The 72,089-nt window shown below is 36.1% G+C and overlaps 3 protein-coding genes and 1 pseudogene across 3 annotated transcripts; 1 reads left to right on the forward strand and 3 right to left on the reverse strand.

Moving 5' to 3' along the window:
* The first annotated feature begins 5,717 nt into the window (after positions 1 to 5,717).
* Positions 5,718 to 54,357, forward strand: LOC145662377 (BTB/POZ domain-containing protein 6-A-like). The gene is made up of 5 exons (XM_081727893.1): positions 5,718 to 5,858; positions 19,566 to 19,677; positions 31,075 to 31,220; positions 37,520 to 37,730; positions 52,430 to 54,357. Exons 2-5 carry the CDS (start codon positions 19,576 to 19,578, stop codon positions 53,348 to 53,350), a joined length of 1,380 nt encoding a protein of 459 aa, XP_081584019.1. The 5' UTR covers positions 5,718 to 5,858; positions 19,566 to 19,575; the 3' UTR covers positions 53,351 to 54,357.
* On the reverse strand, positions 15,726 to 16,967 carry LOC145661417 (uncharacterized). The gene has a single exon (XM_081726719.1). It carries the CDS (start codon positions 16,965 to 16,967, stop codon positions 15,726 to 15,728), a length of 1,242 nt encoding a protein of 413 aa, XP_081582845.1.
* On the reverse strand, positions 23,661 to 24,972 carry LOC145662714 (uncharacterized; annotated as a pseudogene).
* Positions 54,358 to 63,622: 9,265 nt separating the features above from the next.
* LOC145661418 (uncharacterized) lies at positions 63,623 to 69,401 on the reverse strand. Its single transcript, XM_081726720.1, has 2 exons — positions 68,904 to 69,401; positions 63,623 to 65,473 (listed from the first exon to the last, which is right to left on the reverse strand). The coding sequence occupies exons 1-2, from the start codon at positions 69,399 to 69,401 to the stop codon at positions 63,623 to 63,625; spliced, it is 2,349 nt and encodes a 782-aa protein (XP_081582846.1).
* Between the last annotated feature and the right edge of the window lie 2,688 nt (positions 69,402 to 72,089).

Below are 72,089 nucleotides of genomic sequence, written 5' to 3' on the forward strand. Positions count from 1 at the left end.
TGATCCAAATTCACTCCTGCATTTGCACATAACGCATCGACTTCATCGTCCACAATACATTTCGATTGGCGTTGATATTGCCAATAACGTTGCACATCTACATTCTTGTATGCCTTCAGGCCAATAGCAATAACAAGGGCGTACGCCAAGCACCTTGAATCTTGATTTTTTACTCGTACAATCCCTCGCTTGTTACGTAATAACTCTTCGTTCTCCAGTACGCCTCGCCGTAAACCGCCATAGCCACGTGGAATATCCACACGATGGAAATGAACGGTGAATGGTTCGTGAAGAAGAAATGCATTGTTACTTTGTAAAACTCTTTCAAAGGAGGCCCACATCGTTTCCAATGTCAGGTTTCGGGCTTGGCGAAAACTCACGCAAAATGGCTTATTGGTATTGCGTGGTGATATTACCGATAAACCAACCATCGCCTCATCGTCGACATTGGCTAATAAATGGTTCAGCATCGCTTGGAAACTATTATGTACGTATTGGATAATATCGGTTCCTACGGGTGGTGCATTAAATTGAATTTCGAGCATTCTGCCCTCAATGTTAAATCGTCTATAATGACGAGTGATTTCGTTACGAACAGTAAAACCCGATTCGGCCATTGTTAGAAAAGGGGAAAACAAACAAACAGGTACGGTAAAATATGTAATGGGAAAAAAAAGGAATTGAGCAGTGTGAGTTTACTACAAAAGAAAAGAAGAAAGAAAAATCTTAATCATCAAATAAACAGGAAATCATAATGTTTATGATAAATTTTTAACTAAGCAACTCATGTAAAGGTCCTGAGTTTGATTCCCTGGCGGTGACGTTCAGAATCCCATTATTAAAGCACACGTACTAGAAATCAAAGTTAAAAAATAATTATGTTACTGAAATGATTGTTTTATTGCTGTCAAACTCGAGACCATTGCATCAGCATTTAACTGACCTACCATTCTATAGTGATAAAAAGAATGTATGAAATGAATGAATGTTTCAACAGTGCTGAGATGTGATAAAATACGCGTAAGCATTTTTCCACTCACAACGACCTTTAAATGATGCGTTTGCAAATTGAAGAGAACCACCAAGCATTATCGTTACGCATACGTAATTGTCAAAACAAAATCTGTATAGCGTAAAACTTTTAACCAAATATTCATGCACTCTTTTTATAACCGGTTAGCGTAGATGCTTCTAGCGTGGAAGGCCCTGGTTCAATCCTCGGTGGGTTTGCTTTCCACGTCGGGGCGCTGTCAAACCTTTTCTGAAATTTATTATTCTCATGCGTTATTTCTGAAATTTAATATTCTCATGCGTTATCATACATTATTTTCAAAACTAAGCTAAGTGGTTGACGTACACACCTCTGGCCCTGGTTCAATCCCGGGCGGTTGTTCGAATATCACGTTAAGCTGAAGGGGACGCTAAACTAAAACAATGTTTTCAAAGGAATCGAACCATATTATTCTCAGGTGTTGTTTTCGAAATTTTGAATGCATTCTTTTCAAAGCCAAGCGCACATATTTTTAGCCATGGTTCAATTCCCGACGGACGCTCAGATTCAACATTAAGCTGAAGGGACGCTAAACCATATCATTTCTCGTGCTTAGTTTTAATGTGTGGGTTCGATCTCGTGTGTTTATTCAGGTACTCCCACTTTCCCATTCGACTAATTCCACATAGCGTAAATATTCCGTACTAAAAGTAAAACAGTGTATTAGTGATCCGCCCACAAATATGAAATAAAAATGATTTTCGAATCTTGTGTGAAAAATAAAATCTCACTGAACTTACCTCAAATTCAATGAACAAAAAGTCGGTGCAATGAAGCTTAAATGAAAACACTTTTAAAAGTAGACCTTCTCACTCGATAGTTGAGAGCGATGTAGGATTTGAAAAATGAAATTTAGATTTTTATTTAGGTCGTTGTGAAAACGATGTCATCATCAACCAATCAGAAACGAGGAAATTTATAAAATGACATCACAACGAACCAATCAAAACGCTGCTTTTATCATGAATCACGAACCAAAACGATGTGTAACAATCGATCGTGACGTCATTCAAGTTTCTCAATAGTTACAACATCTAGTATCGCAGTTCTGATCGTGACATCATCCCAAAATGCTTTCTGTCAGGATCATGTCACTACCTGTCGTACATTGTGACGACATTTCATTTTCCTCATAGTCCGTAAGAAAATGTCAATGTTTGCATTTATTATGAATCATGCTGACACGTTCGTAGTAAAACTAAAGTAATACGATACAACATCCGCTGACGTTTGCATTTTCAATCATATGTGCTTCTATGTCAACACACAAAGAAGTCTATCAGCATTTTATTTTAATCCACGTTACATTGCCAGATTTATTATCTTAAAGTATAAGTGTATCATTTTCAAGAACCATGGTTCGAATCCCACCAAGCACGATTAAAACCGAATTCATTCATAGCTAAGCGGTTAGGATACACGTCTTTGGTTTGAAAGACCTGAGTTTGATTCCTGGAAAAACATTTCTTAGGATTTTTCTTTTTAGTTTTCTAAAACTTGGTTTAAATTTCTAGTTCGAAAATTTTAAAAGTTTAGTTCGAAAAAAGGTTTGATTTGAAAATTTTTAGATGTGATTTACATCTTTAGTTCGAAACTTTTATTTTTAAAAAATGTTTTAGTTCGACAAAATTTTGCTTCAATCTTTTTAGTTCGAAATTTTTTTTGAAATTTTTTAGTTTCAAATTTTTTAGTTTCAAATTTTTTAGTTCGAAATTTTTTTTTGAAATTTTTGTTTTAAAATTTTTAGTTCGAAAATTTTTTGTTTGAAACTTTTTGTTTAAAATTTTTTAGTTACAAATTTTTTAGTTCGAAAAAATTTTTAGTTTAAAATTTCTTACACCCTGCGGAACCGTTTCGAAAAGAATCGGAGCAGTTTAGGTAAGAAAAAATCTGGCAACACTGTTTCCATTAATGAAGCGCTTACTGAGCGTTTAAAAAATCGCTTAAACTCACAACAATGTGTTATAAGAAATCTACAAGCGACAAGGATGGACCCCTCTTTCACCATTGTTTAAAAACGTAAGAAAGCTGGTAATCATCTTATCTGTCAAAGAGAACGATAGTATTTAATGTAAACTTCAGTACAATATCATGATACCAAAAAAAGGGTTATTTAAGGAGGGGGTTGAACCCTCCATGGGAACTTTAAGGATAACCATAAAAAGGGAACAAAATTCTAAAATCCCGGTCTAGGGTGAATCGACGTCATAGCACTCTGAATTTCTCGCATGGGCTGGGGGGGGGGGCTAAGATCATGTGACTTCTATCAACCAATCAAAATTGATGTACCAAAACATTCATCTTACCTGTAAAAGGAAACAAATGAGTGAGGGGTTTCCATGTAACCTGTTCACCGTGTGGCGGGTCTAAAATCATGTGACCTCTATCAACCAATCAGAATCGAGGTACCAAAGTATACATCAGAAAGGACACCCTAATTTCAAAAATCCTAGGACCTAAAATCACGTGACCTCTATCAGCCAATCAGAATCAAGGTACCAAAGCACTCATCTTACCCGTAAAAGGAAACGAATTAATGATGGATTTCCCCGCAAGGGTAAAACATGACGTCATACCATGTGACCTGTTCAGCGTGTAGCGGGTCTAAGATAATGTAACCTCTGTCAGCCAATCAGTATCGTAGTACCAAAGTACTCATCAAAGAGGATACCCAAATTTCAAAACCCAGGGTCTAAGATCATGTGACCACTATCAACCAATCAAATTCAAGGTACCAAACCACTCATCTTACCCGTAAAAGGGAACGAACTTTTAAAAAAATCCCTGAGCCTAAAATCACATGACCTCTATCAACCAATCAGCATCGTGGTACCAAAGCATTCATCTTACCCGTAAAAGGGAACGAATTTCAAATATCGCAGGGTCTAAGATCACGTGACAGCTGTCAACCAATCAGAATGAGGTATCAAAGCACTCATCTTACCTGTAAAAGGGAACAAATTTCAAAAATCCTGGTGAGGGATTTCCCCGTGGGGTGACTCATCACGTCATACCACGTGACCTGACAATTTGAATTTCCCGCGTGGGCGGGTCCTAAAGTCACGTGACCTCTCTCAGCCAATCAGAATCGAGGTACCAAAGCACTCATCTTAGCCGTAAAAGGGAACGAAGTTCAAAAATACCGGTCGTAAAAGAGAGTGAGGATGAGTCATTCGCGCCAACGTCGGGGCCTACTACTTATATATATATATATATATATATATATATATATATATATATATATATATATTTGTATATAGTATTCATTATTACATTTGTTAATGGTTGGACTCTAGCGAGTCAGAAATTACTATCAATAAAGAGTTTGTTTTGTCTAGTATTCCTACGATTAGAAGGGCCTTATCTAAGAGATATCTCATTTGTATATGAGAAAATAAAGTTTATTTTCTAAGAATAAAATAAATATTTTCAATGTGAAGCTAACATTAAGTTACGAAGGGGAGCTAAACAGAAGAATTTGTTACGATTTACATCAGTTTTCAGACAATTCAGTATACTCTGAAATGGGAACAAGTCAAACTTGGAAACATTTTACTAAAGAGACTTCGACAGAAAGTGCAACATGTAAATATTGCAAGGTTAAAATAAAATAAAGAACAAAGGTAGTACAAACATGTTATGGAAACATTTAAAAGCACAGCAATCTACTATATTAGTCAATCCGAAAAAAGTTTTGACGAATTTTAGATATTCAATTTTCTCATCACAATTTCAGATGTAGGTTTGGATACGAATCAAGATCTGAGATTCGAATTTCGGATCCAGATCCGAGATCAGAATTTCGGATCCAGATCCGAGATCCGGACCCAGATCCGAGATCAGAATTTTGGATCCAGATCCGAGATCCAGACCCAGATCCGAGATCAGAATTTCGGATCCAGATCAAGGTGACCAGACGTCCCGTTTTAGCCGGGACAGTCCCTTATTTTAAACCGTTGTCCCGTTTTTTTTCTGATTCTCAAACGGGACGCCTAAATGTCCCGTTTTTAAGGAAACATGACCCTGGTGTCCCGTAATTATTATTCAAAATATAAATGGTCAATGCTAATTCTACACTCTTCCGTACCAACACTCATTGGGAAGGTTCAGCCGTGTCTAGAACTTCTGAATATTCAAATGAAAATTGAGTGTTCTGTGGTTCAAGTGGGAATTGAGTGGAAATTCTGAGTGTTGAAGTAGTTAAAAGTATTTTTGGGTAGTACTTAAGTTAGAAACGCTGTGTTATCATTCTTTCTTGTGTATTTTGTAAATTGAAAACACTGCTGAGTCCCAAAATGCAATGTGGAAGTCACCCCCCCCCCCGCCCTTCGCCGATTCGTATCCGTCCCGTTTTTGAAAGTAAAAGTTCTGGTCACTTTGATCCAGATCCGAGATCCGAATTTCGGATCAGGATCTGAGGTTTGGATCCGAGATCCGGATCTAGTTCCGGATCCGGCAAGATCTGAACCCGAAAATTTTTGGCCATCCCTAGTATACAGTACGAAAACAATACTTAAGTTTGTTAAACCGGGAATTTCCCGTTTCTCACAATGACAAATGTGTGAGATAGATAGAGAGAGAAAGAAAGAGAAAAGACGCGAATTATGTCTACTTGGTGTCACGTGATATTTTCTTTGATGGCCTTGGCAAAGTCCGTGTTGTGTAGGCGGTGTGAGGCGTTGTGCTTGTGATTGAAGGGAAACAAGTGAGCACGACACGTAAAAGAATAAGAAAAGTTTTGTGATTATCCTCATCGCGAATTCCAGGAGTAAATTATATTCAAGCAGTTGGCATAACCAAAATAAGGGTAAGTAGTGGTTTCAGTATAAGTCACGGTTTCTGTAACATGTGTATTTTAATGATAAACGAAAACGTACTGTACCTACGTTGTCAAAGAACTGGCTATTAATAGTCTTGCGCACTCCTATCCAGGTAAATGTACTGTTGACAGAGTACAAATAATTTTGTTAAGAGTCATGAACAAAACAAACCAGCCTGAATCTGCCTGCTGGCAGAATTCCGGTGTTTATAAGAATAATGCATAATAAGGATTGCCAACTCTAGACAATAAAAAAAAAACCGGCACCCCCTCAAAATTCCCTATAATATAGGTCTAAGTGTAAAGTATCTGTTCGGATCCATCCATGGAAAGGAAATATAGCCCTACTACCGTAAACGAAAGTGCATTAGCACGTGTATTCTGCATATCCCTAGTACATTCACTAATAAGCTTAATTGTGCTATAAATGAGAAACTGAGAGCTCCTCCGTGGCTAAGCGGTTAGCGTACTGCCTTTGGCGTGGGAGGCCTGTGTTCGATTCCCGGCGGGAGCTCATGTGGTTCGGATTCCACGTTAATCAGTAGGTCCACGTCTCATATAGCCTCACTGCTGAACGGGACATTAAACTCAAAATCAACTCAACTCAAATGAGAAACAGAAATCGGCATTGATCATTTTATTATATTTACCAGCAACTGCCATTTTTTTAAAATTATCGAAACAGATGAATAAAAGTATATTAATCTTTACGTGACACTTTTGGGTTTACAAAATGAAATTGACCCTTTAAACTTCAACTACAGGAAATCGCTTTAAGAAGTCCTTTTTCACTCTCAATAAATGTATGAATTTCCTTACAAGTTAATTTCAAATTTTCTATAATACAGTCCCTGCCATCTCTTTAAAATTATGTAAACAAAAGAATAAAATATATTAATCGTTGATAGATGGTGAAAGGTGACAGTTTTGGATTTACAGAATGAAAGTTACTTTTTAAATCTATGCTTCGAACTAGATACAAATTAAAAAAAAAAAAAGTCATAAAGGGGTTGGTAAGAAGTATGTACCGGTCACCGGCTAAAAAAAAAAAAAAAATAACAGCAATATTTCCGTCCAGGCCGGTGAAAAACCGGTCAGTTGGCAACCCTATCAAAGCTCTTTCGAATCCTTGTGCACAAAAGTGGCAACGCAAATAAAACATTTGTGGGCTCTGGGTTGTCCACGAAACGAGACTAAGTATTTTTTTTTTTTTTAATAAATAGAAACAGATACAGTTTCCGAGGTGAGATCAGTGTTCAGGGACGGCTCTGTATTGTAGAAAAATAATTAATTAAAAATATGGACATTTATTCCTGTATATAAATGATGAGCAACCGAGGAAAGAAATACATAGTTACTTTAGTATGAATTTTGGAACCTTGATATATGTATGTTTATGAGAGGTTTGGCAACATAGTGTAAGTCGTCTAATCTAATCTACCCTGTGTTTACGTGTTCTGGGTAGGCTCTTTCAAGCAATTCCCTGCTTCATAGAGCATCTCTTTAAACGTTTGCTTTTGCACACTAGTCCGTCATATTTTTCGTGACGGAAAAAAAAAATATGTTACTGTAGGCTAACGGGATCGCGGGAGAAGAGGAAATCGGTCTCAGCCAATACTAAGCTTTGTGGCTGTGCTGATATACTCACTCCCAGCGAAGTAGGATGGATTTGTTCCGCTTCTCGGGCACATACAAAAGAATAACATATTTTATCAAAGACGAGGAGAATCTACTGTAGAATTCCGAATCGTTGGCTGTTTGTGAGTCCATATTCAAATTATTATAAAGGATAAAAGTAAGAAAAGTTTCTTTGTGTACTTTACAATTTCGGAATTTAATAACACCTGATGTATGTTCACGTTTTTTTTTGGGGGGGGGAGGGCAAGTGTGTAGGGAACGTAAAGGAGGTTTAAGGCGGACAACACTCATCGGAGGTCAATAAATTTGGCAGTGTTGCGGAAGTTCATGCGTGATTTGGAGCTTTCTCGTACGCATTTTGTAATCGCGTTTACGGCATGGGACACCACACCAGGGTTGGATGCTCGAGAAAAATAAGTGTGATTCAGAGTTTACGTGAAACAGTCGTTCTATGTCTTGATTCTGAAATTGAATACTCCACCAATGGCTTACTCATTTGCTTTAGAAAGGATCGAAATTGCATACATATTTGTTTCAATGCATCATCAAAATATTATCCCCCGTGTTTCTATTTTAGAAGTAAATAAATGAATATATGATAAACGAAGCTAGGTAAGTTTTCACTATTCCTTAGTTTCTGTATCCGTTTCAAATTACACTTTTAAATAAATGTGTTTATGGGTAATGATTTTTTACAGAATTGATTAAGAGGGGGCACGATGGCTCAGTGGCAGAGCGCGAGGAGTCCCTGGTTTGATTCCTGCCTACACGAGTTTGTGTTGGACAATAGGCCTACGTCCGTGGGTTTCTCTGGATTGTCCCGTTTCCTCCCGCGTCATCACTTCACCAGTGGCGTATTTTATGTGGAACCGGGGTCTACCGGCGGTAGCCCTGTAACATTAATAATGAAAGTTGATATAGCACGTATAAACTAATTTAACGTTCACAGTTTATCTTTTCATCGTACAGCCACTGGCAAAAGTATCTCCCCCCTAAGTGCTCTAAATCCTTACTTGGAGTCCAGATCATTTGCAGTATTGAGAACGCCTAGACAGATGCAACCCAACTTACAGGAAAATTTTCTCGGCACTGACAACAGTTCGTAGCTTAATCCAGGTGTTTATGCATGTCAAATTGTACGAAACAGTCCTTCATTCTAACATAAATCTTTATGGTTCGGATCGTGTTGTCCAATGAGCAACATATATTAATTTCAATATTGCTGTGTATCTAATGTATTATTCCGTTATATACTGTATGTACAAAGAAATAAAAATACTGACAACGCATAAATTAGAAAATGCTTGAAAGTAGATGAAAATAGCCTATCAAATCTAGAACAACTGCTCGAAATAAGTTTGTAAATCATTACCTCAATTGACCAGCCTTCTCCAATTCTCCTCATTCCAACACCTTTTTGTTTCTGCAGAGAAGATTTTGCTTGTCACACTGAGTACGTGCGGAAATTGAAATTGAAACATTTGAGAAAGCTTCAATCTGGCCGGGATTTGAACCCGGGTCCACCGAATAGAAGTTTAATGCGCTAACCATTTACCTACCGCGTCACTTCGGCTTCCACCCAAACTATTAGCTAGTTAATGTCGTTGCATGTAAGACTATACACAAGATATTAATGATCGTATAAGGATGCGTTGGTTACGTGTCACAATGACTTACTCGAGATTTCCTTCTAACTCGAAAACAAGTTATATAGACCTTCGACAATGAGGAAAATATCACGAAACATTCTTCAAGTTGAGTCTACCTCATTGGTTTTAACAATGGTTCCGATTTACATTAATATTCTTGCTCACTTTAACTTGTAATTTGCAAAGAAAAGACGGCAGACATTTTTCTAATTCTTGAATTGTATCAACTCCTGTAGAAATAGAAAGTTCTATTTTTGTCTTCTGTAACTACTAGTTTATTTTTTTATCTTTGGTGTGAGGAATCTGTAGTCGAGTGGTAAATCATGGAACTCGTATGACACACCCGGGTTCGAATCCCGTTGTGGCAATTATTTTTTCTTTATTGGAAGGAGTTGTATACGTAATTGGAATTGTAATTCTGCTATTCCTTTATTATTATTATTATTATTATTATTATTATTATTATTATTATTATTATTATTATTATTATTATTATTATTATTATTGGAAAGTCGAAACTTGGCTAGATATTTTATATTTTATTAAGTTTTTGATTGAATTTCAAGCTTTTTTGTTCAAGGTATATGCAACATATCTGAAATGGTGAATTGCATTGAACATTAATATTTATAGCAGTTGTAGTAGTAGAAGAAGTAGTAGAAACTTATAAGCAATTGCTGGGAAATAGGGATACGCACAAGACAAGATTTGTGGCTGTCTCGTCTCGAAAATGTGCTGTAAAAGTGATGTCTCGACTCGAAAAATGTATATTTTTCTATTGGAAGAGTTGAGTCTCGACTCGAATTTTGTCAGGAAAATCCTGTCTCAACTCGTCTCTTGGAATCAAGATTGATATGGCTGACATCATCTTGTAGTTGTGTTTCGCAGTTCACCTTTCAATTGCGAATGCACTGAAAAACTAATCTCAACACTACGACCAAGAGAAATTGAATATTATCTGTTATATTACAAATGTCAATATTACAAATGATAAAAACTTTATCGTTAATTATCTAACGGGAATAGAACCCTGGACCAACGAGATGTGAAACCAACGCTTATCCCACTACTCTAAGACATCGCTGTTAATTAAGGGGGCAACAATTCTAATGTTGCAAAACTCTTGTTTTTGTCATAATAAAGTAGAAAGTGTTATGTAGAAACAATAATCAAGAGAATTGAAATCTAAATTGTCAAAGTAAATTGTTGAAAATGAGTGATAGAAGTAGTATCATTGGATGTTATTGCAGTATTTAGATATGAGGAAGTTTAACACCCTGCTTGAGCATCGAGGCTAAATGTTACGTGAAAATATAGTTGAAATGTATCTTTTCGGAAATGAAATGAAATGAAATCTAAGTTTTACGCCTCACGATTATGCCGGCTAGGCTAAAGAGAACGGTTATACCTAGGTATATTTATCTCTTCGGGTATTTCTTTATAATTATATTCTTTCACGAGCCATTAATATACATTGCAGATTGTCGAGTTCAACATTTTATCCAGTCTACTCGATATTGGAGAAATAAAAATCTATAACCGTTGGCCCGCAAAGGCATGGTGTGTGGTCCGCGCACTCAAACGTACTTTTTATACATATTTTCTGTTTATTACATTGTTTTGTATGGACGTTTTGTTTTTGTTCAATGTAGAAAAAGAAAACTTATAATGTAAACAACCTGAAACTCAAGCTACCCCACGCCGAAAGCGTTGGTGGACTAGCGATAGGGAACTAGCGACCTTGCGGCAAAAATTGGATGCACCACAGCGACGATTCGCTGCGGCCCGACTTCCGTTTTGAAAATTATACCACCAGCGAGAGAGGTTCGATGAGAGCCAATGAACCACAAAATTACTCACCCAATATATATGTTAAATCTCCTATATGCGTGATTTGTTTACATTAAAGTGTGTCTTAAAAACACTTAAAAAGTACCCTGGAGTGGGCGCGAACCATCAAGCTTATGATCAGTAGTTGGGTGTTCTTTCGACTTCACCACGGCGGCGATGAAGGAGACGTCGCATGTAAGTTATTTTAATTTGGCCAATCAGATTGCTCCTTAATGTAAACAACCTAAAATTCAAGCCAATTGCTGTTACAATCCAAGCAAAGCTAAAATCTAAGATCTAAGCTACCCAAGACCAACCCAACCTAAGATATACAAAAAAGGTTTTCTACGAAAGAGAATCTGCATACCATACAAAACTAAAAAATGTAATGAATATGGTCTCTCTAGGTCGAATGCCGAACGTTGTTATGAATCCATCGAGCCACTTGCCCAGTTGGGCATCATGTTGCCGTCCACAATTAAAAAATGAAAGCAGTGTCCTTCCAAAAATATTTTTTTCAAAACCTTATCGTTTTTTGTAAAAGATAAATATCAAAAACTGAGGTTTAGTAGTTGTATCACTTTTAAAAGTTGTTAATATGAATTTAAAACTTTACTCTGTTGGAATGTATATGGAAAAGTGGCCAATTTGAAAATATCCTTGTTTTAACATTTTTTCTATAATCGACCTCGTTAAGACAAATGTTGTGGTTATTTCAAAACTATTTTAGTTTTCCTTGCATTGTTAAAGCCAATGGCTCGATTCTCAGGATATTTACCTTACATAACACTCTGATTGACCAAATTAAAAACACCTTGACGATTTATCTCTCTACATGCGACGTCTTTTTTATCACCTCCGTGGCGAAGTCGGAAGAACACCCGCCGACTGATTGTAGGGTTTGTCGTTTGCATCCACTCCGGGTTGACATTTTTTGAGTGACTAATTTCGTGCTTCATTGGCGTTTCGTCTCGCACCTGCCGCTGGTGGTATAATTTTCAAAACGGAAGTCGGGCCGCAGCGAATCGTCGCTGTGGTGCATCCAATTTTTGCCGAGAAGTCCCTAGTTCCCCATCGCTGGTCCATCGATGCCTTCGGTGTGGGGTAGCTTGAGTTTCAGGTTGTTTACATTATAAGTTTTCTTTTTCTACATTGAACAAAAATAAAACGTCCATACAAAATAACGTAATAAACAGAAAATATGTATAAAATTACGTTTGAGTGCGCGGACCACACGTCACGCCTTTTCGGGCCAACGGTTAAAGATTTTGATTTCCCCAATATCGAGTAGACTGGATAAAATGTTGAACTCGACAATCTGCAATGTATATTAATGGTTCGTAAAAGAATATGATGATAAAGAAATACCCGAAGAGATATATATAAGCGTCTCCTTTAGCCTAGCCGGCATATATCTACTTTCTCGAATCTAAATGATGCAACAACATCCACTAATACTACTTTTGTTGCTCATTTTCAACAATTTACTTTGACAATCTAGATTTGAATTCTCTTATCTACTGTTTCTACAAAGCACTTTCTATTTTATTATGATCGAAACAAGAGTTTTGCAATATTGAAATCGTAAACGTGTGCAATTTGCTGATGCCACTTAACGCCAAGTTTTCCCCATTACTTAACAGCGATGTCTTAGAGTAGTGGGATAAGCGTTGGTTTCACGTCTCGGTGGTCCTGGGTTCAATTCCCGTTGGGTAATTAACGGAAATCTTTATCATTTGTAATGTTGATACTTCCAATGTAAGATGACATGGAAAATATTCATTTTCTCTCGGTCTTAGTGTTGAGACGAATTTCTTTAGCGTATTTGCAATAGAACAGTGACCTACGAAACACGTCTACAAGATGACGTCAGCCATATCAACCTTGATTCGTACTATCTGGAAACGTAACGTGTTTAGATAACAGTAGATCAATACAAAAAGCATATCGTTAGTATGTCAAAAATACGACTGATGGAAAACACAAATGTTATTGTTTCCCAGCAATTGCTTATAAGTTTCTACTACTTCTACAACTACTACTGCCAGAAATATTAATGTACCAAGTAATTTACCACTTCAGATACGTTCCATATCAACAAAGACTTGAAATGGAATAATCAAAAACTTCATAGGTGTATAAGGTATGAATCCAAGTCTCGATTTTCAATAATAATAATAATGAAGAAATATCAGGGTTACAATACCAAATATGTAAACAATACCTTCGAATTAAAAAAATAATTCCCAGATGGGATGCGAACCCGGGTCTCTGGCATGAGTTTCGTGCTTTGCCAATCTTTCTTTAATTCGCCCCAACCATGGTATTGTTCACCAGTGGCACCTCACGTCCTTTCGACTTATTCCAAACACGACAGGGACACAAACAAGATATATTAAGAGCACTTAAAGTTCCGAACCTCCAATGGACTTCATTTCACAATCGTCAGTAATCTTCCACAAATTTGTCATACAAAAATAAGAAAATAAACAAGTATTTAGGGAAGAAACAAATAGAACTTTCTATTACTAAATGTGATACAATTGAAAAAAGGAGAATATAATGTTTGCTATCTTCTTTGGAAATTGGAAGTTAGAGTGAGGAACAATAGTAATATAAATCGAGACCATCATTAAAAACGATGAGATAACCTCAACTTGAGGAACATTTCGTGATATTTTCCTCATCGACGAAGGTGTGTATAACTTATTTCTGAGTTAAAGAAGGAAATCTCGAGTAAGTCGTTGTTACACTCACATAAGGAATATCCCTTTTCTCGATCATTAGTATCTTGTGTATAATTTTACATGTAACGATTTAAAGTAGTTAATAGTTTGAGTGAAAGCTGAAGTGACGCGGTAGGTAGGTAGGAATTTTACGCAACTACAATCCCATCATTATTGCCCCTAGCGATTTCGCACAGTATTTAGTCGGTGATTTTAATGCTATTATCCACCCCGGGACTCACCAACATCTACCCCGCCTTGTACTTCGTTGGTTGAGCTTTTCCGAATTATGAAATTGAAAGGTGTTTTATTCGTGTCTAATGCACAGCATATGTTTACATATAACTTAATTACTACTAAAAGTCGTATCGATAGAGCCTATATTACAGATGTGTTCTTCAGTCCTACATATTTTTACAGTCCCTCTTGTCTTTTCAGATTATGCCGCGATCGAAATTAGTATAAAATTGCCTTTTTTGTTGCAACCTTCTACAGGCCCTTCTTATAAGAAGATCACTACTGAGTCAATGTTAAGAGACGAGGTACGGGAAGAATTATCTCGTTTCCTCTACTGGTGTCGTATGCAGAGAAGCTTATGGTGGACCCTTTACTGCAAACCGAAAATTCTTAGCTTCTTTACAAATTGCGCGTGCTGATGATCACCATTTACATGCATTCTTGTATCGAGCACTTCGCGAGTTCCGGGTAGCCCCTCCTTCGCTTAGTCAACATTGCGTATATCAATAGTATCAAACAGCATTTAAAAACGATTTATTCCGACGATTCCCTCCAAGCCTATTTGTCAGATGATTTTTATCATCGTTTCCCCGATGAAAGTAATTTTATTTACCAAGTCAATTTATTTTTACGACAAGGACATTCTACGGCTATTCAGTCCGTTCCGGGAGACGGTACGTCCACCAGTGACGCTACACAAATACTAAGTGAATTTACACGCTATTATACGGATTTACGACCGAGCGTCCCAGGGATGCTTTACAAACCTCGGATTATCTGCCAATGGTATCTCATCTACTTTCAGAGCACGATAGCTAGACTCTTATGTAATCGATTACTGCGAATGAAAGTTTCGGTTCCCTTAGAAGAGTGCGGGGTCGTAGCTCCAATGGGGAAGACGGCTTGACACTTCAGTTCTACAAACACTATTGGACATACCTCAGCAATCATCTCACTTCTTTATTTAATGTTTTCTTAACTGGTGAAGCCTTTTGTCGAAACATGGCAATTATGTCCTCTTTCCGAAATCCAGTGCTGCGAAAGCGGTTGAGGATTTTAGGCCCATTTTCTTTATTACCCGCTGATGTCAAATTATTCACGAGAATCCTTACAGCTCGTTTACGCCCTCTTATTCCTCACAACACCAGTCCGTTTCAAGCTGCACTTCACTCCATACATAATATTATGTATACCCTTCGCTCTTTGCGGATCTGTTTTTCTACTTCCATTTCCGGCAAGTTCCGGCCGGTGGTCTAGCCGTAAAATTAGAGAAGGCATACGACAGTCTCGACCACAGTTTTCTTATGCAGATTCTCGAAGCTTGGCAGTTTCCTTTAGTTTTCCGCGCAGTCATTGCGAATTTATACTCTGCAGCTACTTTCCGAATTCAAATTAACGGACATTTCCCCACTTATCCCAATAAAGCGAGGTCTTCGGCAAGGCTGTAGTCTGTCAACTACTCTATTCGCTCTCGCACTAAACCCTTTATTAAGGAAATTGGCAACCTTACAACCACCAGGTCCTTCTCGTTTTCTTAGCCAGAACATCTTCGTATTTGCCGATGACGTCACTATTACCGGGGTAGTTCCAACGCAGATAGCGCGTGTCTTCAATGTGTTAAAGTGCTATGCCCGTTGTCCAGGATTACATTACAATCCACGAAAAACCCAGCTACTTGAATTCAATGATTTTCGTTTACCTACTCCCGACAATCACAAGTTGCCGCGCGCTAGGTCGCTGACTCCTCTCAGGCTCACAAGCTCAAACTGTGGAATTCAGCCTCCGTCATCCAGTTTTAAAGGCTGGATGCCGGAGAGCTGATTCCTGATTGGCTGTGGGCGTGAAAGGAATCGAGCGCCAGCTCGCGACAACCCGTCTGCTTTATTTTTTTCAGACATTACATGGGTTACTTGATACAAGAAATTATTGTACATAATATGAGCGATGGGATACAAAAATGGTACCCGACAAACCTGTCGAGTAAAACAATACATAATTGCAATGTTGTCCGTGTATACTAAAGGAGTATCTTCAGCATGAAGAAGAATGGCGATGGCTGTAGCTAGGTACTCCATCACAAAGATGGGGTAAGAATGGCGAAATTCTGTCATAAAGACCGGCTGGCCCTCCTCTGTGGTGACTGCGATGCTGTTAGGTGTAGCGTCTGCGTAGAGATGCACCTTGGTAGGCCGAGAATCCCAAATGCGGCGAGGCCGGGAAACTGCGGCTGCAACGGCTTGCTTGACGAACTGGGTAGGTCCCTGCTGGAGCACTGCATGGGCGACGGGAAACGTAAGCGACGTTACCGGAGTAATCCAGACGATGTAACCGGCGAGCACTTGCCTCGCATGCCGGGAAGCGGCAATGAGAGGCCAGGGTACACTGCGCACTATTCGAAGATATCGGGGGTCGACACTGAGAGAGTTGTCTTGAAGATCCACCCATATACCAAGAAATTGAAGTGATTTGACCGGTGAAAGCACTGACTTTTTCTCATTGATGCACCAGGGTAGCTTCCGAAGAATTTCCACCGCACTGTGCAGATCCTGAGGAGAACCAATTAGTAACACATCATCGTAATATAGAAGAAACTTGACAGTAGATGGTAAATGCTGCACCAATTCTCGATGTGTGAACACCTGCATGAATAGGGGGCTCAAAGACCAACCCATGGGTAGCCGCGTAAAGCGGTAGAATCGGCCTTGAATACGCACACCAAAATATTGTCGTGTAGCAGGATGTAGCGTAATGTGGTAGAAGCCTTGGCTCAAGTCTAATTTCATGAGGTAATCCTGCGGGGTGGCGAGAGCAGAAATGTTATTCACTGTGGGAAGCGACACATGGCTCGAGTTGCGATAACACTTAGTCCAAGGAGAACAATAGTAAATTACTCTTACATCATCTGGCCCCTTGGGGACACAGAAAAGAGGAAAAGAATTTTTCACTAAACACTGCGGGACACACTCAAGAATTTTTGCACTATGTAATGCTTGAACGGGACCCCACAAATACCACATGTTACCTCTTTGCGGATTTTAGGTATCCCATTTACGTCAAACCTAACCCCTTTGTATGAGGAAGTTTTGTCACCACTCTTAACCAAGATCCGTCGCCTGCTGTATTCCCAGCGATTTCGTCGTCTTCATTTATTGCGTCAGATCCAATTTGTTAATATTTATGTTGTTTCCAAATTGTGATATAGAACTCGCATTTATCCATTACCGGAAATCTACGCGAAACGGTTTGAATCTTTATTTCTGTGGAATATTTGGCGGGGTTTATTCTTTCGTCTCCCACGTCCGGCCCTTTACCTTCCCCTTTCTATGGGAGGATTATGACTGGTCAATATCCGTCTTAAATGTCGCACTTTGTTTATGCTTGACTTCTATACAGCCGTCCATAACGCTGAGTCCTTTACACACCAGTGGATCCGTTGTTTTGGGCCGAGTTATGAGTTTCCTCTCAAGTCCCACTTCATTCAATTCTATGACTGTTACCCGTCTTACATTCTTTCATTAATTCAGTATTGGACCTATGCAAATGCGGCACTATGCCCTGAGGGACATCCTTCACGTACCTTGTACCATTTACTTGGGTCTTCTACTTACGATTCGACTCTCTTACGAATCCCCTAGCGTTTTCCACAAATTCATGGTTCTCAACTTTGGGCTAACATCTCAGTCCCACTTTTGCCTTCCTATTTGCAAGTGACCTGGTTTCAAGTGATTCATCAGTTAATACCCGTGCTCTTCTCCTTGAGGTGCATCTTCTCCCTAACACGCAGTGCGTTAGATGTACCCACGAAAACACGTTGTCCTACTGTTACACCTGTCGCATCAGAGCTCCGATTATTTGGAATTGCCTCATGACATTATTAGGAAGAACTTGTCGATGAACTCCCCCCCATCTGCTTACAGTGGCTTACATTTTGTTTCCGGATCTTCGTTTTTTCCATCTACAGAACAACACGCCGTTCTTGTTCTAGTCGCATGCACCATCGTTTGTGTTCACCGCTACGCCCCATTGGTGAATGCTCATACTTTTCCAGATAGCAAAAATGACTTGCAACAAACTTGCAGCACATTTGCAATTCAAGTCTGGCAAACTTACAACAGACTTGTGATGCAAGTCTGCAAGTTTGATGCAAGTTTAATGCAAACTTCCTAGTTGACGCTCTTCGAACTTGCAGCACGCCTGCAGTGCAAGTGTATGGTAAGTTTTCAAAGCAAGTTTCTGTAAGGGGTTTACTTGCACAGCAAGCGTACTGCAAGTTTACACTTGCACTGCAAATGCACAACAAGTTGGCAGCAAGTTAGTGCAGGTTTTACGCAAGTCTGCATGCATATCACTTGCACTTAAAGTACACAACAAGTTGGCAGCAAGTTTGTGTAGGTTGAAAGCAAGTCTGTGGAAGGATACCACTTGCACTGCAAGTCTACAGCAAGTTTGTAGCAAGTGAGTGTAGTAAGTCTTCTGCAGGTACATTTACTGCATTTACCGTATACTGTATACATAATGTATACGAACATTTACTGTATACGAACATACAGAGAGAATATTTTTCTCAACAACTTTATCAAACAATACACGTTTAACATATAAATTATCTCTACATACTGGATACGTACGTAATTACCTTAATTATCCACTTGTTTTAATGCTTCACAGACTTCGCACCTACTACAAATGGCAGCCTGGCGGCAGGCCCGTATCCACGGGTGGCAAAGGGGTCGGCCCCCCTAAAGTTTTACTGGCCCCCTAAAATTTTAACGGAAGGCTTGCAGAAAATCTCGATTAATTCTATGTGTAAGTTTAACTAACATATATTTCCTGCAGTATTCAGATCTTTAGTATGACGCTAATCATACGTCAAAACGAACCTGTATAAGGCCTCATATGTTTAACCCTATACCTATAAGAATTTCTAAAAGCAAAGATAAAATAAAATTTACCGTTCCCTCACCCGCCATTAATCTTCTGGCATGTACAGGGCAAAGCAAGTTCTTTAAATAGGTAATTTGTTTTTGCCTGTAAAAAATTTGTATCCAACAAGCTCTCCGTTCCAGCTGCATGTGTGTGTGTGTGTGTGTGTGTGAGAGAGAGAGAGAGTTTATGACTCGGTATAAGAAACGGCTTTACGAACTCGAAATATGTTAACAACCGGTTCGAGCGAACCGGCTGAATAGCCAGACCATATAGTCACGAAGTATCTCGGAGGGTTACAGGGAAATAAAGAAAGTACTTTATATCGTGTTCTGGCAGAAAAATGTAGAAGATATGTGTATTTATTTTATTATTGTACCATTATCCGTTATTTATCTTATTTTATCTTCCTGATACTGTAATCCTCAAGAGTTAGATAAGACAATCTACTAACAACACGTTGATTTTATTTACAAGAAACATCATCATTACCCAAGAACGAGTTTTTTTCTTTAATGTAAACCATAAACTTGGTAATAAAATAGATTGTTTCTCACGTAAAATATAATAATTTTACCACACGAATTCCTTATTATCATCTGACTTCTACTAATAGTGATTTATTTAATTTTGACTTCTTATCCATAAACCTAAGATTTTACTAAAATGTCATTAATGTCTACTTGTTTCAGAATATAAGCAATGGATGATTGGCAAGAGCAGACACCAGAATTGAGAGAGAAATTACGTCATATAATGGAAAAACAGTCGTTTACCGATTGTCATTTTAAGGTTGGCGAAGAGGTATGATAATATATGTACTAAATCATAAAATTAATAATTTCAAGTTGAAGGTAGCTTTTATTGCGTCAGATTAAATTGTGGTATGATTAATTACTGAAATATGCTCCAGGGTACATATTTCTAAATAAACTTTTACCCTGCACCAGGAATGTCGTTCTTGTTTAAGATTCTATTTTCATTATGTTTTGGTTATCATAATCCAAACCCGTTACCTGATATTTCAGGACATTTAGTATGTTGTTATAGACACCTTCCCAAAGGTATGTGCAAAATTTCACCTTGTTACAATTTTTTTCTGGGTTAATGTATAAGAAAACTAATGTCCAGAAGGGAAATTTTGGTGATTTTAAAAAAGAAACCCCTCCGTTACTTCCCACGTGTCGAGTAAGCTGGTAAGTGTAATACGTGGTCTGTAAGCGTAGCCCTTTGTTATTCGAATGAAGTGAAAATAACATCAATAATGCAAATACTACGTGAGTTAGATTATAGCTATTACGAGTAAAGTCAGAAACAGTTGAGTTTAAAAACCATTATTCGGCAGCCATTTTCCAATATAGCGTTCAAACCCGTCATCAGATACTTCAGGAGTTCTAGTATGTGATTATATACACGTTTTCTAAGATATGTGCAAAATTTCAGCTTGTTATGATTTTTTTCTGGGCTAATATATAAGAAAACTATTTGAAAGAGAGGAAATTTTGGGGATTTTTAAAAGGAAATCTCTCCGTTACTTCCCGCCGGATATGAAGTAAACTGGTTAATGATCTATAAGAATGGTCCTTTCTTATTCGAATGAATTAAAAATAACTTCAAAAGTGCAAATACAACGTGTGTTATAGCTATTAAAGTGAGAATCAGTCATTACGTTGAAAAACCACACTTCGTAGGCCATTTTTCAATATGGCAGCCAAGCCCGTCACCGCATACTTCAGAACTTTTAGTACTTGTTATATACAACTTCTCAAAGGTATGTACAAAATTTTTGAGCGTCATGTTTTTTTCTAAATCAATGTATAAGAAAACTTGTCGGAATAAGGGAAATTTTTGGGATATTTTTTAAAAGAAATCCCTTTGTTACTTCGCGCATGTATAGTAAACTGGTGTGATGCATGGTCTGTAAGCGTAGTCCTTTGTTATTCGAAAGAAGTAAAAATAACATCAATAGTGGAAATACAACGTGAATTGTAGTTATTAAAGTGAGAACCAGTTATTACTCTTAAAAAATCACGGTTTGGCGGCCATTTTCCAATATGGCGGCCAAACGCGTCACCGGATTTTTCCGCACTTTTAGTATGTTGTTACATATACTTTCCCAAAGGTATGTACAAAATTTAAGTTTGTTATGATTTTTCCCCCGGGTTAATGTATATATTGACTGGACTATTAAGACTATCACTATAATTCAATTCATAGAGTATTTCCGAGTATTTCAGAAACCACACTTATTGTCAATTAAATCCAACGCTTGTAAATTTTAATCCAATCCCTTCCTTTAACTAGCTCTTATCGTGATATGTTATCGTTATATTTTAATATCACGTATCGTATAAGTCCACTTATCACAAATGATACGGCTTTTATGACGGTTAATTCCTGGAAAATGAAATGAAATGAAATATTTAAGTTTTACGTCCCAGTTATGCAGGTTACGCTAAAGGAGACGGTGATGTTGAGAAATGAATGAAATGAAGAAGGTGGGAGGAAACGGGAGAACCCCGAGAAAACCCACGAGTGCGGTGTTTGTCCACCACAAAATCCACACGGCTGGGATCGAACGAGGGACCCCAAGTACCGGTGGTGAACGCTCTACCACTGAGCCACCGCGCCCCCTTTGATTAATTCCTGGAATACGGGACACCAGTCTAGTGGTTAGAGCGTTGGGTTCATGACCGCGTGGTCCCAGGTTCGATTCCTCGCAGGTGCTTCCCAATTTTAGGCGTCTACTCAGCGTCGTGAGGCAAAGTGGGGAGTCACGTGAATAAAAGACGTGACGGTGACTAGATCTAGAAAGCTCCCGATACGCCGCTTAACGATAGAGCGACGCGGTGCGCTGACTACGGATTCGTCCCTAGGTTGGACGTAGCTCCACCAGTCGCTAACAGATGGCGTGGAGTGACTCAGGCCCACAAATCGGGTCGTTACGCCATGTGTTCTTTTTTAATTCCTGGAGTGTTACCAGTTTTTCAGAAAGCTTCTGTAGCATATGTACATTGAAGTGATCGACCGGTTACGTGGTTCGCTTACGCGGCTTTAGCGTGGTCATGTGGTTCGGTTTCCACGTTAAGCTGTAGGTACACGTCTCGTATAGCCTCGTTGGTGAAAGGGACGCTACACTGAAAATCAAATCAAGTAATCCGTTCCGGGCTATAACTGAGACTACAATTAAAATTGTCTACATTATAATTAATATTATTATTATCTTAACACGTTCATTTTATTTCAATATTTGTCTGTTGTTCTTTTAGTATCGTTTGTTCATTATTATTTCAAAAATCAGAATTGGTACATTCAGATAGTTGTACGTTTGTTCCAATGTAGCCAACAAGAGAGAAATAATAGAGGGAGGAAGAGACATTTTCCGAATGTTTCACCTAAAATCGGGAATATTTTTTTTTTGGCTGGAAACACTGCCACCAGACAGACGCGAACAATCTGAAAATAAACCTTAGTACCCCACTAATTTATCCTACAAGTATAATGGTGACATCTAACAATAGTAAGCCTGAATTTAAAAAGAATATTTCATTCTACCTCAGAAATTCACCATTTTCTTACCATTTACAGAACATGGTTTATTATAAACCTCAACTGTACTTCCCATAATTATCCTGCTGAAACTATTTATAATGCGTTGTGTAGGCTAAGGACGAGGGTTTTAGACAGTGGTATGTTTGTTCGAATGTAGCCAACAAGAAGGAAATAATAGAGACAAAACGGGATTTTTCCAAAATTTTCCCCTAAAATCAAGAATTTTTTGTCTGGAAACACTGTTAAAAGGGACTGTTATTGGGGTACCGTTTCTTAATTTCAGTTTTTTACCAATAGTGAAAAACCAGAACTTACAAGGGGAAAGCAGACTTTGGTAAATGAACTTCGGGGCCGCAAAGTAGTAGTGCACATTTAAAGTGTTAATATTACAGACTAAGAGAGCGCAATATCCAGAAATAGCCTGGAAAAAGCTTCTTAGAGTTTCCGACTCACCACATATATTATACGATGCGTAAAGGCATCCAATGACGGTGTGGCAGAGTGATGAGCATCTACGGCTTACGTACAAAGGGTCCCAGTCCCAAGTTCGATTCCCGCTCGAGTAAACTTTTTGGTTTTGTATTTAACCAATAAATGAATTCGTTATATCTTCAAGTACAATATTATTTCATAATATGTTGATCATTTGTCAAAACAGGGGTTCAAATTGTCCTGAAAACTCGCTTTTCCGTGTCCTCTTCGTTAGTAATGATCAACAAAATGTATGCTATTCGTGAAATGAATGAATAGTTACATTTTTACAGCGTGTGCTATGCATTGATAGAATAGGTATCACGAAGGATGCCAGAGACCACCACGTGGTCTAGTGAGCAGAGTGCTCTCCGGTGCGCGGTATGAAATCTGCTGTGGTGTATATTTGAATACAATGATGCGAAACCCACTTTATTAAAAATCTGTAGGTGCCGTCCTCAGAAGCTCCTGAGAACGTTGAGAACAATAATTACAATTCAACGGCATACGCAGTGACAAGTTGCAAAGTACAATAGCTTCTTTTGAGCTGACGATGTTAAGCTCTTCAGCGTACTATACAAAGATATACCTATTACAAAAGAAATGCACAATTATAACTGAAAAAAATGCTCTGGAATGTACACGGGCTATCCCCAGAAAATGATAAGCACTAACAATACAAGCGAACATGACAAATTTATTTTCTTGTCATTGCTATTACAATTTACTCAAAGGATGGTGTGCAGGAATCAGAATGATATTGGTCATAAAAGCAAGAAAAACGTAAGGCAATTCGTGAGCACAACAAATAATGAAGACTTCTTGCAAGAACAAGCTCTCTTCAAAACACCGATGGCGAAACAGACATCACTTACATTCATAAATATAGGTCTGTCGCTGGACAATTTTGAAGCATACCACGCATATTTCATAATATTATTGAACATTGGAGATGGTAGCTGGTGATGCACTTTTGAGTGGATTTTAACACAGTCTTCGCGCTAATTAATTTGCCTTTCTTTGAAGTAAATCAGCACAATGTTGTAAGTGTTTGACAAATTGTTACATTTGCCTATAAAATTAAACATCGCATGGATGAACTAGAGGAGTACACTTCGGTGGTATTACTTTGAGGGTACAAGTAGGTATGCTACCATCATCCTGAAAGATCTCATTATGTAACTCTGGTCTTGTTTGACCACCCCAAGAATCGATAAGAAAAATAAACTTATCTTTTCCTACGTAGAGTTTAAGGCAATCAGTAAGAAAATCTTTGTACAAATTTGTGGTGAGCTTGCCAGATTTCGAAGACTTAATTATTACATTTTTTGTATTTTTCTGCGTATGCATCTGCGCACTTTCAGGCAACTCTGGGTCCAAAGGTGCCTGTTGCCTCTTTCAAACAGATAGAAACGTGAGGTAATATTTGCCCAGATAAAGCTATAGCGCATTGGGCCGTGTACGTATGGGTAGTCTTATTTATATCCTGTCTTTTCACGAATACAGTTTTACTTGCTTTCTTTGTAAGAATCCTGTTATAAGTTAATTGATATTGACACCCTGGAAAACGAATGGAAGGCACAGCATCAATGATACAATAGTGTTATTCAATCATTACTGATATTCTGCAATATTCTAAATACTAGCTGATTGCCCAGCATTGCCTGGGTATCTACCTCATTCGGACGTGAACCCGGAAAGTATAGATTTGATACTAATATCGATCATATTTGGCTATGTGTACTTATAACTCCTTTCCCTCTGTCCGTAAAGGTGACGTACTCTCACAATTGTTGGTGCTAATACGTTATATACAGGCTCAACTGACCAGCCGGCACGTGTACCGGTGTGCCTTTTGAAATACACTGTAGTTACACCCCACAAACTGCTTTTTAATGAAAGAAACACTACAAACGTTACCTGTTTGGCATCTCTATAGTGAATCTCAAAATATATTTGTAATATGCAAAACATAACCAAATGGCAGAACATAATCACATATATAAAGAGTGAGAGTTTTCACATACCTGTTTCCTCAATCGTTCGAGCTTCAGTTTGTGATACGAATTTGGTCATTTTTCGTCGGCGAATACTATGCTTCTTTTTAAAGTTCGTTGCCCATCGTTTACATGCCTTGAACTTCAAATCAGAATATTGTCCTACGGCAGCTAAAGCCCATTCCTGCAGATTTCTGGTTGTAACTTATCGATAATTTTGTCTAGCTTCTAGGAAGTGGTACTATGTCCAGGAATCTACTAGAGCATATTTGGCGAGCGTGTTTCCACCGTTCTTAATATCTTCCTCCCACCGTGATAAATATTGCATTTTTCAAACGGCTACATCCATTCTTTTGCAAGGTTTGTAGATTCCACATGGGATGTTTTTTGACTATTTAAAATCTTTACCTTATAGTCCAAAGGAATATGATCCACCTGCCTGTCTTCGGTTCAGGTTTATACTCATCCGATGAATCGTCGCATTTGATCTCTGTAAAAGCCATTTCTTCACACATCTCATTCATGTGAATCAACTCATCTTCAGTTACAAATTTCTTTTCGTGCAAAATATCTAGAGTATATTTATATAGTTCTGTGCCTAATAACATGGATTCGTCTGAAATTGTGGTTGATGGTTCTGGTGCATTAAGTTATTTTCTTTGAGCAGTTATTCGTAATATACAAGAGCATTGTTCAGTCGTATTTTCGACATTTCACTGTGTATTGATTCTCAAGAATTTTCTCACCTTCTTCTGCAGGGTCAGAGATTTTCTGACTTCTCGACGTTTCAAAACGTACGAACTCAATATTTAGCTGCACTAGATTTTAGAAACTACGTGTAATCACAGCAGTGTCAAACGTGCACTCAACTGTCCTACCAGTTTACGATAGGGAACCATCCGATAAACCCCCATGGTACCAGAAGATAAACAATATTTGCTTCTCGCGCCTTTGGTTGGTCGGATGACAGTTCGTGAAGCTTTTGAGTTGGACATGGGAAGCAGCGAGAGAACGACGTAAACGTCTTTGCATGTGCCTTTGGTACCAAACATCATTATGAATATATCGGTACGAACTTACGTGTATTTCTAGCTTGCAATTTCATAACGGTTGCATCGGACAAGTATGCTATTCTATAGGCACTGACGAGCGTCCAACGGCAACCTCAGTGTGCAAATTAACCAAACGTTTCCAAGGGGGACGGATTGTGCTTCAGACAATAGCGTGGGAAACTATGACAGTTATAGTCAGGGGCGTCATTTAGAGGGAGTAGAAGAGGGCAAGAGTTTGAGAAATACATATACTTTAATTGATTGTCTACTAATATACTAGTACAAAACGTGAAAGTCTTATGTCGGTGGTGCTCTTGCCCCTCTCAATCTAAGTCTGAAATGACGTCCCTGGTTATAGCATATATCCAGTATTACCAAAGGGGATTTCCCGCTCATTCCCCTTGTAATTCGCATACTGTCTACAGATATAGACACGAAGCGTCAAGAACATTTTTTACACGACTGTGGTAACCATACTATAACTGGTGATATCAACATATTTACGAAATAGGTTGCATTTTGTTGCTAGTTAACATGGAACATTAAAAGGAATATGGTGAATTAATATTTTACTTGTAGTTACAAATGATTACTTTATTGGTTAAAGCAAAAAACAAGAAAGTTGACTCGATCGGAAATCGAACCAGGAACCCCTTGCACGTGAGTCGTAGATTTTCCTCACTCTGCCACGCCTTCACTTGATAACTTAACGCGTCGTATCATTTATGCGGCGAATCGGAAAGAGTTTCTTTGCTATTTGTGGCTATTGCGCTCTCCCAGTTTATAATATTAACACTTGAAATGTGCACTACTTCGTCGCGAAAGATTGCTCGAAGTTCATTTACCAAAGTTTGCTTTCCACTTATTGATGTGAAGAACAACAACAATGAACGTATTACTATTGGTATATTCAAGCCAAACTTGTTACAGCTTTCATTGCTGAATATTGACCTTGCTGAGGTGGCTACGCCTTTAAACTGTTCATCAAAAGAAGAAAACCAACCACCTAAAGAACTGAAGGATCCTAAGCCTAATGTTACGCAAACAGAAATGAGATGATTATGAACAACAAAGATCTAGATAAAATGGAAAAATTACCATACTGGCTAATGTTTACTTCTTACTCCCGACGAATTGGGACCAAACCATATCATATCCAACTTACGGATGAAGAACCTGTTGTTGGGATACTTTACAGCGGGCCTCAGACAATCCGAAGCCGAAACCGAAGCCGCATTGCCAAAATGGTTACTACATAGGAAATCTCATTATAGCTAATCCCATGCGTTGTGTGAGAAAGGCTTCGGATGGGGTTAGGCCGGTATTAAATTTGCGTGTTCTGAACAAGAAAGTAATAGGACCAAATGTATAAGTAGAACCGTATTTGACATTCTAGCTAGACTTACTGGAACGAAATATTTTTCATTTGATTGTACGGCCGAATATTACGGGCTCGCTTTACATCCTGACTCCTATAAATATACCAGCTGTGTTTACTTAGGGAGGCAGCACTGTCTTAAGGCACTGCCAATGGTTTTACGTTCTTCCTCCGCTATTTTCCAAAATATGATGAACCAGTTCTTCAGTATGGCAACTAGAACATTCATCGCAGTATATTTAGACGATGTTTTATGCTGTTCACCGGACCTGAATAGGCACCTGTCATCTTGAGAAAGTATTACGTATTTTAGATTTCCCCATTTCTCCCTAAATTTTAAGAAATGCAAATTCCTGTTAAATGAAATTAAGTTTCTAGGACATATCAGTGGAACTGGAGTAAAAGTGAACCCAAAAGTGATTGATGCAATACGTTGCTTCCCAACGCCTAAAACTAGAAAGCGATTAAAGGCTTTCTTAGGTATATTAGGATGGATTCACCGTCACATCTCTAATTACGCTGAACTAACCTCACTTTTCTACAACTCACTAAAGAACATCCCGTTCAAGTTAACAGAAGAATTATAAAACCAATTAGATTCATTGAGAAAGTTAGTACATTTCTTGCACTCGGAAACCCCAATTTTATCTTTCAGTTCCACATACGAGGTGTAGCAATTAAATAACAAGAATGGTGTCATAAATGAGATGAATTGCAAAGAAAGTTACAACTGACTGTTATCCCCTTCAATATACTCCCCTCCCCTATCTATACACCGCTGCATACGTGCCTTCTATTGTTCAAAGTAATGCACTATTCATATTCATATTCATATTCATATTCATATTCATATTTATTTGCCTGTTCCAAGCTTACAAATGAGGACAATCCTCAATTAAGCATTACAGTTGTCAGATTTGATTTACATTCTCTATATATTATCAGTAAGATAAGTTTCCACAGAGTAATAGCTTTTTTCTAACAATAATTCTAACAGAGTATTTCTGAATATCCGTTTTTCGTTAATGTCCTTATACTTTGTTGGTAATTTGTTATATAATTTTATACAATTCATATACACAGTTTTGCTAAAATTTGCATAATTCTGTTGGATAATATACATATTACAATTCTGCCTAGTATTGTATGAGTGAATCGTATTAGCTAAAGTAAATAAATCCTTGTGCTCGATTACATACATAATTGTGCGATATATATATATAAACTAGGTAATGTCAATAATTTATATTTTTTAAAAATATTTTTACATGAGGATCGTTCAGGCATACGTAACATTATTCTAATATTTTTTTTCTGTATTCGGAATGTACTAGCACTTATTGTCGAATTCCCCCAAAATATAACACCATAGTTTATTATTGAAAAAAACTTTGCTATAGTATAAGGACATGACAGCTTCCTTGCACAAACTACCTTGCAACCTACGGAATGCAAAGCAGAGTGAACTGAGTTTAGTATTAATGTATTCAACATGTCCACTGTTCAATAACTCTGCCGTTTTTCGTTTCACCTTTTCCACAGACTGGAAATGTGTTCCCTTCAATGCACTTTTCACTTTTGGGAATAGATAAAAGTCACAGGAAGCCAGGTCTGGGGAATGCGGAGGATGGTCGAGCACGGAAATGTGCTTGGCTGCTAAAAACTGCTTCACAGAAAGGGCATTATGGGCAAGCGCATTGACTTGGTGAAGGATCCATGCATCGTTTTTCCACAAATCCAGTCTCTTCTTCCATATTCTTTCCCTCAGCTTGATTAGGACTTCTTTGTAGTAGGTCTGATTCACCGTTTGACTCTGATGCACCCATTTAGTCTTGATGATACCTCTGATATCGAAAAAAACAATGAGCATTGCCTTCACTTTCGACTTGCTCATTCGTGCTTTTTTCATTCTTCGCGATGTGGGAGTCTTCCAGTGCATGGATTGACGCTTAGTCTCGGGGTCATACTGGAAAATCCATGTTTCATCACATGTGATGACACGTGTTAGCAAGTCTGGTTCTGCTTTGAGTCGTTCCATAACGTCATGGCAAATGGTCTTTCGAATGTCTTTTTGTTCCTGAGAGAGGTTTTTAGGGACAATTTTTGCACAAACTTTTGTCATGTTTAAATTGTCATGCAAAATTTGCCTTACTGTCTCTTTGTTAATGTTCGTCATATCTGCGATCATCCGAATGCTTAGACGTCTGTCTTTCCGCACAAGTTCATTAATTTCTTGAACATTTTCGTCCGTTCTTGAACTCAAAGGGTGGCCGGGTAGTTCATCATCTTCAAACTCCTCCCTACCTTCTGAAAATTGTTTGTGCCATTCGAAAACTCGCGCACGTGACGTAGCATTATCACCATACACCTCTTTTAACATTGCACAACATTCCGTTGGTGTTTTGTTTAATTTCACCAGAAATTTGATGTTAATGCGCTGCTCAACTTTACTGTTATCATGGTTCCGGCACTACTACAGGACACTGTCCTCTTCATGCAAGCCTGCAAAGAAAAGAAAAGCTTTCAGAATCATGAAACAAACAGTGGCTGCTCATGAAGGTTCAAGATCAACAACACGTCATTAGCTATTTCTCCCCCCCCCCCCCCACGATCCTGCGCGACAGGAGGTGGGCAGTCTCGTTATTTAATTGCCACACCTCGTATATAGCGATACTTGGAAAGAGGATCTCAGTTGCTATCTACGTCAATATCCTAAAGGAGAAGATGAAATGACCGTACTGGCATATACCAGTAGGCGATTAAAGCTGCACGAATTTTTAATATCTATATTCTAGCTTGAACTGCAGTCAATCTTATTCCTGTGCAAACGATTTTCAGCTTTTATTCTGGGAAGAACAACTATTATTCATAATGATAATCACTCTGCGACTTATGCGTGGTGCTCCTTTAAGAGGCCTCATCACGGCGAAATTAAAATAGTGCTAATTTTACTGTAATTATGTGATATCTTCAAATAGATAAAAGATAATCGAATGTGCAACAAGAGCGCCCAAGACAATATTATTTTGCGTGAGGTACTGTTATCACAAGTCACCTAGTGGCTTTCCGTTTTCAGCTGTTTAGAAACGCGAAAATAAATGCCGATTTTCAAATTGGCTCGAAATCGAAAGCAGATAAGTGAGTCGTGATAACACTATCTCATGTAAAATGATATTGTCTAGGGTGCTCTTGTTCCACATCAGGGCCGTGCCGTGGAAAATCAGCGCCCGGGGCGAGAGTATACGACGGCGCCCCTATACATATATTCCAAGCAATTTTTCCTATCTTTTTCCTTTTTTCTCCCGAATTTTTCGCCCTCCTTACTTCGGCGCTTGGGGCCGTCGCCCCGCTCGCCCCTCCCCACGGCACGGCCCTGTTCCACATTTCGATTATTTTTTATATTTTTAAAGATATTACATAATTACTGTAAAATTAGCGGTATTTTAATTTCGCCGGGATGTGGCCTCTTAAGAACCTTGACTACTACCTTACTAATCTAGTACCTACTCGAAAACCTCTCACCCTACCCCATGAAAAAAAAAAGCTTCCTAAGGTCTGACCTCCCCTTCATGTGCAATCAGTCGATCAATATGGAGATGTTTGTTTCTTTTTTGTGGAGAAAATACGATGCTTTTGTGTACAAGAATTTGAATCTATTAAAATTCATGCGATAACATTAAAGTTCTTAATCTTCAAATTAACTCTATTCATTTTTCTTTCTTTTAACGTTTGAATATATTGTTTCTTATAGGAATTTCAAGCCCATAAAATAATACTTACAATACATAGTTCAGTATTCGAAAGAATGTTTTATGGGTCGCTGCCAGAGGGTCAAGAGGAGAATTCAGTAATCCCGGTGCCCGACATTGAGCCTGGTGCTTTCAGAAAAATGTTGGAGTAAGTATCTACACATTTTAAAATTAAAGGTGGATAAAAGTTAGTGACTTCACATCCTCATGAACACAATTCTATTTGATCGCAGACAGAGCATATTCCATTTTGTACCCTTGAGGCATCTAGAACAATGTAGTGGGTAATAACAAGGATCACTCATGCCAATGTTAGTGCTGTGTAGCTGGTTTTGCAACACAAACAATGAAAAATACTTGTTAAAAAGAAAGGAAGGGTTCCTTTTGAGATAAATTTTCCACAACTGCTATAAGCTGACCAATTTTCCACTACTGCTATAAGCTGAGCCGTATATTGACTGCAGCCAAGGGAGCCCAGAACAGGCACAGTACAGGCAGGAAGCTATCGACAGTGGAAAAAAAAAATCATACCTCATATTCATCAGAAGGTAAGCATAGGGAAGTTAGACAAAACATCTGCCACATTGTGATCATGACAGTTTTTTGTATGCTCTTACCTGCGCGAATGAAGGGCTGTGCAACAAAATAAAATTCTATATTATTTTAGCATCATGCTTGAAACATTGATTTCAATGTGCTTAGCCATTTTCTGTTCCATACTAGAAAGATTCAATTAGCAGAAAAATATAAAAATTGAAAAAGCATGCTTGTTTTAAATAAGAGTTCAGAAATAGGTTAGCTCTTTTCGAAACGATAGCAAGAAACAGTAATTTGTTTTTGACTGCAATTTAAGCATTTCCTCCCTTAAAATTGGCGTAGTTTTGGAACCAGTTTGAGTATGGGTTGCTGTAACTTAAAGACAACCGTGTCTTCTTTATGGGGTAGAAATACATACACTCGAAGTAACACTTTTCTTTTCGTAGTTATTTTGAAAACAAAGTATGGTTTTTGAATATCCACTTTGTTGGCCACATTGCAACATTGAAATGGTTTTGTATTGTAGATATTGTAGATAAGAGAATATGTTTTGTAATTCAAGTAGATTTCAACCTCAGCCTTATGTCTCTTACATCCCTTCAAACGCATCAAGGAATACATCTTATTGTTCCTGAACGTCACGCACTGCTTGTGAAGCTGAGCACAGGCTTATCATGGCGAATTCACAAGCATGCTTAATTTTGATTCTGTTGAGTCTTCTTAAGAAGGCAACTGTCTAAGCAGCAATCTTTGGAACATCGAAGTTTACGAAAGTTTTTTCTACTGTATTTCGGGTTATTGAAAGAAACAACGGAGTGTTTGTTCCACGATGACTCCCGCAAAACTATCACATTTTAATGAAATTCAATATATATATGTATATCCAACTTAGTGAAATGAGCTTATTCTTCCTACAAGAATAAGTGGGTAAATTCACCCCAAGTTACAAGTTTGCACATACTCATACAAAACAGTTTTCCAGTATAAAGTGCGTAAAAGTTAATAATAAAAGTACAAAACTCACCTGAATCATCCTTTTGAACAAATTATGTCTACATATGGTTGCTCTGACGCCATCATCAGTGCAATTTATAGTAACACACGTTGCTTGAAGAACTACAATTTGAAAACTCTTATTACTCGATTTTGACAACACATAATTAATATTGTTGTTAGAGCTTCCCGATGATCCCGATTATATGCAGTTGAAATCTGTCAAGGATACGCAAATAAAAGGAGTTAAGTTCGTCGAAACTTCAAAGCCTCATTGTTTTAATAATATAATAAGAAAATAACTTTCTTCTACAACTTTCCCCAAAAGTATTCGATTTTGATGCAACATAGCGTATATTGTCTTTGAGGCTTCCCAATAATCCAATTGTAGGGTGTTAAAGTGCCGTCAAGAACGAAAATAATTTCACAACGAAAGTTTTAATTATATTCTTCCGATATTTTAAACAGAAGTTCCGTGGTAACCTTTGAAAAAATGATTCAATTTTTATTCAGTATGGTGTATATATTCTTTCACATTTCTCCTTTTCAATATTGCCACACTACTTGAAAATACAATCAGTTAACAATGTATGAACTGTATTTGATGAGATGATGAGATGAACTGTATTTTGATTTTTTTGAAAGACTGATCTACGATAAAATTCGGATAAATATACAGTTGTGGTGTACATAATGTGTATTAGTATTTCTGGCGCTTTCCGATCGTTCCCACTCCTTGCTATAACATTAATTCAGAAGACTATGTAAAAATGTTACTGTAAGTTTCATATACGACATTCCTAACTTTCATATTACTGCTTATATTAAAAAAAAAAGAGCAAAAACACAAAATAATGATAAATATTCTGAATGGTGTCAGGCAAATAATTTCGAAAATCCGTAGGTAACTTGAAAACGAGAAAATTGTTATTTTTTTAAATAGACAAAAATGTCAGCATCTCAGATAAGAGTGTTTGCAGTTTTGATAGAAAAAGTGGTAAATCATTTTATTTATTTAGTCTTACTTTACATGGTGAAGTTATGGCTAACCATGATCCCGATTTATCTCAAAATTTCTCGCCTCAGGGACATGATAGGGAAATGTGATGGTACCATTTGAAAGGTTGCTCTATTGTGAAAAAAAACAAGGTATGAACCTACGATAAATAGGGATGATGCTATAGCCCTTTGACTGAAAGTCTATAATTTACCTTTAAAAAACAGAAGTTTAAAAGGGTTAACCATCGCAATCAAAATTTTACAGTTACTAGTATTAAAAACAAATTCTAAATGCAAGAGAAACTATATTACATTCACAAGTACATACACACGCACACATACACAAAGACAGTTACTAACAGATATATATTAAGGTAAAATTGAAAGAATGCAAAAAATAAACGAGAAAAAAGTGAAAAAGAAAATTAACAATTTTGTCACTAGATTTCAGTATACCTCAACCGAATCATGAAGAACGTACTCAACCGACATTTTCAATAGACACAGTGGCGTATTTAAGGGGGGCTTTCGGGCTTAAACCTCCCGAAATTTTATTTACTATTTTAAAATAAATGAAATATCTTGCAGAATTTTCGCATTTCCAGGAATAAAGTTAGCAAAGCCCCCCTTCCCCGAAACAAAACCGTAAATACACCACCGAATAGACGTATTGGATATGATTGTCGTGGAAGATCATTCTATGCACGGATAGAACATGTAAAGAAAGGTTATCATTAAAAAATTAGTGTCGTTAGCAATATTAGTAAAAACTTTGAATTATTTATAAGAAAAGCAAATTGTCCAATATGGAGAAAAACACAGATGAAATTCTAATTACGAATATTCAAGTTAGACAATATATGTCATTGCAGTTCTAATCTTGTAGTGGTAAAGTGTCAGAAGAGCTCTAACAATTGAAGAAAGCAAAGAAAGTGAAGGCTACCTTGCCTCATAAAACTGATATAATGTAAGTTGCACGGTATCCTTTGATAATAGATAAAATAATCTCTGTAAATCAGCTTTCACTAGGTTAGATTATTTTTTGTAAGTTTTTGATTAATTTATTGCGTCCTTTTGATCTTTTTAACTCCAATGTGTGTTAACAGGTGTAGAATTTGTCAATGATGATAAGAATACAAGTAAAATACAGTGTATATAATAAATAGTAATGCGTAGAGCAATACAAGAATAAACTTAGGACTGCCACTACATAATACTTTAAACTACAACGTAATAGAAGTATAATACTTAGAATACTGTATTATTAAAACAGGAACTTAGCTTTTATATTACAAAAGCAAATATTAATATTGTAATATTAATATGTGCATTATAATGTATAAAGATACTTTCGATATATTAACAAGTGAATTTGCTTATATATTTTCGAAGTCAGTCAACAGTATTTCTTCAACAGTATAGGAACCATTTTTCACCAGTATCTCGCATTCTGCATTCGCAAATCTTTGATCAGATTTACTATTCTTTATATTTCGTGATTGCAGAACAAGGAAACATGTTCAAAGCACAAATCTACACTCTATGTTTAAAGAGTCGACCGCGTGCCCGATTTATCATTTTGCCTTTCTCTGGTATGGTAGGCCTACATTTCCTTCAATTCTTTACATATATTCCTTCTTCTCCAGAATACAGATACTCTTCTTTTTTTATATATATAGAATGAAAGAGTGATAAGGTAAAGTGTTGTCTTTTTCGCGTAAATTGAAATTGTTAACTAAAAGAAGCAATATAATTTTCTATGCAAAAGTCAGTAATAAAAAGACTGTGGAGAAATATTACACTCCTTAACAAACTCTCGCTTCGTGTTTGTTGATGCTTTTCTTTCGTATAAATACATTGACGAATAAGATTAATTGTGTAATCGGTGCACTTGTCATACAAACATAGTGAAACAATGCCCTGTAGTGAAATACACCTGTGTAAAATAGACTAAACTTTTTTCTGGATATATATATACAGGGTGTCCGGAATGGGATTGACGGTTTTTAAAAGTGTATAGTTTTAATATGGTCAGAGATACAGAAAAAAAATGCATTTTAAAGAACTCAAAAAATTTATTTGGCCTTACTTATAAGTCATTCTAACTCAGAGTTACACTCCAGAGTAACTCCACGCAAGCTCCATTTGTAACTCTTATAATATCTAGCCTGAACCTAATCTCTTTCCACGTATTCTGTAACGTCTGAGGTGTTACTGAAGCAATCGCATTCCTAATACGGTTCTTCAGTTCATCAAGGTTACTGTTGCGTGATGAAAGATCCTTGTGGTAAACACATCGAAAGTTTCGATGAACTTGAACAACACTTTCTGTCTCTGCAAACCACCACACGCATTGCGCCTTTTCGACTACCGACGCCATTTCTGTTTATCGGCGATACTAACGGCGTCACCGGTAGTTGTTCAAGTACGAAAATTTGCTGAAGAAAACTTTTTGAGTTTTCCTTCAATATGAATGTTTTTTTTTTTCTGTATCTCTGATCACATTAAAAGTACACACTTTTAAAAACGGTCAGTCCCAATCCTGACACCCTGTATATTTGTGTGAGAAAATACATGGATATCAATACTGACAAACATGTTACATTTTCTTTGGATTGTTCGTGCTTTGAGTATTACCCAGATAATCACACGCCGCTTTTGAAGCAAAGACATGTGTTCCTTTCAAGATAAAACTTTAGATTTATCTACGTTTGTTTCCAAATTGTTACTCGATGCTCAAATTGTGAGTCTTTCAACAGTTAGTTTAAAATTGTCTTGTAATTGTAAGATTGTACTTTCTATTACCAAAATATTAATGTTGTCTTTATATAAGAGTATATTCTCAGCATCAAGAAATTGGTGTAAATCATTTACATATATGAAGAAAAGAGTGGGACCTAAAATCGATCCTTAGAGGACACCCTTGATAAAACCATCAGATGACGGTATTTCGAGATTTATACAAGTTGTTTCTCGTTCATCAAATATGAAGAAAACTAGCTGTAAACTGTATTTTTTATGCCATAATTTTGAAGTTTCTTTAGTAATACCTCGTGATGTATGTTGTCGAAATTTTGGAAAAATCAATAAATAAGCCTATTGTATATATTTCGGCGTTTAATGTATTAGGAGCTTTCATAACAAAGTCGAACATAGCAGTATCCGTGGATTTGCATCTTTGAAAAGCATGTTGAAAGAATGAGATAATTTTGTGGGAAAGTAGAGAACTAATCATGACACTGTATATAACAATAATGTTAATGCCTGATGATAAACGAAGATGAGAAGTCTGTGAAATCTGCTTGTGCCCAGTGTTTTTACGTTATGACTCTTTTGCATGCTGCATTAATTGCATGCTGCATGCAGTGAATGAAACATGTATTCTCTGAAGCTCTCATATGCCAAATCTTGTGCCTTTATGACCAACGTTTGTGGTGGACAACATCGTGTCCGTGGGTTTTCTCGGGGTACCCCGTTTCCTCCCACATTCTCATTCCACCAATTCTACCATCATCAATTCCTTACCTTCATAATCGTCTCCCTTAGCCTGAGGGACATAATCTTGGGTCGTTAAATTAAAAGATTTTATTTAATTTGATTTTTATGACCAACGTTTGGAAAACGGCATTAAATAATATTACAATTAGCCACGTAATAAGCATTTTTAGTTAAAGTTTGATAATAGGTGAGATATGACCTAGAAGAAATATTTTCAATTAAAGTATGAAAGAATTGTCTAAATCGGTGTAGTATTTCAGAGACTACTTCAAACAAACTTACGCACTGATTTTATAATAGTATAATATTTATACAATCGTTGTGAAAGCTATAAATATAAAATTTAACTGTGTAATTTTAGCTTTCTATGCAATCTCTCAACAATTCCTTTTATTTACTTCTTTCTTCTTGTCTTTGAAGATGGATGTACTGTGGTCGTTTTAAAACTCCTCTAACTGATGTGTCTGAGGCATGTGATTTGATGTACGCTGCAAACAAATATTGTATATCGTCATTGATGAACGAATGTATTAAATATGTAGAGGAAAACATCAATGTCTCTTCTGTTATTCATGTCTATGAAGTTGCGAAACTCTTGGGTAACTCATCGTTAAAAGATATCAGTTTACAGGTAGGTATTCTAATATAATTTTCATTAATTATAATCATAATGAAGTACAAGTAGTTTATAGTGGATAAATAAGTAAGTAACACCTAAAGTTAATAAATTAAGTCTTTTATACCCAAAATTATAATCATTTAGAAATAATAAGCGCAAGAAAATTAAACTTTTTTCAGTTCTCGAAAGAGGAATTTTTTAATGTACATTGAATTAGAAGACATCTTAGCAAATACAATTTCGAAACACAAACCCACAAAAAACCTTTGAAAATCTCAATATATTCTTTTTTACGTATTTATTTGTAAGAGACTATGAAATAAAATTTGCTGGAAGCTAGTGAAATGACCTTACTCTATCCCACTGTTAGATTAGTAAAATGTGAATAATCGTATAAGTTGTTTAATGTTGCGTAGTGTTGTGCATTCTGTGTAGTTTTTAAATAATTCCTAGTAACCGATGGGGTTCGACACTTAAAGGACTTGTGTGGATGTAATGTAGTGTTATTCTTAGTAGTTTTTCACGGTTTGTTAATTATTTAATCATCCAGTTCTTACATAGTTCATATCATAAATCGTCTTGAATATCAAAATGAAAGCATTATATATAATCAAGACTTATCTTGAAACAAAGGAAAAATCCGCCAAGAGAAGTTTCCAATCCGATGCATTTCTTTTCTGTTACAATTAGGTTACTTGCATGTTTGCTTACAAATCCCATTAGCTAACACCCCCTCCCCACACACACACACACTACCACCACCACCAGCACCACCTTCCGCTGGAGGTGGAGTTACTCGCTCCGACCAGAGCTGCTAGACACAGGCACTACCCGTCGGATAAGAAGGAACAGTGCAAAAGACATGCATGTAAGCATTTAGATTAAGACTGTTCCTGAAGGAGGCGTTTCTGTTGGTGCCGTTGTGTGTGCAGCGTGTTTTTTTTTTTTTTTTTTTTTTTTTTTTTTTAAAGAATGATTCGCGATATCTGCGACTGTTACTCCGGTTGTTGAAAGCTGCAGTGACAGATGCACTGTTGGTAACTTTCCAAAATAGTCTTTCAGTGCAAGATCATTTACGGATAAATTGGTAGTAAGTTCCAAACGTAAACCTACACCTTTAATACCTAATTTCAGAACGAAAAGCAATACCTTTACTCGTCACTTGTCATAACAAACCTCTAATTCTGTAAAGTGTTTGTCCAATTGTTAATGATATTATTATTATTATTATTATTATTAATATTATTATTAATAATAATAATAATAATAATAATAATAATAATAATAATAATAATAATAATAATAATAATAAAGACTAATAATAAAATATATTGTTGAACATGCTTCCCCTCTTTTCGTGTGGTAAGTGTTTATTCTATCTGAAGTAACAATTTAGCGACTTAAGAAATGATATTGGAAAAGTATGTAAACTGTCACAAAATAAGGTAAGGCTACTACGAATAGTTTTCATTAGGTTATCAATTTAAAATTAATAATAACAATAATAAAAAGAAACGCAATGAACTTCTCAAAAATATTAGATATGTTGCTCGTTTAATCAACATATTTTTTTTTAAAGCTGAGCATGGACTTGCACTCCATACACACAATGAATTTCGAGATTTCAGTTAACGAGAACTAGATTGGGCTGTTAGATTTAATTAGGAGATATCACGATGGAAGCCGCAGACAAAATTCACATTTCTGACATTCTACTTTCATACATCGTGTTTTCTAAATCATGTAGCGACATTCAGAACACACTAAGTAATTATATTTCACAGCGATTATCTGAAAATTAAGAAATAACATTTGTAGCCGTTATAATATAACGAAATTATGACATGAGACCTGAGTTCGATTTCCATAGTGAGAGACCATGTTCGGATCTCATGTTAAATTGTCGGTCCATAGTCGGTTCTGAACGGAACGCTAAACTCTAAATCAACCACGAACCAATGAAATCACAGACAACTAACAAACACCAAATTTCCACAGTATTGCAATATGTGGAAAGAAGGGAAGGAAGGTTATTCATGAACAGTTCTTTGTATTTACTAATTTCAGCAGTGACTGCTCGGAAAATGCGTTAACAGAGCATGCTTTCAAAAATCTTTAAACAGTGTTCGAAGTGGAAAAAAAAAAAAAAGAGGCGATATGTTTTATTATGATTTTGACTCAATATATCGCCTATTTAAATATTGTCTTGATCACTGAAAAATCAGGGACGGTATGTCCTGATTACTGAAAAACCAAAGGCGGTATGACATACCACCGCATACCGTCTCACTTCAACCACTGCCTTTAAAGCTTCCTAATATGAGAAAAAGCTGGTGGCACAGACTAGAGATTACAGAGTAGAGTCAAACTCAGTATAAAAGTACACCGTGTTTCTTCACTGCTATGTCACAAAGAGGCAAGGGGTGACATGATTTTTGAAGAATTACAAATGAAAATGTCAGGCATAGCGTAGTTAAAAAAAATTTTTTAATTACTTTTATTCCATTTTGTTCCATAGTGAGAAATCTTTGAATGAAGGCAGTTGTCACCAACTTTTCCACTGAAGTAAAAATAAACAAAGACTGAAAATATATATCTAGTAAGAGTAGAGTTTATTTATTTATTTATTTATTTTTAAATTTCAATAACACTTAGTTTATTACCGCACTTGAACGAAAGAGTTTGCCCTGGTTGAAAACTTATTTCGACAACTTATTTTACTCGACTGTGAAGTGACTTTCTATTGCCTATTCAGATGAAGGTGTCATATAGGAAAGTGTCAGAGACAGTTAAATATTTACGTTAGCCAGATTTTTAGCTGCTAGACACAGGAACCTCGAAATTAGTAAAAAAATAAAACACAGTTCTGACCAGAGCAGAATGAAATATATTAAAAACTATACTTACAATGTGTTACAGTTTCAAGGACCTAACGTCCTCTTCATCAGACACCAACACTCTCAGTTGGTGTGGAGTGTTGGTGTCTGATGAAGAGGACGTTAGGTCCTTGAAACTGTAACACATTGTAAGTATAGTTTTTAATATATTTCATTCTGCTCTGGTCAGAACTGTTTTATTTGTTAAGCTACTTATCCAGAGCTATGGAGTTTGTTCATTAGTTAAAAAAAAAATAAATAAAAAATAAAAAATAAAATAAAATAAAAAAATAATAAAAAAGCAGGACGTTAAATGTTAATAATCGGAAAATTTGTTGCTTGTTTAACACTGTGTAACGTTATGTATTTTATTTAGTTTGCTGAACATTTCCTAGTCACCGACGATTGAGAACAAATTGAATATTGCTCTTCTAGTTATTGGATATTGATCTTTCAGAAAATATACCAAACAATATTAGGCTTTGAATGCAAATCTGAATGAGTATTTAATACACAAGTTAATGCGTAGGATCTATAGGTAATCAGGATATACATATTACTCAATAAGATTAATTACTCAGATAAGCTCATTGGGTCATTGATGGAGACTTAGGGGTTCTAGATTAATAATGGTTAAGTAATTGGAGCATCCTGGACTAGGGTGACCAGACGTTCTGATTTTCGCAGTACAGTACTGTTTTTCAAAGAGCTGTCCTGCGTGTTGCGAAGACGCATAGAAAATCGAGAAATGTCCTTTTTTAAAATTGTCCTGCGAAATGTCCTGAGTTAGTAACTTATTTGCAATATTTTAATGTTTCGTTTTTTATTCACAACATTTTCAATCACAGGCACTCTTTTCCTGAACGATGAACCACTGTGTTTTATAACACTTCTTATAATAGGCAAGAAGAAAAATCAATAAACCACGGTTTTGCAATACGGTGCCTTCCATTTCAACTCAGGCAAAAAAATATAAAATTGTACCATCACCATCTCAGATATTATTGAAACTTTTTTCTTTATAGCAACTAGACATGTTTTTAAAAGACCGATATTTTTTTTGTTTTGTCGAAAAAAATTTTCCCGCCAAGTAATGGGCCATCAAAGACGGGGAGTACTATTTATGAATTGTAGAAGACATGGAAAATGGTCAACTTCGGAGCCTCACCATTCGGCTATGAAGACAGGTAGAGTTATAATTCTTGTTGTGGTATGTACACTCATGTCTAAAATTATTGTCGCATGTCTAAAAATGTGTTGGTGTAGGAATATAATTTCATAACTAATTCGCCCGGTATTTCTTATAACGTATGTGTATAATCGGCAAAGACATGTATGTGGCAAATTTCATGTCAAAACAGCAGTAAATAAGAACAATATAATGAAATTAAAATTTTGTTGTCCATTTAACAACATTTTATTTTACTCATTCTAATTTTCGTATTTATAATTCTTTTCCAATGAAATTTACCACAAACATACATTTCCGGATTATACACATAATATCAGTATTAAAAGTACCCTGCAAAATCATTATCAAATTATATTCTTACAAGAAGACAGTTATAGATATGCGACATTCATTTTGGATATGAGTGTACATAGGGATATAAATAAACTATATTTTATTATAGTTTGGTTTGCACATGCGTATCTTTTTGTGCCAAAATTCACAAAAGTAAATCCCCACGTTAAGCGGGTTTGCATATCCAGGCTCCTAACTATGAAAACATTTACGATCACTCCAACCCCAATCATTTCACAGATTCAACCTGTTGTATATAAGTTATTAGGACGTAAAATTGAATGTAATTTATACGAAAAACCCTTTTATGCATTGCAAGACCTGTAACGTCCAAATATTCACCACAAACTTATAGTTGTATCGACATAAACAACAAAAAAACTGTGGAGCAGGAAACCACTTTACACAAAAGTAAAAAGAGGTCATTGAAGACATACGAACTGGTCGAGCGGTTTGGGTCACTAGTCTATCAATCAGAAGTTTATGTCGATACAACTAATGTCTATGGCCACGAAGGGGAAAATATTCGTTTTGTTTTTTCCTTAAAAGTGTATTCCTATTTTCATCACAGGGCTGAGAACATTTCTTTGAATAAATCTTTGGAAAGTATTTTTCTCGCAAATTCGATTAGAAGCGAACATTATATGAATTGCAAATCTAAAATCCACAGCTGAGAGCAAAATATTAAGTATGTTCAATATTTCATTATTATCCTTTGATTTGTAGTGAAAAACTAATTATAAGCATTGACGATTTCAGAAGATTCTCCCCCGGTAATGATCAATATATGAATGAGAGAAAACTAATAAAACATTATTAGTCCATTTGAGCATGATCGAAGATAACTTATGGCCACGAAGGGGAAAATTTATGTCGACAGGGTCTCAAATTCTCCGACGGGTCATGCCTTGAAATCATCACTGTTTCAAAGGTATCCTTAACAAATAGAATATTACATTTATTTCTCCTTCTACGTTTTGAAATGGAAAAATCATAATTTTAAATAGAATTATAATACGATAAGCATAAAGATTTATACAACTAATGAAGTAAATATTCTTGTGTAAGCTATCGATTTCGAATCGGATTAAAACTCGAATACTCGTTTGCATCACACTTTAAAGTAAATCCTCTCTATATATAATTCTTACTGGAAAGCATGCTTAACTCCAATTACTTAATCAATATTTTTAATAATATACATTTATTGTAATACTTTTACTATTCAATGTTGTATACACTTCATTTCCCAAAGCATGTTGTATACACTTCATTTCCTAACGCAAAACCTCGCAAATGTATAGTTGACTAGTGAATATTATCAAATAAATTATCATTTAGTTTACGTAAATATAAATAGCCTGATTTGAAACTTCGTACTTTAAATAATAATAATAATAATAATAATAATAATAATAATAATAATAATAATAATAATAATAATAATAATAATAATAATAATAATAATAATAATAATAAAATCATAGCCATATCTTTATCAGAATTTCAGGCTTAGTCAATAAATGAATTCAACATGGTCTCTATTCGAAGCTCTATTTAATCGAATCCGATAGAAATACGAAGAGGAACTTCGAGAACATGTCAAAGAAAAATGTTACTTTGGTGGGATTGGAAGTAACTTTTAAGGTTTTTTTTTCATTTTTACAAATTACAGACAAATGCCTTAGACACTTTTTTCTTTTCTTTAAGTTAACTGATTCACCGAACGTATCTCAGTAACTTGTCTCTATTTTCTACTCGGTTATACACGTCTTACAATCTTTTCCATTAACCTTAAACGATGAGAACACGAACACAAAAACATCCACATAAGTATGACAGTTAAAACTCGTAATTTTCCCCACGGGGAATCGAACCCGGGACCCCATACACCTGAGGCACACGCGCTAGCCACTAGACCAGCGGGAAGAGCAAATGAAATGTATTTTGTATTGTCTGAAGTTTATAGCTATTTCGCCCTGTTGTAATATGTCTATTGATTTTTAATGTTTACCGTATTCGTTACTTTGAGGAATGATATATATTATTGATATAGGTTCTATTACATATTCGGCCATAAATATTATATAAATTATCAGAATTATTCATGATCTTCCATGGAAATTCACTGGTGCATGCGCAGTAGAAACAGTATAACACAGTTTTCTGATGTTAGTCAGAATGCAAATTTCTAACAGGCTGTCTGAATTCCTTGGTGGAAAGCAGTAGTTCCCAACTTGGGGGACCCGCAGCTTCCTCCTGAGTAAGATGAAGAGGGAGTAAGGTGGCGAAAGCTACTGGCATAAAAGAATTGTGCAATAAATAAATAAAGCACTACTTATTATGACTTTCAAATTCAGCTTGACAATTTTATAATTGCCGTTTTATAAAAACATAATATTGCACTAGGAGGGTATGCAAAAGTCATGCTGGAAATAAATATAAATTTCTGAGATGATGATGACTATTATTATTATTATTATTATTATTATTATTATTATTATTTTATTATTATTATTATTATTATTATTATTATTATTATTATTATTATTATTATTATTATTATTATTATTATTATTTTATTATTATTATTAGTCTTCTACTTCTTGGCCAAGATGTGAAATATTCACTACCTTCTTCATACCGCTAAATCAATTTCTTCACTGTTTTCTCGTCACAGCTCATACCCCTAGCTATCTGAATGGCAGTTTGTCTCATTGTTGCTCGACCTATGATTTTCCCTCGCATAGTAACAGATAGTTTTCTACAGCTTTTAGAGCGAGGTATTTTGACAACCTGTAGAAATTTGCATTGTGATTCGTATTAGCAATGACAGTAAAGTGGATACTTCTGTTTCTACTGTGCATCATCAGTATCATTATATCAGAAGTATTCCACCATTACCAGCGGGTCATCTACCGCAGCTGAGAAGCTACCATGCTCCATGATCTTCTGTTAACCTCTCCATCTTCACATACGATTTGTCTGTTTTGATATCGCCAATAGCCTAATTCTGTTTCTATATAGTCTAATTAGTCTTCTCCCTCTCTTTCCTGCCACCATACCCTCTAGCACATCCCTCATGATACAGTTCCTTCCTAACAGTTCCTATAGTTCCGTCCATGTTCATGTCCTATAAATACAGTAAAATACAGTAAACGAAGCATTTTATGGGTCTTTTTCTTTTCAGCTCTATTCGTGGTCCCACAAAATACTATTTCCTCCATCCTAAAGGCTCTTTTCGCCATTTCTATCCTTGCTTTTATTTCACGTCCTCATGTCATATCATCACTAGTAATAGTACTCAGATATCCAAAACTAGTCACTTGTTGTTTTTTCCCGCTCCTACTTCTATATTTCACACTGATCGCTTCGTTTCAATCACCATGGATTTTGTCTTTCTAACATTTATTTCCATCCCATATTCTTCACAAGCCTTTCTCAAATTTTCTACATCTTATTAATTTTCTTTTTAGATTCTGCAACAACAACCATATTAACCCCAAACCGTATACACCTCACCCTTCTATCTTCTACCGAAATTCCATCTTCATTATGTAGACTCGTTTTCGTTATCTCTTCTAAATAGCTATTAAATAAAATATAATCGGCGGAATATATATCTCTGTTGAACTCATTTTCCAATTACACTGTCTGTCTACTGTACATGCACCAGTGAATTTCCATGGAAGATCATGAATAATTCTGATAATTTATATAATATTTATGGCCGAATATGTAATAGAACCTATATCAATAATATATATCATTCCTCAAAGTAACGAATACGGTAAACATTAAAAAATCAATAGACATATTACAACAGGGTGAAATAGCTATAAACTTCAGACAATACAAAATACATTTCATTTGCTCTTCCCGCTGGTCTAGTGGCTAGCGCGTGTGCCTCAGGTGTATGGGGTCCCGGGTTCGATTTCCCGTGGGGAAAATTACGAGTTTTAACTGTCATACTTATGTGGATGTTTTTGTGTTCGTGTTCTCATCGTTTAAGGTTAATGGAAAAGATTGTAAAACGTGTATAACCGAGTAGAAAATAGAGACAAGTTACTGAGATACATTCGGTGAATCAGTTAACTTAAAGAAAAGAAAAAAGTGTCTAAGGCATTTGTCTGTAATTTGTAAAAATGAAAAAAAAAACTCTTAAAAGTTACTTCCAATCCCACCAAAGTAACATTTTTCTTTGACATGTTCTCGAAGTTCCTCTTCGTATTTCTATCGGATTCGATTAAATAGAGCTTCGAATAGAGACCATGTTGAATTCATTTATTGACTAAGCCTGAAATTCTGATAAAGATATGGCTATGATTTTATTATTATTATTATTATTATTATTATTATTATTATTATTTAAAGTACGAAGTTTCAAATCAGGCGATGCAATGTTTACGTAAAATAAATGATAATTTATTTGATAATATTTACTAGCCAATTATGCATTTGTGAGGTTTTGCTTTGGGAAATTAAGTGCATACGACATTGAATAGTAAGAGTATTACAATAAAAATATATTATTAAAAATATTGATTAAGTAATCGGAGTTACTGGAAAGCATGTAAGAGCTATATATATATATATGTAGAGAGAGAGAGAGGATTTACTTTAAAGTGAGATGCAAACGAATATTCCGAGTTTTAATCCGAATAGAAGTCGATTACTTACACAAGGATATTTACTTCATTAGTTGTATAAATCTTTATGTTTGTCGTATTATAATTCTCTTTAAAATTATGATTTTTCCATTTCAAAACGTAGAACGAGAAATAAATATAATATTCTATTTGTTAAGGAAACCTTTCAAACAATGATGATTTCAGGTCACGACCCATCGGAGAATTTGAGACCCTGTCGACATAAATTTCCCCTTCGTGGCCATAAGTTATTTTCGAGATCATGCTCAAAGTGGACTAATAATGTTTTATCAGTTTTTTCTCATTCATATATTGACCATTACCGGGGGAGAATCTTCTGAAATCGTCAATGCTTATAATTACTTTTTAATTACAAATCAAAGGATAATAATGAAATATTGAACATACTTAATATTTTGTTCTCAGCTGTGGATTTTAGATTTGCAATTCATATAATGTTCGCTTCTAATCGAATTTGAGAGAAAAGTAGTTTCCAAAGATTTATTCAAAGAAATGTTCTCAGCCCTGTGATGAAAATAGGAATACACTTTTAAGGAAAAAACAAAACGAATATTTTCCCCTTCGTGGCCATAGACATTAGTTGTATCGACATAAACTTCTGATTGATAGACTAGTGACCCAAACCGCTCGACCAGTTCGTATGTCTTCAATGACCTCTTTTTACTTTTGTGTAAAGTGGTTTCCTGCTCCACAGTTTTTTTGTTGTTTATGTCGATACAACTATAAGTTTGTGGTGAATATTTGGACGTTACAGGTCTTGCAATGTATAAAAGGGTTTTTCGTATAAATTACATTCAATTTTACGTCCTAATAACTTATATACAACAGGTTGAATCTGTGAAATGATTGGGGTTGGAGTGATCGTAAATATTTTCATAGGAGTCTGGATATGCAAACCCTTTTAGCTTGGGGATTTACTTCTGTGAAATTTGGTACATAAATTAACAAATGAACCAACTTAAAATCGAAGTCAATTTATCTGAAAAGTCGAAGTTTGCGAATTTTTTCGAGCACTTCCAGTTCAAATTTTAAAATTCTGTTTTCACGGTTGGCAAGACCTAGTTATCCGCTTTCCGAAAAAAATTGTATTTCTTCTGTGTGCAACCGTTTTGTCGCAAAAGATTCGAGAAATTGTAAAATTTTCAAAAACCGCCATTTTTGGGCGCCATTTTCTCGAAAACACCATCTTTTAAAATTCTGAAATTTTTTCAGATGGTTCAACTTTACATGAATAATAAACCCACCAAATACTATTCTCAACCAATGCTTCATGAATTAACTGCAGCCTTTTAAAGTTAGCGAAGTTTTGTTAACTTTGATGTCACAGTTAACAACACTGGGAACAATAAAAGTGCAATGATTTGATGATGTTTGTGGTTCACATTCATTAAATGAAGAATAAAAAGTTTTCTTGGCTGTTTTTTTATTATTATTTTGATCAAAAAGGCTCTCTGAAATAGTAAAATGAGCCTCCCCTACTTCTCCGTTTTCTTAAACCGAAATAATCTGAGGTGGAAATAACGATTACGAAACACACAAATTTCAAGTTCACTTACTTAAAATGGTCTTCGGAAACAAAATTTCAGTTTTTTTTTTTTTTTTTTTTTTTTTACATGGACCAATCATTTGCTTGGTTTTTGTCTTCTTCGCTAATAGCATGTAACCGTGCAGGTGCTCCAATAGGTGTTGGTTCACTCACAACCCATGCAGGAGTGGATCTAGGGGGACGATTGCCCCCCTTCCTCCCAAGAAGAAGAAACTTTCTTATTTTATATATAAATAAAAACCATCCCAGAGTTTGGAGCTCTTAAAAATAGCTCTAAGTAGCAGTATTACAACTTCCCTCCCCCCCCCCCGAATTCCGTCCTGGATCCGCCCCTGCGTAACACATTGTCGATAGTCACAAAACACTTATTTTCACTTCTCTTATGCTCTTCTCGAAACCTGTATCCCGCTGAAGGTCCATGTGGAAGCATAAACAGCACTTCAAATAATTCATGATGTATTCATATTTCTGCTACGCACCAGTGGTTACCATACATATATGTATGTAACAAAAGTTTCTTCTTGCAGATTTCTTAAATCTACACTTTGAATTGCAGAAGTTCGATTTTGGGGTAACATGAAGTTAGTTCATGGTGACCCGTTACTGCCATAAAAACTTCGCAATTTTCCGAAAGCCAAAGATGACTTCGTTGAATACCAGTTACCGGTCGCATACTTTCTCTTTTTTTCTTCCGGAAGTCGTCGAATTCTGTTCCAGGCAACAAAACGAGAGTAATACCCGGAGTTTGTACTTGCACTATACTCACGAATTCTTCTGCGGTTTTAGTGGGAACGCGGTGGCTCAGTGGTAGAACGTTCACTTCCGGTGCTTGGGGTCCCTGGTTCGATCCCAGCTCGCGCCGTGTGGGCTTTGTGGTGGACAAACACCGTGCTCGTGGGTTTTCTCGGAGTTATCCCGTTTCCTCCCAGTTTGTGCATTCCACCATTTCTCATAATCACCGTCTCCTTTAGCCTAACCGGCATATCCGTGGGACGTAAAACTTAAAAGATTTCATTTCATTTTTTTCTTCTGCGGTTTTAATACTGTGTATCTGTTTTAGCCTAAGATTATGCCGCGTTGCCACATTCTTTACCCCCCCCCCCCCTCAATACCGTTGCATGGCCGGTTTCACTGCAAAAACACTGCTTTATCGGACCTGTCTGCATCTCGAACATCTGAAAGCAATTTTTAAAGTGGGATGCAGAAATATCAGAAATCACTGACACGGTTTGAAAAATTGTAGACACCTATTTTCACGTATTCAAACCTTTTTCTATAAAGTACAAAATTTTATTTTCGCTTTTCTTCGAGTATTTTTATAATCTTGTCTATGACTATGAGTACATGAGCCGAATCGTGTGTTTTATCGTCGTTTATTACAAAAAACTGTCAAGTTGTTTCATATTCCGGTGATAACTCTGAATTTCACTTTGCAGAATAACAGTCCAGTTTTCAACGAAGTCCACATGAAGTAAAATAGAATTTGTATCTTGAAATTTTATACGGTGCATTTCGGTAGCAATTAATTCTCTTTGGGTTTTGTTGATGTAGTCATGAATTACGATTCTTACAGTTAAACCAGCAATGTACGATGCGAAAACAGAAAGTGGCACAGTTTTTAACGAGATCATTATTCTCCCATATGACATACGTAACACTTTCATTTTCATCAGGATCAATAATTAAAGACTCCACACATATTCCTTCCACTCCAGGACATTCACCACATTCTTGAAAAGACAGTTGTCATTTTCTACGGATCATACTACTAAAGGAAATAGGTCACTCATGACAGCTTCAATACAGGCTGCACCTTTGATTTGTAGCAACGCAGTAGCAGCTAACTTAAAATTTGCGCAATACACACACACACTTCCCTCGCAGGTTGCGGACTGACACACTTTAGTCGAATACTATAAAATTCCAAGTGATCCATTCTTATGCTGGGATTGTTCTGTTTAAAAAGTGAGTAAATTTCTTTGGAACGCGTAAGAAAACGTTTCGATTTTTTTAACGTTTTGTCCTTTTTCGATCACTGTAATGACATCGCACTTAATTGAGACTTTGTCTGGGGCATTCCAAATCATACTGAGTAATAGTTCAGGCTTTTTATAGATCATCAGAATTCATGGGATGGCCATTTCAAGCAAACTTAAAATTTGTGTGTTTCGTAATCGTAATTTCCACCTCAGATTATTTCGGTTTAAGAAAACGAAGGAGTAGGGGAGGCTCATTTTACTATTTCAGAGAGCCTTTTTGATCAAAATAATAATAATAATAATAATAATAATAATAATAATAATAATAATAATAATAATAATAATAATAATAATAATAATAATAATAATAAAAAAACAGTCAAGAAAACCTTTTATTCTTCATTTAATGAATGTGAACCACAAACATCACCAAATCATTGCACTTTTATTCTCAGTGTTGCTAACTGTGACATCAAAGTTAACGAAACTTCGCTAACTTTAAAAGGCTACAGTTAATTCATGAAGCATTGGTTGAGAATAGTATTTGGTGGGTTTATTATTCATGTAAAGTTGAACCATCTGACAAAATTTCAGAATTTTAAAAGATGGTGTTTTCGAGAAAATGGCGCCCAAAAATGGCGGTTTTTGAAAATTTTACAATTTCTCGAATTTTTTGCGACAAAACGGTTGCACACAGAAGCGATACAATTTTTTTTTTCGGAAAGCGGGGAACTAGGTCTTATTAACCGTGAAAACAGAATTGTAAAATTCGAACTGGAAGTGCTCGAAAATAATTCGCAAACTTCGACTTTTCAGATAAATTGACGTTCATTTGTTAATTTATGTACAAAAAGATACGCATGCGCAAACCAAACTATAATAAAATATAGTTTAGCTTATATCCCTATGTACATACCACAACAAGAATTATAACTCTACCTGTCTCCATAGCCGAATGGTGAGGCTCCGAAGTTGACCATTTTCCATGTCTTCTACAATTCATAAATTGTACTCCCCGTCTGTGATGGCCCATTACTTGGCGGGAAATTTTTTTTCGACAAAACCAAAAATATCGGTCTCTTAAAAACATGTCTAGTTGCTATAGAAAAAAGTTTCAGCAATATCTGAAAGGGTGATGGTACATGCATTGCCTGAATTGAAATGGAAGGCACCATATCGTTTTTACTGAGAAGGGCTTGTTGAGATATTGGTTAGGTAGGAAAGATTTTTACTTCAAGTTACGACAGTGATGTTAGCAAGATAAGTAGAAGTTCCCTCGTCCCGGTCTAAATTTTGCCTTATTCCTTATAATAATCCCACGCACCGAAAATCCATTTTAAAAAATCTTCAGCCCTACACGAAGTTTCACTGTACGTTCATAAAAATAAACCATTTTGTCAGTCATCAAAGCATTTGGAGTTGTGTTGAATTCCTTCAATACGGTACTTTTGTTCAGTGCTTTTCTTTGTAACGAAAATGAATGATTAACTTAAGGTTAAATGAAATAAGGACATGCGTACTGACGATGCAGTAAACATCATTTACTAATATTTGTGTCCTATTTTTCGCTTGTCAGAATCTGGTCACTCTTTCCTGGACAGATCTAGTACTAGTTGGTGGTCAGCTGAGATATTGCTTATTTACTTCGAATGCGACACGAGTAGAGATATGTTGGTAATTATAACAGTCACCACGGAATCTCGATGTGACCAACAATGTTAATTGATGCTTCAGCACCCTTGCATCGCTGCGGTAGGACATCGAGATCAAAAGGTGGTTTCTAACGAAGGGTGTTACTTTCCTTTATGATAACGCTAGACATTGAAAGACCCTGGCCCTTTAGTCTACAGTTCTTGTCTTTCTTCATGCAACTTCCATGTGTTTGAGCAGTTTACAGGGCCGGTTTTACCAAGAAGTCCAGGAAAGAGCGCAGCATTGGCTGCACTCACACAATCATAACAATTCCTCAACAAAGGCTTTCTCTTGCCAGGTAACGCAGGTAATGTAGAAAATATTCACACGTAAGAGGAATGATTTCTTTTTACTTGCTTCCGCTACGTTTAATTGGACTGAAATTCTGGTTATTTACTTATTCATTTTTTTCACTTTCATTAGGTTTTAAAATCAGAAACACAGCAACTGATAGAAGATCCAAGCTTTATCCAGTTGAAACGTGAAACCTTGTCAGAACTTCTTGATTTGGATAATTTAAATGTGAGGAACGAAAGTGTACTTTTCACTGCTGTAGAGAAATGGGCAGAACATCAATGTGCTAAAGAAGAATTACGTCCCAGTCATACTAATCTGAGGAACATGGTGGGCGAAGAAATAATAGGAAAAATCCGATTCCTTTCCTTCACTCCTGAAGAGTTTCAACAAGTTCTAATGATTTCAGATTTGTTAACTGCCGAAGAGAAAACCGTTATTTCAAAGTGTATAGTGCGCCCTTCAATGTGTTCGTTACCTAGCACCTTCAGTAATAATATATCCCGACGTGTCTATGAAAGGACAGTTAATTGGTATGGTAAGTTAAAGAGGTATACAGGAAACGAAGAAGAATATACAATCATATTCAGAACACATAATGATGTTATGTTGCTTGGTCTTTTAATCATTACGCAAAATGGTTTGAGTACTACTCAACCCCAAGTCTTTCCATTTGGCTCAGGTACCAGAGATAGGAACAGTGGTCTCTCATTCGGTGCCGGAAAAGCAACGTCTCAAGATGCAGAAATATCAATTAGAATTAAGTTAGAAACATTTTCTGATTCCAGTGAAGTCGTAGAATATAAACTGGCTCTTGGAGATAATGTTATCGAAAGCATCACAAGTGGCGGTGTAACTTTAAGGAAAGTTTATTTTCCAAAACCAACTTGTCTTGTTGCAGGTAGATTGTTAGAATTGGATGCTTTTGCTAATATTGACATCATAAAATGCTATTACTTCGGTAACAAAACACCCGTTACTTTCGATATATTTGATATAATTACTTGGAAAAGTGGTTGTATTGCGGGATTAATAATACAAGGACATTGACTGAGAAGTAATAGTATCATTTCGTGAGCAGAAAACTACAATTACTAAGTTTAAAAAAAGCTGATTTATTGAATTAAAATCATGTTACACTAAATCAGTTGTTTCCAACTTCTTTAGTCTGATGACCAGTGCTTAAAGTGACATCAGATGAGGTGACGGTATGGAACAAATATGACCACTTAGAGCACTAATTTTGACAGAATTCTAAAGATCATCTCTACTCCTGAAATTTTTGCATCATTTTTTACTTGAAAAATTTATAGAAAGAAAGGCAGAGAGAGAGAGAGAGAGAGAGAGAGAGAAGTGAGAGAGGACTAATGTGTAAATGTTTTATTCCTCATTATCATCAGCCTAATTCAATTAAATATTTATAATTAGTATTCAATGAATATTGTTTTCCGTTGTATTCCATTCATTCGAACTAGTTCCTTGGTATCCCGGCAACGAACTGTATGAACTTCGAATGATTTTTTTTTTAAATATCTAAATATAAAACTACAAAAGTTAAATGGCTTGCAAGGCTTAGGCTTACTATTGTTGAACCAGTCTTTAGACTTCTGCCGCCAAATTGACTGTTGAGCAATAGTGATTATGAAGTGGGAAAAAAGCAGAGGCGGTATGCTTTCCTAAGATTTTACTTGAGCATATCGGCGATCTAAATGTGGAAGAACACGGATGGTACATTTACTTTAACATCGCATTTACAATAACATAGCGATCCAACGTGGCCTTTAAATGGATTAAAACAAGAAAACACATATACGCCCATATGCTTTTTCGTCTCGTTTCCAAGGCTTTGTAGGCACTCTCGTCTAGTCTCTAGTATCTAGTATTTAATGGTTCTTTTCAATCTCATTTCCATTTTCAAAAGCTTGTTCTGGTCTCGTGGTCAACATCATTTTCTTATAATTGTAAACACAGAAGTCCAGATAGTGTGAAAAGAATAATTTTGAATTTTAAAAAAGTCCTGTCAATGTCATTTTAGGCGAGAGGTACGGTAGTTAGAATTTTTTTGAGATGGGGGGGGGGGGGGGTGTAACTCCTCGCACATATGTTGAAAAAAATCAAGAGCACAAGTTCTGCCATTGGATAGGGAACTGTTGTTTACTTTCGAAGCAGCAGCAACGAAATCTTTGATAGTAGGCCTAGATATACAAACATATTTGTTTACTCAATGCTAACGTCGTACTATTTCTATACGTAAAATCTGTTTTTATTTTTCTACACGCAAATTACAATTTAAATCAGTTATTTTTGCCGGTATGCCATACCGGCCGATTTTCTAACTTTCGGATGCATAACCGGCTTATACCGGCTCACTTTAAGCACTGCTGATGACACACTTTTCTTAAACGCCACAACATCGTGACTCAATTGCTTCACTTTTTATTAACAATAAATTGTATAAATTTTAATAGTATAAGATAGTGACTCTACGTAGTAATAAGCATTGTTATTACCGCATGAGACTGGTACACTTTGTTTCAAAATATATTTTAATTATTAAATCCTTTATGATTTTTAGATTCTAAAATTTTGCGACACACGCTATGAAATTGCGCGACATCTCGGTTGAGACTCAGCACATTAAATTACCAGTAAATACTCAAAAAGAAACCAGAATTCCGACTAAAAATCTATGGCCAATTACATTATCATTGTACAAAAAGAAAAAAGTTTTGTACTGTGTAAAGTGAAAATAATAACTTAGCCTATCATGTCCAGAATTATGCAAATTGTTTTCAGTACGGGAAAGTTAAATTTCGGTCGTTGCATTCAAAAGATTTATGAATTTAACAAGTTTTATTCTTATACGTCCTAGTTGACATATTATCGAGATATGCTTTCTGGAATTAAGTTGAATAACACAAACTATTTTCAAGACATTTCGCATTGGAAGACTCCTTCGAGTCAATTGACCGAGAAGTTACATAGTTGGTCACTTTTCTTAATATGTGTGTATATGTAAGTTCTAATTAAAACATCCAGTCCAGGCTTATCAAAATTAACGTACAAGCTCCTTATATTTTTTATTATTATATTTAACCATTAAAGATTAGTGGCGTAAAATAAATTTATACATATATTTTTGATAATTCATAGATTGTCATCGTATAATAACAGTTTGTTAAAAATTTGTAAAGTAAAAGTAAAATTAACCGAGTGGAAAATGTCTTTATATTAATATTCCGTGTTGTAGTTTCGTCAATTTATCATTTCCTTCATCAAACACATTAGTAGCTTCCTCTTCTATCGTGCTTATATTTTCTTTCAATGTTGTCACTGCTATTCTTATGTCTTTCTTCCTCTTTTATGCCCATAATAGCTTATTGCACTGGAAACATTGATTTTCTTACTTCTTTCTTTTATTTTTTTCAATTTGAAGTTAAATCCTAAACTAAGGCCCAATATGTCTAACGAAGGCAATGCTATATAACGGAAATTGTAACACAGTTTATTAATATAACTCTTTGCCTTGGTCGGATTATATTTTTATTCTTATTCAAGTCATACGTAGTTCCGAATGTAAAATAAGTACTTTAGACAACAATTTCTTATTCTGTCATGTAATTCATCATCATAAATCCTAAACAACATTAATGTTCTTTAACAATAAGCATAAATTATTTTCCTTTTCTTTTATTCTCTTAAGGACAACAGCCTTTAAAGTAGGGTGACCAGACTCTGACAAGCGAAAAGTAGGATACAAATATAGTAGTATATGATAGCTTACTGCGCCGGCAATACCCATGTCCTTATTTTATTTAACGTTAGCCTTAAGTTAATCATTCATTTTTGTTAATAAGAAAAGTACTGAACAAAAGTATTGAAGGAATTTAACACAACTCCAAATACTTTGATGAATGGCAAATTGGTTTATTTTTATGAACGTACAGTGAAACTTCGTTTAGGGCTAAAGACATTTTTTTGATCGATTTTTGGAGCATGGGATCATTATAAGGAATGAGGGAAAATTTACACCGGCACGATGGAACTTCTACCCAGCTTGGTTAGCATCACTGTCGTAACTTGGAAAAGCAACTTTTCCCACTTTACCAATATCTCAAGGCCTTCTCAGAAAAACAATGGTTTGTTGATTGTTCTCCTTTCCTAATTTTTTGAGGAGTGTTAAAAAACACAGCAGTTCATCATTCAGAAAAAGAGTGCCTGTGATTCAAAATGTGAATAAAGGATGAAGTATTTAAATGTTGCAAATAAGTTAACTCAGAACATTTCGCAGGACATTTTAAAAAACAAGTCCATTTCTCGATTTTCTAGCCGTCTTCGCAAGACATAGGACAGCTCTTTGAAAAACAATACTGTACTGCGAAAACTAGTATGTCTGGTCATCCTACTCTAAAGTCATTACGGTTTTATTTTATATTACTATAATCCTCGAAAAAGGTACTTTTTTTTAAAACTTGTTTAGCGGAATACATCTTTACGATTTGAATTCCCTGCTGATATTAAGAAATAAGTTACAAATTAAAACTTGTAAATACCATAATATTACAGAAACAAGAAATTCAAAAATTGCATCAAAATGACTATATATCTTTTATAGAATAAAAATAAAATGTCAATATCGAAATTGTAAATTTAAAAGTAAAAGCATTTAAGAGGAGTTATGAACTAAAATTTTTAAATACTATATTACAGAAACAAGAAGTAGTCATTCTGCATCAAAGTGCCTTAAAAAAAAATAAATAAATAAAATTAAAAATAAAAAAATAAAAACAAAATGTCAATATCTGAATTATAAGTTTATACAAGGTTATAAAGCTTAAAAGCAAAAGCACTTAAAGGAAGTCATTTTTTTTTTAAATACTAGCTGGTAGCTGGTATAATGTTATATAAATTTGAATTAGACATTCTGCATGAACATGTTTCTTACATTATATCGTTTATAGAGTATAAACAAATTATAGCTTTGGAAATATTCCACGGTGTTAATAAAACAAAACAGACCAAAACATCAAATATATATATCAATAATACTTGTGTTACAGTTTCGGGAATGTAACATCGCCTTCATCAAACACGTTATCGATGAAGGCAATGTAGCATCCCTTTCATCAGACACGTTATCAAAGAGTTGAGATGAGTTGATTTTGGGTTTAACGTCCCTTAATAACGGTTCTTAAATATTTATTGATGAGCCATTAATAATGCAAAGTTCCGTTGTAATTCTTCCATTTATTTATACTTTTTTTCTGGTTGCCCCTAACAACCTGCTATCCAAAATCCTATTATTTAGAAATTATATAAAATATGAATATGTTCTTAAAATCGATATTATATCTAACTAACCTTTTCTTCTTCTTCAAACATAATCTAGTTTAGTACATCTATAAAATACTTAACGCCCAACTTTACAAGTTTACAAGTAATAAAAATATACAACGTACCGTTGTACCTTTTAGCAGCGAGGCTATATGAGACGGGACCTACTGATTAACGTGGAATCCGAACCACATGAACTCCAGCCGGGAATCGAACCCAGGTCTCCGACGCCAAAGGCGCGTACACTAACCGCTTAGCCACGAAGGAGCTCTATGTTAACAATGAAGGCAATGTAACATCGCTTTCATCAGAACGTTATGCTGTGTTTGACAAAGAGGATGTTACATTACCGAAACTGTTAACAATCATTATTATTTTGATACATTGGTTAGTTTTGTTTCATTAACCCTTGATTGGTATAGGTGTGAGTGCGCCGCTCACTTCCGGGGAAACTCGTTCATTTCACGTATATTACTATAACAGCAGCATTGTAAGCAACAGCAACAGCTGCAACTGCTGTTTTTTTTTTTTTTTTTTTTAACAGCATCATTGTAAAATTATTGGCTGTCTTTTGTGCTTTCTGTAGTCAAGGGATGCAGCTACTGTAGTAGCCCAACCAGGCCAGTTGAAGTTCAAGCATTGTTAAAAAATAGTATGTTGTGAGTGTGAGCGTGGCGCTCACACGAATACCAACGGCGATAATATTTTTTTCTAGACTCGCAGTTTGTTATTCTTTTTACACTTATGGAATTTTGCACTTTCGTGTTATAAGAGTGATCAAAAGGAAATCCTAGCATGGCTACATGGAGTCAGTGAAGTATAATGTATCATTTTCAAGGGGTTTAAGTACTGTGTTTAAACTAAGATTACTATATGTAATTGCACCTTAGTGAGTAATTATTCTGTTTTCCTTTATGTAGCAACAAAGAGTTTGTTAGCATTATGCATATATTCATCGTGTTTAAGCTGGATCGGTAGTCATCTTTAGGGTCAAACTTTCTCAATAGATGGCAGAGCATATTGTGACACATGCGATGTTGCCACATGAGTTACGGATAGAAAACTGGTTAGACACGATCACATTTTATACATGATTTACTCCGAAGAGAAATGAGAACTTTTATTTCTATTTTACTCAATACTACCTGCTTTAAAATATGAATTAATTATGTTCTTTTAATTAATTCTCTTTCTTTGGTAAAATAGTGCTTTTTTTCAACTCACGAAACGTTATGCGTATATTTCTCTCAAACTAGATGCCTTTACGGTGCAGATTAAGAATACGTGTATTAATACAAAATCATTACATAAATTTCATCTTTTGGACAAAACAAACTCTCAGTACGCTCAAAAATTGTGTTTTATAAGCGTAGTTGCAATTCCTATTGTAGCTCTACTTTAGAAGCTTAAATTATCGTGGCTAAAATTCCAGCCTTTTCGGGTCAAAGTGCAACTCAAATTTCATTTAGGGGAAAATAATATCATTACTATGGTAATAGTTTCTCAGAAAATGGCAGTGAAACATTATGCATTTATTTATAACTAGATGCCTTTACGGTGCAGATTAAGAATACGTGTACAAATACAGAATTATTACATAAATCCGTTCTTTTGGACAAAACAGATTCTTAGTACGTTCAAAAATGGTATTTTATAAGCCAAAATTTACAATACTCGGTGCAGCTTTACTTTAAGGGCTCACATATCATGATTAACATTCCAGAGTTTTCTGGGCAATATTCAACTCAAACTGTGTACTAACTCGTGGCTAAGCGGTGAGCGTACGCGCCTTTGGCGTGGGAGATCCGAGTTCGATTCGATTCCCAGCGTGAGCTCATGTGGTTCGAATTTCACGTTAATCAGTAGATCCCGTCTCATATAGCGTCGCTGTTAAAAGGAATGTTAAACTCTTCAACTCGACTCACACTACGTTTAGCGGTAGCTTAAACTACTTTTATGGTAAAATTTTCTCAGAAAACGGCAGAGATATTCTACATTTACCTATAACTAGATGTTTGAAAGGTACAAATTAAGAGTAAGTATATAAATACAAAACCATTACACAAATCCAGTTTTTTCAACTAAACAGTCCCTTAGTTCCTTCAAACGTGATATATTTGTAAGTTGTATTTCTGTGCAAGTATTTTGTAAGTTGTATTCTCCAGTGCAACTTTACTTTAGATGACATAATCATCATGGCTAAAATTCCAGGGTTTTCTGAACCAAATACAATGTAAAGTGCGTTAAATGAAAACTATTGCCCACTTTTACTGGGTTCCTTACTTACACAGACAGATTTGTTGCACTATCCAGTTGGAGTGAGGAATCTGAGACTTGTAGCGAGTAAAGCTACTCGATTAGCACGGGTGTTAGGGTGCCGAAGGCGCTATTTGAAATTTCCTAGTTTAATATTCCATGATTATACTCCAAATGTAAGAGGAACAGTGATGATGTTTATCGAAATGGTGGACTGAAAGAAGTGGAAAAACACCAAGAAAATCCACACACACTATGTGCCCTACATAAAGTCCTACTGGCGAGAATTAGGATTGATCCAGCGATCTCGTGCACCGGAGGTGATCTATCTACCGAGCTACTTACAGCTGATTTTTATTAATATCTACTAGTATATTTAACCTACTTCATTTCTCCACATGTTTTGAAAGTACTTGCTTTTGCACCTTGATTGCTGTACTTTATATTTCACATGATCTTCGACAATAACAAGCTCAAGTATGAATTTTCTAATTCTTGTTTATAGTGACATATATTCAAAACAGTTTCACGCTATCTTACCGGTTCATACTTTATACTATGCATACTTACATAAAATAACAGTTCTGAATAAGAACACTTTTATCCAGAAACACGCGCAGGATTTTTCAAAGGACGGGGAAGGAGCAAAAGTCTGACATATATTGATGCGCATAACGCTTAATGCAAAACAATTATTATTGAGGTATATTGTATAACTTTGTGGACTACATTAAATAGGCCTATATTAAATATTCTAATAGGTGAAACCAAATATAATGTGCCTTGACGTGTATTTCTGGATAAAAGCGTTTCGAAACTACCAAATACCTTTCGAAAATCCAGGGTAGACCAATTTTCCATTTTTCTCCGGTGCGTGGGCCCATTGCCTTATCATTGGCAGAGCATATTACTTTTGTTCAATGGTGTCGCCCAAACCGATTATTAAAATTTCTCAGGTTCTTGGAACCGGTTGTTGAAATTGCATCTCCACTTTCATATCCAGAACGAAAACAACAATTTTCTACTGTTACGAGGTCAGTCAAATGAAAACCTTAAAAACTATTGAAAACATTGAGTGAGTATGAAACACAAGAATTTCATTTCTCGACATAACCCACCCTACGCCAAATACAAGTTTCCCATCACTTACAAAGTGTCCAAATGCATCTGAAAAACTTTTTTTTATTGGCTACGCAACCAGTCATGCACCATTTATTGCACCTCTTCATCAGAGTGCAACTTCATCCGAGTGCCTTTTAAAGAGATATAAATATGTGAAAACTACTGTGGCGAGATCATGTACACAAGGAGGATGGGGCAGACACTCGAAGGTTTTCAATGATCCCAGCCATTGCACAGGCAGTAGTATGAGGCCGAGTACTGTTATGTTGTAGAAGGAAATTTGCTGTCAGAAGTCCACGTCACACAAGATGATATTAACTATACGTCCCGTAGCTAGGCTATAATGCTCGAAAATGGCTTTTGGTCCCAGAGGAGAGTAACTACTAACATCTCTGTAGATGATTATGTCCGATAATGGATACTATCATTACATGCTCACTTTTTTACTTCCGGAATATAATAGTGCAATCATATTTCATACATAGTAACGAATCTCTTCTGAAAGTCACTACCTTCTCGTTTGCGGCGCGGCAAAATCTCGTCACGCATAAACACATCTCTGCTTCAGTTCGTATATCGGCTGGGGTGATACCATCCTGGCGGACACATTCCGAAATCTGAGCACAGCATGGATAATGTCACAGATCGAACCGTGACTTATGCCAATGATTGTAGTCATTTAACCGAGTCACTTTGCATTGCCCCTTATCACACTCATTTTACAAAGAGCAAAGACTGTAAACGATAACAATTATTTGTTGATATACATTCAGCGTCCCAAGCATGCGTTCCATCTCCGGTCCTTATTCTTATGTTGAAACCGCAAGTTTTAAACATATCACTTACGGTCAGAATATTGAATCAATAAGGGCAAGACATAGAGCACTCACTTCCGGTGGGTGAGATTTTTGACTGGATCCCAGTTTGCGCCAAATGGGCTTTGTGGAGGACAAAACTATGTTTGTGGGTTTCCCCCGGATCTCTTCCTTTCTTTCATTCAACCATTTCATTCGTTGTCATAATCATTACCATCTACTTTTCCTTCGGAGTACAATGATAGGACGTCACAGGAAAAAAAAAAAACAATGTCTCTCGGTTATGTCATGTAGGCTAAAGGAGATGGTGATGATAAGAATGAATGAAATGGTAGAATGAGAAAAGTAGGAGCACACGGGGAAACCCAAACCCACACACACGGTCTTTGTCCACCATGAAGGCTACCTGGCACAAACTAGGATCGAATCAGGGACCCCACGTACCAAATGTCAATGCTCTACCACAGAGCCACCGCAGCCCTGGAGTAGAAAAGACATTTGCATTTTTACAGGAGTAGTTGCGTTTCTGAACTTTAGCTACATACTTTCTTCTCTTTATAAGGAAAAAAACAATTCAAGCTATACGGTTTTATGAATTTTTTAATACTAAGTGAATTTAATTAGTATTTCCACTATTCGTCTACATATGAATGCCGAAACACACACACACACACACACACACACATATATATATATATATATATATATATATATATATATATATATATATATATATATATAATTTTTCAAGAAGATATAATCTTTTACTTAAGCAAATTAAGTTTCAGCAAAAAATAAATAAATAAAAAAAGAAAATAGAAAGGAAAAACACATATTACATATTTAAGGTTCAAAACAATGGTCAAAATAAACTATATTGATATTACATGTATGTGTAATATTTACGCGGAAACATACAGTTAAAAATTGAAAAGTAATTCACAAACTTCGATTCCTGGCAGTTTTCTCAATTTTTAAAGTTCTATTTGAATATGTTGGTAATGTTCCTGTTCTTCGGTAGATAGGAGAGCTACACACTATTAAGAACTAATATCCTCTCACAATTATATATATATATTCAAGTTATTATTTTATCTATGTGACAGAAAATATTACAACAAAGATATGCATTTACAAGTGAAGTAATAAATCATAAACATTACACAATATCGGATTACATCACATTTGAAACAAATCGGATATTATACAATAAATAAGACATATACCTCCCCATTCTAATACATATAATACACAATCGGAAATACTTGTATAATAATATCATATTACTAAATCACTATCATAACAAAAATTCTAGTATCAATACATTCAATGCACAATTAGTCTGAAGTTACTTAAAATGAACTCATAGGATGCACATCTAGTAATAGAATAAACCAATGTTGAGCTCCTACACAAACTCACGGTTCAAATTAAATCAAACAAATAATTGCTTTGTCTAATTGAGATATTTCTTTAAAGCAAAAGTATTAGATGGTTACCAGAATATGGCCTTTCAAAGCAAGGAGAGTGGCCATGATTTTTTGGACAAGACTCTCTCTCTCTATATATATATATATATATATATATATATATATATATATATATATATATATATATATATATATATATATATATATATATATATATATATATATATATATATATATATATATATATATATATATATATATATATATATATATATATATATATATAATATATATATATATATATATATATATATCACTAGTCATCCATTTGCTGCAAAATCGAACTACAAAAACAAATGAATTTCTTACTTGTTCTTTCTATTTACTTTCAACTCGCGAATCTTCTTCCTTTCGTCAATAGCTTTCAACACCGAATCAGGTTCTCTTAAAGACATGTTCCTAGCAGCACGCGAATCTACTAACTCCGGCAGAACTGATTCAAAATAGAACTTCTCCAGTTTAGGAAGTAGACTACTCCAGAACTGTCGATCTCTATTAATTCTGAGTGTAACGTTATCTTTGGGGCACCAAACAAACAAATCGCACCACTCTCTGCCTGTAATTTCAAGCTGTCCTTGAATCTGGTGATAGTACCGAGAAGTGTGCGTTAAATGTATGTTTCCTTTGTTGTCTACCTTCATTCCAATGCTACTAATCTTCGCAGCATCTTTGATAGATTCACTATCTCTAGCACTGTAAGGACATTTAATTTCTAACAAGCCGACGTCGTCTATAAGGCCATCAGGACTACTACAAAGGAAATTATACTTTTCGTGAATGAACATGCCACATGGCTGCACATTGTATTCAGGATGTTGCTTTTGATACTCTTCGAAAGCAAGAGCTTCATGCTCTCTCCCATAAATTAATGGAGGTGACAAATTATTGTGGTCTTGCAAGCGAACTATTCGCTTTACCAAATTGCAAGTCAGTGTAGTGTCCCTTCTAGAGGCAACGTCCTTAAATAACGACGATGGAATTCTCTTACTTCTTTCTTCAAGCCATCGGTCACAAGCTGCCTGGCCACGAGTGGCAATCTCTAGTTCGTTGGACCGAGAAACGCGTAGTTTATTAATGAAGTGAGAAGCTTGATCTTCATACACAGATTGTGGCAAATCCGGAGCCTGTACCGACATACCATAATGCTTATCACCAGCACTTGAAATGTAACTTGTACCACTTCGATTTTTCTTTTCGACGGGAAAGAGTTCACGCCGTGATTTTCTATCCTTATTGCGTTTATTTCTTCTCGCAATTAATGTTTTCATTGGCGACATTGGACTAACACCCACAAGAGCTTTGTGTACACTGTAGTGCCATTGTTGTCCTCTACTTTGATACGCCAAAGCTGCAACTGATGCTCTTCGGTAGATACCTCCAGCCTTAGAGAAGTTTATTCGTTTTCCACCTACGGCCTTTGCTAATTGGTTCATGTAGGTTTCTGCTGGATTGTTTGTCGCATTCCATATCAGAGTATTAGCGTGAGCAATTATAACTCGTTCTAATTCTTGCTCAATGACTATCAAAATGCCACTACTCTTAATGTCTTTGTAAGTATTAACATCCTGCACTTCGTCCTTTCTAGTGCAAAAGTCTCCACAGCCAATATGGTTCCCAAAAACGTGACAGACGACATTTCGTATTTCTGTCTTGAATACCTTCAATTTCTCGTTGGTTATTTCCTCACGCTTTTTAATTACATGAGATTTAATCACGCTGCGGATTCCAGTTGCAAGTCTTGGAAGCCGCTGCTTCACTATTTTTCGAGCTTTTACACCAAGAAGACTAGAAAACCGCTTACAGTCTTGCGATATTCTTTCCATTGCACGCATAAATCTTCGCACGGCATGATTTGCACACTCGACTTTGATTACACGAGCACCATACGATACCGCTTCACGAACTTTTGCCATCGTGCTTGAGTCACCATCCCCAATCAACCTGGTGCAACGAAGATGATGAACTTCTTCTAAATAGCGCATTCCATCGACGATAATATCTGCTTCCATGGCTGTGGATGGTCCTCGCCAGTTCTTGAAGCATATATGTTCTCTTGCATCCATCTTTCCCATTTCCGTGGCACGACATATAAGACAAATCTTATTTCGGACACCCACAAAAAGCAGCTGCTGAGTTTCAGCCCCGATGATGACAGCCTAGAATACGAAATTGGGTTACATAAAATTACCAAATATTTATATTTATTTACATTTAGCAGCAAGATTATTTTTAAACTGTCATATGTAAAGTTTTAGTCTAACCGTAAGTAGCATTAGAGAGAATATGCATCGAACTTTTAGCTATTTGTCTGCCTGCACTATTTCATTCAATTCTGTATATTAATAATCGTAATTCACTGAGAGGCTCGAGTGTGTTCCTGCAGTATGTATGAATATAGTTTTGTCGAGTGTAATATTCCTTAATAGTACCCATGGGCAGCGTAGGGCAGGAGACATATATATGATGCAGTTTTGCACAAATCTTGAGCATGATGAGTAACTTCAAGATTACATTGATGACTTCTATGCATCCAAGCCACCGACTTTTTTCTTTTCGTAAAGGTATCCAACAACTGTCTGAATGTTGGGAACATATTGTGAATAACGTGGGGAAATATATCAGTGACATACTTTATACAAGAAATACAGGGTGGTTCATAAGTATTAGCACAGTGGATTATTTTGGAAACAAAAATGATTAAAACAAATCTGACTAGCGGAGGGCGGACTTGGGTAAAGGAGCTACCGAGTGATGCATACATAGTGAATGGCGGCCATCTTGGATCCAGGTTATTTTTTTTTTAAATAGAAAGGTAGGCATGTGACACATCAATTAGCCTAACACTGTTTTTTGCAGGGGAATGCAGTCCCGCAAGCAGAAATGCGTTATCATGTCCCGTTCCAAAGTTGTGACGCCCCAAAGATGACGGTTTTCTGTTTCCTTGCAGGGAGAGCGACATGGCACTAACGCTACAAGAAAGACTTGACGCTCCGAATTTGTCAGGTTTTTTTTTTTTCGCTGCAGATAGAACGAGATGGCACTGACGAAACAGGAAAGAATTGAGATCATCCTAATGAAATGAAATGAAATTTTTAATTTTTACGTCCCACGAGAGATCATCCTAATGTCTGGTGAAAGAAGCAGTCGTGTGATTGCCCAGGACTTCAACGCGCGCCACCCCGAAAGATCTGCAATAAGTCACAACACCGTTAGCTACCTCATTAGGAAATTCAGTGTAACTGGTAATGTTGCCGACAGACCACGGTCAGGTCCCCCACGAACCGCGATAGATGAGGAGACACCCACAACGGTGCTTGCTGCTACTGTGAAAAGTCCGAAGCGAAGCAGAAGACTACTATTAGCGATAACAGGCGTACCACGTGCTTCCGTAATGAGGATTCTCCATAGGAACAAGTGGCATCCCTTCAAGCTGCAGCTTATCCACAACCTTTCAGAGGATGATCCAGACCAATTCGGCTTTGTCACAATATGATCGAGATCCGCATTTTCCAGCCAGCGTTCTCTTCACAGACGAGGCAAACTTTTATTTGGATGGAGAAGTGAATCACCAGAAAATGCGATATTGGTCGGATGCAAATCCACATGCGATCAATTCCTGCAAGACGGTTACCCCTGCTCATATCATGGTGTGGTGTGGCATATGGAACACGTCGATCATAAAACCCTTATTCATTCCTGGCACCCTAAATGGTGTCCGATATCCGTACACGTTACAGGAGTTGCTTCTTCGCGCTGATGGCACCTTGCCTCGATATTTTCAGCAAGATGGTGCCCCACCACACTATGCGCTGCCTGTGCAGGAATGCTTGGATCTGCATTTTCCTGGACGTTGGATCCGTCGCCAAGGTCCTGTGAAGTGGCCAGGTCGGTCGCCGGATCTCATTCCCTTGGATTTTTTTTTATGGGAACACTTAAAACATCTGGTGTATCAGAAGAAGATTCCACTGTACTAAGACTTATGGACCACTCTTCATATCAATTAGTTCCATAACTCATAAATCATTCTAATATTTAACATGGACTTTTTTTTTGTCCATTGATTTAACATTTTAACAGACAAAAATTCAATCAGAATCAAATATACGCTTCTGATAATAAATTCTATCGTTAACTTATTCCTAGCACTTCAGCGTAGTTTTTAAAATATTGTCATATAAATTTTAATACTGACAACGATATTTATACAGAAAAATCTTGCTAAACCAAAGAAGTTAGGAATTTGATTTAATTTATCATATTGCCTATCATTCTGCGGCAAATAAAATTAACTTTCATACAGGTAACAGATATGTTTCTCTCTTTGGATTAATTCTTTCTTTCTTTCTGTAAACTTTACCTTCAGTATGTTACAGATTTTGACGACACTATCCATTATTCTGTGAAACTATAATTTACATATTTAGAGCATTTCAGTCATTCTGTGACGTAAGCACCAAAAATTTCTTTGTAACATCGTCATACACTGAACACTGTCTTGTTTTGTATCAAAATCGTCAAATAATAAAAGCAATAACAAGAGGAAATTAATAAAATATAAATTATAGTGCTGTGATGTCTAGTTTCTTGGAGCCTCGCTTTTGCTTAGAGCAGTAGGAAATTATGTATAATGATGATGAAGCAAACGTAGAAGACAATAGAGAAGTGGGATTTTGTTGATTTCGATGTGGTATCTAAATATATGAAAATTGTTTTAATAACAGACAATCTCAAGACTGCGACACAAATAATAATAATAATAATAATAATAATAAAAAAGAATACGGTTCGATTTTAATAGAAAGAATGAGATGCCATTGCATTAAGATTTGCAGTTGTGGACGCCTCAAATACATTTAAAAAACAGGCAGTTCACAGTGAATACTAATTTACATATCTTTCTGAGCGATATGAGTAAAAAATAGAACAAGAAATTTCACTCAATACCGGTATTACCGTGGTGTCGCGACATCCAGTTCGGAGAGCTTTGCTTCAAGCAAAAGTGAAACTCGAAGAAACTAGACACTACAATTTTGTATTTTACAAAAGAAATCATCTAGCATACATACAATCTGATGGAAATTAGAAATGCAACATCAAATTGTAAGGGAAAGAAACTAAAAACCCGTGAACTTCGAAACAAAAACTCAAGCCTAACTGTGAAGCTGAACAAACAACCTAACATACAGATGAGTATGCGTAGTACGCTTCACATAAACAGGCAATATGAGCTCTGCTGGAAATTAGGCCCCTACTGTTACGGCCACCAGTTGCGGCTCCTATGGAAAGTCACTTCGTAAAAGAAAGAAAAAAAAAACTACAAACTAAGGGAAGAAAGATTATGTAATGAACTAAATTTTGTATAATGCTTTCTGGAACTGTACGAAGCCTTCTTCCATTAGCCTGTAGCTGCAGCGAAAGATTTAAACTTTTATCAATGGACTTCCCTCAAGAGCCGCCACTCAGGGCAACTTTGTAACTGTATCTAACTGAATTAGCTGGGGAAAAAGCACTAAGTAGGAAAATGCGAATCTTAAAAAAGTTTTAGCCAATCATAAACAACGTAGCGTAAAGAAAAATAAAACTCACCACACCAGATGCTGCGTTATAACCATGTCCGTATGTTCTTTTGCACCAACCGCCATCAGTGATTGCTGTAATGTAATGGAAGTTCTCTGCATCCACGTCTCCTCGCTCTTCTGCTAGTGCCTTTTCTTCGGCTATCGCACCAACCAGTGCATCGTCACTGCATTTCTTGAGAATTTCACCGAGTGCTCTTTCATGAAAGGAAAACGTTTTTGGTGACATGTACTTTATGCCAATTACGGCAAATTTTTCTTCTTCTAATGAAAAGGAACTACCAGTTGCTAACGTTGATAGAACCGCTACCATATTGAGAGAAACAGTATCCTTTTTAGGGTTACTACAAATCGTTTGAGTCTTAGGGCATTCATATTTACTACATTTATAAAAATATGTAGTCTCAAGGCCTGAGTTAGTAATTTTGGACAGAACGAATGACCCACCGAAGTTACATTCATAACTATGTCTCTCCAAAACTCTTCCTTGATCTATAACAAGGCCCATGTTGCATATGTGTAATCTCTCTTGATAGGGTATACCTTTCCTAACCCGTGAGGTTTCTATTACTAAGGACGGATATTCTTTCGTTTCGCTTTCATTCAATTTGAGTGCCAAACACACAGACTGCAAATTTGCTCTCATGTCAGGTGATGCATTTGGAGTTGAAGAAATCACTTCACAGTCTTCGAAAGAGAACGATTTGTCATCTTTAGCAATGGATGAACGAGAATTGCCGAGTAAACTCTTCTCCAAGTCAGTGAGTGAACTATTTTCCACCCCAGTGAGTGAACTATTCTCCACTTCATTGAGTGAACTATTCTCCACTTCACTGAGTGAACTATTCTCCACTTCATTGAGTGAACTATTCTCTACTTCATTGAGTGAACTATTCTCCACTTCATTGAGTGAACTATTCTCTACTTCATTGAGTGAACTATTCTCCATTTCAGTGAGTGAACCATTCTCCTTTTCCTTGCCAGCGTGTTCACTCGCATCCCTAAAAGAAAATAAATGTGAAATTAATTATTTCTTTTCAGTTTAACGTCCCATATATTTTTTTTTTTTTGCTCCTAAGCTATAGAAGATTATAATGGATGACACTGAATGAAATGGTGAAATGAAAAGTGGGAGAAAAGGGCTAACGTCGAGAGAACATTTGGTGAGAGCTGGGATCGAACTATGGACACTGCGCACCAGTGGTAGACGCTCTACCACTGAGCCACCACAGCCCTAAAGGTAAATTTTAGCTGAAGAAAAATTATGGTAAATTAATTTTAAATACAGTCCACCAAGCAATCTGGTAACTCTTTTTTTTATTATATTCTTTTGAAAAATTAGAACTATAATACATATAAAACTTCTACTAGTGTGAATAGTCCATCTTTACAAAAAAGTAATGTCTAGCCTTTTTTCCCACCACATACCATTTGTTATACATCTAGTCCAAGCAATCAGGAGGTTCAAGTTTCGAATTTGGTTGTCTGGCTTTCTGTCGACGATACCTTGTATCACATACGTGAGACTTCGTGAGATTTAAAAGCAAAAAACATGCTATTCATGTACACTTAAAAATCATATGTGCTTATATATATTGAACCAATTTTACCAGCTATAATGCAGTTACACTAAATAATGAACAAAAATATCTAGAGTAACTGCATTATAGGTGGTAAAGTTGTATACAACGCGCACTCAATGCTTCCCATACACGCTAAGATTCCATCGATTTTTATTTATTTATTTATTTATTAACGTGAAGAACACAGAGCGTTTCCACTATTCTTCGTTACGCTCATAACCCACCGTCGCTGACGCGACTGCTTCCCACGGACGCACCAACGCGCGAATATACCAGCTCCACTCTGGTCTGATTCAGTTAGACAGTATTCATGCTTTATAGTGGCCACCTAGCATAAATTGCTTTGTGTCTTTTTGTACTTAGTTTCATGGCATATGTCCGGACGATGTATTATAACCCAAAACTGGGAAAGCATGTGAAGGCCACGCACTAATTCACAATTACTTTAATCTAGACAGAAAATTAAGTATAACAAATACGCTGAAGGGTGTTAACTATTAAAAAAAAAAAAAAAAAAAAAAAGATTCAATTAGTGTCCTTACGCAGACACGAACAAAAATACTACTTGCAAAAATGAGGACAAGAATTGCTTTATTAGCAAATGCTGAAATACAGAAATCTTCCTTTTTGCGCATACTAATCTTCGGTAACGCATTTGCTCCCTATGAACGTATTCTTGCGGGGACCATGCTGCTTCGCCTTGCCCTGATACTGATTATGTGATACTAACTAGCTTGTAGTAACTATCTAACACAGTTGTGCGAGTTTTTAAGCACAGTTTTTACAGTATATCCCTTGTCTATATCACGACATCGCAAAATAAGCTCCAGTCCTACTTTTCGTGTCTGCATAAGGATTCAACTGGAGTGCGTATTGTAAAATTAACCCCAAAAGATGGTGAAGTTAACTATTTATGTGTTCTGGATGGTCTTACAATTTACAACATTGAATCGAGATTTGGAGATAAGACAATGTGTCAAATATATATCTTTGAAGGGGCGTAATTACGATTCAAGATACAAATCATATTTTGAGTTCAGCTGAGTTCGTTGCTGCTCAAAATACTTTGCAAAAAGCACCTATCTACATGGAAGAGTTCACCGGAGCATAATGCTACGGTAGAGCTTTCAAAAATGTTTCCAATAAATATAACCCAGGTAAGTCCAGCTCAACCCTTAATATTTACAATAAGCAGTCGTAAATAAACTTACCTTAATGATGCGCTTAGCTGTTTTTTTCAAATTATTCTCCCTTTCTCTTCGCTTCCTTTGGCTCTTCGACCTTTTACTTTGAGTTGGGTTCTTCTTTATTTTATATGATTCCTTCCGTTTCCCCATTTTCCACTTTTACTAATTATAATAGTTCTGTCACAATTCGCAGATTCCGCCTCTGGACTTGAAACGTTAACAAGGAATTGCCCTACTACTGTAACTACAGCAGTATACATGCAAGTTTGGCAACGACGCAATATGGCGTTCCGCGCTTGCATGAGATTCAGCCGCTAAAACTATTTCCGTAAACATAAAATAATATTTGGATAAAATGTAAAACATAATACGAAAACCGGTCATATAATATCCATATTTAGTAATGAGATAACTACTTGTAAAAGA

Source organism: Thermobia domestica, chromosome 10 (assembly GCF_964235325.1).
Source record: "Thermobia domestica chromosome 10, izTheDome1.hap1.1, whole genome shotgun sequence".
NCBI classification, from domain to species: domain Eukaryota; kingdom Metazoa; phylum Arthropoda; class Insecta; order Zygentoma; family Lepismatidae; genus Thermobia; species Thermobia domestica.

What these genes read in the sequence shown, in the direction of transcription:
- LOC145661418 (XM_081726720.1), bottom strand. Translation starts at nt 69,401, where the DNA reads ATGGGCCTTGTTATAGATCAAGGAAGAGTTTTGGAGAGACATAGTTAT. An exon ending in ATAACGCAGCATCTGGTGTG is followed by an intron (nt 65,474 to 68,903) that starts GTGAGTTTTATT and finishes TTCGTATTCTAG; the next exon opens with GCTGTCATCATCGGGGCTGA.
- LOC145662377 (XM_081727893.1), top strand. Translation starts at nt 19,576, where the DNA reads ATGGATGATTGGCAAGAGCAGACACCAGAATTGAGAGAGAAATTACGT. An exon ending in GCTTTCAGAAAAATGTTGGA is followed by an intron (nt 31,221 to 37,519) that starts GTAAGTATCTAC and finishes TTGTCTTTGAAG; the next exon opens with ATGGATGTACTGTGGTCGTT. An exon ending in TAAAAGATATCAGTTTACAG is followed by an intron (nt 37,731 to 52,429) that starts GTAGGTATTCTA and finishes CACTTTCATTAG; the next exon opens with GTTTTAAAATCAGAAACACA.
- LOC145661417 (XM_081726719.1), bottom strand. Translation starts at nt 16,967, where the DNA reads ATGTGGTATTTGTGGGGTCCCGTTCAAGCATTACATAGTGCAAAAATT.